Source organism: Vigna unguiculata, chromosome 1 (genome assembly GCF_037176805.1).
Source record: "Vigna unguiculata cultivar grain cowpea cultivar isolate G323 ecotype 2 chromosome 1, ASM3717680v1, whole genome shotgun sequence".
Taxonomy (NCBI): Eukaryota; Viridiplantae; Streptophyta; class Magnoliopsida; order Fabales; family Fabaceae; genus Vigna; species Vigna unguiculata.
This window is the reverse complement of record NC_140792.1, coordinates 28899336-28971424: the sequence shown is the minus strand read 5'-3', so window position 1 is coordinate 28971424 and position 72089 is coordinate 28899336. Positions and strand designations below refer to the sequence as shown.

At 30.3% G+C, this 72089-nt stretch overlaps 2 protein-coding genes and 1 long non-coding RNA gene across 5 annotated transcripts; 2 read left to right on the top strand and 1 right to left on the bottom strand.

The window, feature by feature from the left end:
* Nucleotides 1-12653: 12653 nt before the first annotated feature.
* LOC114184478 (glutamate dehydrogenase 1) lies at nucleotides 12654-19072 on the top strand. Of its 2 annotated transcripts, none has more exons than XM_028071789.2 (10): nucleotides 12654-12944; nucleotides 15949-16068; nucleotides 16189-16302; nucleotides 16608-16829; nucleotides 16987-17061; nucleotides 17164-17280; nucleotides 17654-17904; nucleotides 18171-18246; nucleotides 18345-18431; nucleotides 18619-19072. In XM_028071789.2, the coding sequence occupies exons 2-10, from the start codon at nucleotides 15961-15963 to the stop codon at nucleotides 18802-18804; spliced, it is 1236 nt and encodes a 411-aa protein (XP_027927590.1). In that variant the 5' UTR covers nucleotides 12654-12944; nucleotides 15949-15960; the 3' UTR covers nucleotides 18805-19072. The 2 variants fall into 2 exon arrangements, with proteins under 2 accessions (XP_027927590.1, XP_027927600.1); XM_028071799.2 differs by lacking the exon at nucleotides 12654-12944 and adding an exon at nucleotides 15504-15527.
* A 5471-nt stretch (nucleotides 19073-24543) lies between these two features.
* LOC114163263 (uncharacterized) lies at nucleotides 24544-27331 on the top strand. 2 transcript variants are annotated; one of them, XR_003599392.2, is made up of 6 exons: nucleotides 24544-25146; nucleotides 25346-25409; nucleotides 25580-25897; nucleotides 26029-26124; nucleotides 26558-26644; nucleotides 27067-27331. It is a non-coding gene; the product is annotated as an uncharacterized LOC114163263 (long non-coding RNA). The 2 variants fall into 2 exon arrangements; XR_003599391.2 differs by having other exon boundaries at nucleotides 25477-25897.
* Nucleotides 27332-40215: 12884 nt separating this feature from the next.
* On the bottom strand, nucleotides 40216-42218 carry LOC114177174 (H/ACA ribonucleoprotein complex, subunit Gar1/Naf1 protein). The gene is made up of 4 exons (XM_028062434.2): nucleotides 41995-42218; nucleotides 41606-41754; nucleotides 41396-41511; nucleotides 40216-40595 (listed from the first exon to the last, which is right to left on the bottom strand). The coding sequence occupies exons 1-4, from the start codon at nucleotides 42134-42136 to the stop codon at nucleotides 40421-40423; spliced, it is 582 nt and encodes a 193-aa protein (XP_027918235.1). The 5' UTR covers nucleotides 42137-42218; the 3' UTR covers nucleotides 40216-40420.
* Between the last annotated feature and the right edge of the window lie 29871 nt (nucleotides 42219-72089).

Genomic DNA, 72089 nt, shown 5'->3' with positions numbered 1-72089 from the left:
CGAGAAATTTGATGCAAATTTAATTGGAATGCACTTACAAAAATTTTAAGAGTCATATAATTATAATATGAAATATTATAAGTTATATAATTTCAGTATAAAATATTTTCGGTTATATAATTTCAGTATAAAATATTATAAATGTTGAAAATTGTCAGAAATTATGAAAATGAGAAATGTAATATATATGATAAATATAAAAAATATGTTATATATGGAAAAAATTGTTATTATATATATATATATATATATATAATTGTAATAAAATCTAAAATATTTACACTATCTTAATCTTAATTTGCTAATACTAAAATAATAATTAATTTACAAAATTGAAGGATATTTTTTAAAACATAAACATTTTCTAAAAACTAATTTACATAAAAAGAAGAGATTAAATATTCTCAACTATCAGTCATCTAATAAAATTATAAGAGATGTAACAAAACATGAATAAGATTGTCACTGGTGGAACATTGTGGTAATAGGGGGCATGGCCCCTCCCAAAAATTTTGAATTTTTTTTTGTATTATAGGTATTTTGAATTTTTTTATATTATAAATATTAGATAATATATTACAAATTAATGATGATTAAATTAAATATTTTATTTTTTTAAATATAATAATTAATGTTAATAAATAACAAAATATAAAATCAAACATAATAAAGAATGAAAAATAAAAAGATTTATCAAGATCTTTTTTAATATTTTTTTTCTATTATGGACAAATTGTTCTCATATTTCATTCTCACCTGTTTTTTTTTTGTTTTCGAAGAGAAAAAAAATATATTATTTTGCTCTTATTTCTCCTCTGTTCTCTTCCATTCTAGATAAAGAAAAGAAAAAAGTAATTCTTTCATCTCATTTAGTAGTGAAATATTAGTTTAATAATTTATTTAATGAGCTTCTTTTATATTAATTTTTTATTTTATGTATAACCAAATTCTAATTGTGGTTCCATTATATGTCTTTAGTTTCTCAAAAATTGTTCTCATCTCCCATTCTCACCTATTTTCTTTTATTTCTGAAGAGAAAAAGATCTATTACTTTTGCTCTCATCTCTCAATTATTCTCTTCCATTCTATTCTCGAAGAATTAAAGAAGAAGGTGATTATCTTTGTTTTCACTTGATAGTGAAATATTAGTTTAATTTTATTTAATGAGTCTCTTGTATATCAATCTTTTATTTTATGAACATAAAAGAAAAAGTATTGTAATGTGTGTTTTTTATAACTGGATTTTAAGTGTGGTTTGATTTTCATCAAATTTTCTTTTGGTATTTACGTCTCTCAATTTTTTATTATATTATGATAAATTATTTTTTAGTCTTATTTTTTTAAAATAGGTATATTGATGAAGAATAAAAGAATAGATTCATTTTTTAAAAGTGATAAAAGGGAAGATACACGTGAAGATGAAAATAGGACAAATTCAACTCTTCCAGATATTTTGAAGCATGATACTAATGATCTAATTGTTCAATTAGAGGAGCCATTTTTTAAGGTTCAAAGAATTATAAGTGATGAGTTTCATATTAATTCTTCGGAACGTGATCCAAGAAAGCAATCTATGCACAAGTCCGCAAGAACCGTTTACAGCTCAAAACCTCTATTGACACAATTCGTTGGCTGACATTTCAAGCTTGTGCATTTAAAGGCCACGAGGAAACACCAGAGAAGAGAGGTAACTTTCTTGAAATGATTAAACTTCTAGCATCATATAATGATAAAGTGGCACAAGTTGTGTTAGAAAATGCTCTGTATAATGCTAAGTATACTTCTCATCATATTCAGAAAGAAATCTTGCACATTTTCTCTAGAAAAGTAAGAAGTCACATTCGAAAAGAAATTGAAGATTCTAAATTTAGCATAATTGTTGATGAAGCACATGATGAATCTAAAAAAGAGGAAATGGCTATTGTTTTGAGATTTGTAGATAAGGATGGTAATATAAAAGAACGATTTTTTGATATTGTGCATGTTAAGGATACAACAGCTGTCACTCTAAAAAAAGAATTGAGTGTTGTTCTCTCTAGGCATAATCTTAATGTTTCTACGATCAAGGGTATGATGGTGCTAGTAATATGAGGGGAGAATGGAATGGCTTGCAAGCATTATTTCTTAATGATAATCCTTATGCTTAATATGTGCATTGTTTTGCTCATAGACTACAACTTGCTTTGGTGGCTACTTCAAGAGAGGTCATTCAAGTTCATCATTTTTTTTCAAATTTGGATTTTATTGTAAATGTTGTGTGTTCCTCTAATAAACGTCATGATGAGTTACAAGCTGTTGAATTAGATGAAATAACTCAACTGTTAGAAATGGGTGAACTTGAAACTAGTAAAGGAAAAAATCAAATTGACACTTTAAAACGAGTTGGTGATACTCGTTGAAGCTCACATTTTTATTCCATTTGTAGTATGTTGAAGCTATATAATGCATCTTGTCTGGTTCTTCAAAAAATTATTGTTGATGGATCAACTTATTCTCAAAGGGGTGATGCTGATGTTGCATTTAATATGTTGTCTTCATTTGAGTTCATATTAATTTTTCACATGATGAAAGAGATTATGGGAATTACTAATTGTCTTTGCCAAGCTTTGCAGAAACAGTATCAAGATATACTGAATGTTATGCAATTGGTTTGTTCTACTAAAATTTTGATTCAAAAGTTTAGAGATGATAGTTGGCAAAATCTATTGAAAGGTGTGGTAATCTTTTGTGAACAACATGACATTGATATTCCTGATTTTAATTCTACTTATGTTGCACGTCATGGTCGTTCCTGACATCAAAAAGACCATGTCACTATGGAACATCATTTTAGGATGAATATATTTCTTGTTACAGTGGACAAGCAGTTGCAAGAATTAAATGACAAGTTTAGTGAGCAAACAATGGAACTTTTAACTCTAAGCTATGCTTTAGTTCCTAAGGATGCTTATAAAGCTTTTAACATTGACGATATATGCACTCTTGTGAACAAACATTATCCTTTAGATTTCAGTGAGCAAGAGAAGATTAGTTTAAAATTTCAACTTCAACATTTTATTATTGATGCTCCTAACCATCCAGATTTGAAGAATTTATCAATCATGCTTGAATTATGTCAATCTTTGGCAAGAATAGGAAAGTCAAGGACATTCTACTTGATTGATCGTTTAATTCGTCTTATTTTAACGCTTCCTGTCTCTACAGCTACAACAGAAAGATCATTTTCTGCAATGAAGATTATCAAAACAAGATTGCAGAATAAAATGGAAGATGAATTTCTTGCCGACAATATATGATTATTTACATTGAAAAAGAAATAGTTGAAATTTTTAGTTCTGATTCAATTATTGATGAGTTCATGGATCTAAAGGAACGAAGGGAAATCTTTTAGATATGTGTGATTTCATTTTTAGTTATCGTTATACTAAATTATGTTTTCATTTTTATTGTATTAGTGATAATAATTAAATGTATAAATTTTGGATGTATTATTTTGGCTCCCCTAACAATGTTGATCAAGATCTGCCATTGAAGATTGTCTTACAAGGCCTGCTACTAAATCTGATAGTGAATTTGAAACTGGTCTGGATGAAGTTGAAGTTGATCAATGCGATGTTATCTTCAAATCATTAGAAGGTGTTATCAACCTTGATGTCAATATGAGTGAGTTGAAAGATTTTCCTTATTTATCATCGGATGAGTTAAATCAAGCTCAATGTGCACTTTTCACCCTTTGTTACATTTTACAAAATGATCAATCAAGAGTCACACATGAATAAAAAATAGTCGTCAAATGACGTGATTTTTTCTGAAAATAAAGTCACAAAACTATTGATCCGAGAATTTTCTTTTCTAAATACAAATTTAAGTAGAATGTGAACTTAAATGAGTATAAACTTAAGCGAATGTCGTGTATATATATATATATATATATATATATATATATATATATATATATATATAATTATATAATTGGATGAATTGACATTGTGATCTTACGTCTTTTAAGATATAACGATTAAATTAACTATCCATTTAGAAAGGTTAAATTTAAAAAATAATAGTTAGGATGAGAAATATTTCTTTTTGGTTATTGGAGTTTGGACTCTTGTGTGTCTATATATAAAACCATTATGCTTTATGTATAATTATTAGTTTATGATATGCCAAATGGAGTACTTAATCATTCTTAAAAATGTATATGTAGTAAATACGCTTACAAGTGGAGTTGTGATGAATATGTTCTCTTTAAAGCGGTACATGCATGGTGAATCATCATATGCAATGTCACTACTCACTAATATTGGTCATCCAAATGCATTATTGTATAGGTCATCACATTATGATTTTATAAGATGTTTTCTTTCTTTCTTTTCAGTTATACTTTACTCAAAGTAAATTAAATCTGATGCATATACCAATAATTGTGCCTGTCGTGAAAGGATGTGAACATCATGCTCTAGTGTAGTGTTTAAATACTCCACTCATCATTGCTCACAATTATACGAAAACTTTACAAAGCCTTTTTAACTTACGTTATTTTGGTGAGTCATTATTATAAAATTTATACTACTACGAAATTTCAAAAGCACCTAATAAATTCAATCCAATCTAACACGATATAAAACTTAATTTGAAAAAAAAAAAAGTTAAAAATGGTCAACTTTTTTAATTTTTTTTTAATAAACAAATATTTGTATTAGTATTAAATTAGCATCGACTTACACAGCATTAATAGAATCAGCTTAATATTGAACATTTATAAATGGGGTTAAGTTGATTTTAATACAATGAAAAATGTTAAATTTTAAAAAGAATTTATAAAAACAGTAAAATTATTATAATTTTTTTAATATAACAAATATTTGTGTTAATATCGAATTAGTGTCCGACTGTGATAAATGTTAAAAGTAATAAGGTTAGCGTTAATTTAGTCGTCGAAACTAACTAAAATAAATATTAAAAAAGTAATATGTTAACTAAAAAAAAAAAATAAGGTTAATGCGTGCTTGACAATGAATATAAATTATATATTATTTTTAATCGGAAAACTCATATTTAAAAATGATAAATCTTCTCACTTACAACTTTGCTCTCAAACTCTTATATAAATCTCTTCAAACTTATTTTTTTCATTGGTATTCATAAATATCCTCATCCTTTTCTCTTTCATCCATCTTTCACTCATCTCATCTTTTTGATCCACACATATGTCTTCGTACACGTTTTTTTGACTTATCTCCTTTATTTGCACTTATTTCCTCATCTACTATAATGTTTTTGTTCTATTTTTTTTGTTTATATTTTATTTTTGTAAACATAGAGACATTGGAATTGCATCCTATTCTTATTCACATTTTACACTCCAAGTGATTTCGGAGTTTGAATGTTGGTATTGATTATGTTTAAGGAGATTTATGTTGGTGGTGTATGGTTACAAATTAACATGAAAATATAATTGTTGCTAAGATGAATTAAACATGCTCTAGGTGTTTATTTTAATTTGATTTTTTTAAGTGCTAGATGCTAGCAATTATGATAATCATAGTTGAAGTGGAGAAACCTTTTAAGTTAGATTGGAGAAATATTTTTGTTGCAAAAGATAATTTCAATGTTATGGATATCGAGATATCTTTAGCATTAATGGCCATAATAGTTAAAAAGGTCTCATTGTTTAGTAAAATAGGATGCACTTCCATGATTGAAAAACACAAGGTTAGAGAAATGTTTCATTGCATGGCTAGTAAGCAAATAAGGGTATTCATTAAAGCATCATTCCTAGAGAAAATATGACTTGATTGAATTTGTGTATTCAAATATTTGTGGTCCATTCAAGCTAAAAATTTTAATGTTGTACTTTACTTTTTTTTACCTTTAGCGATGGTTGTTCCAAGAAACAAAAATGTTCAACTGTTCAAATAATTTCATGCGTTGGTTTAGAGGTATATAACTAAAGTGCATTTGTGTTGACAATGGTTGAGTATGGTGGACCCTTTGCTTTTTAAAGCAAGCAACATGATATTGCATATAGAAAGACTCTCTCCTAAACTCCTCAATTAAATGACTTGGTAGAGATGATGATAATGACATTAATTGAGAAAGTGAGGTATAAGCTATTTGAAGCTAAGTCACTTAAATATTTTTTTGGGAGAGATAGTGTACAATTCCATTTATGTTTTTTTTTTATCTTAGTCTTTATGTTGCTTGGAATAGTAAGGTGCCTAACAAAATTTGGTTTAGCGAGAATGTTAAGTATGAGATCTTGATTGCAGGACATTTATGCTTGTTCAAAATTATGAGAGGTTGGATTTGTATACAAAGTCAAATAATTTATCTTCATTGGCTATATGGTAAGGATGAATATGGTTACATGTTCTATGTTTTTTTTAGAAGAATCTTGTCAGAGTTTGTGTTGTGAAATTCATAGAACACTAACCTTTCAAGGCATTAATGACATTGACATGATTATTTTTGAACCCATTCAAGAGCTTATTCAAAATCTAGATATTGGCATTTCAAATGATGAGCAACATCATTATAAATCTAGATATGAGACTTTTCAAGACATGTTATATTCATCAATCCAACATTCTTCACCTTGATTAAAATAAACACATCTTCATTACATATACCAACAATCATACTCCACACTCCACCATGAAGAGTATCACTTGAAATCATCGTCCTGAGAATTTCCACTTGGAATCAAAGCATCCCAATAATTTCCACTTGAAATCAAACTATCCCGTGAATTTTCACTCGAAATCAAACCATCCCAAAAATTTTCACTTGGAATTAAACCATCTCAAGAATTTTCATGCACTAACCAGTGTATAATCACCACACACCTTACATAAATATTAGCCAATGCCTGTGTATAAAAGCCATACACCCTACAACAAACGCCAACAAAACGCGAAGCAAGCCCAAATCCCAAAATCAGATCTACCGCTACACAGACTCATCCTTTTTCATGGCTACGCGGTTATGCTATGAGGATATTTATTGCATTTTTTTTCATAAAAAATCATCGTCTCCCATAATGAGAGAGACACTCTTATCCGATCTGAATCATTTTTCTGTGATGTATCTCCACCTCGACAATTTTTCCTCACATGCCTAGGCTTTCCACATTGCCAACATATCACATTCATTTTGTAGTTTTTGTTCCCATGTGTCTCACTTCTAACAACCATCATTGATTTTTTTTTCATGCTTTCATTACTTTTCATCCTTCTCTCTTCAAAAAGGATCTTACTAGCAATTTCATCAAAACTCAATGTTTTCTTGTCATACATCAAAACAGGCTTGATAAGCTCATAAGAGGACAGAAGATACCAAATGAGTCTTTGAGATATATCTTCTTCCTCAACCTTAACTCCAATTGTCTCTAATTCACAGACAATTTCATTAAGATTACTAAGGTGATAAGAGACTTTTGTATCATCACCCATGCTTAGGTTATGAAATTTTTCCTTCAATAACAACCAATTTGATATGCCCTTTGCTTGATATAAACCTTCGAGTCTCTCCCAAAGTTCCTTTGCCGTCGACATTTTTTGCACGTTCGCAAGAACATTTTTAGCCACACACATACATATTGTACTAACAACTTTAACATCTTACTCCTCCCATTATTTTTCCTTTATGTCAGAAGGTCTTCCTTTTAACACGTTGTGTAATCCATATTGAATCAACACATCTTTGACTTGAGTTTGTCACAAGCCAAAATTCATCCTTCCATCAAATTTCTCAGTCACATTTGATCGCACTTGCAAAAGCCATTGCAATTTGAGCAACCAAGGATGATTTTCCAACAACAAGGAATTAATCTTTTCTGATGTTGCAACCACAGAGCATACTAAGAAAAAAAATCTTTATCGAACCTGAAATTAATCTTTTCTGATGTGGAAGGTCAGACTATGTTGCAACCACAGAGCATACTAAGAAAAAAAATCTTTATCGAACCTGAAATTAATCTTTTCTGATGTGGAAGGTCAGACTATGTTGCAACCACAAAGCATACTGAGAAAAAAATCCTTACCTAACCATAACTCTTGATACCACTTGGGAAAAATCCTTGAGAATCACTTTATTAATAGAGAAATAAAATAAACACAAGGAAACATATAGACAACTCTCACATGTCCTTTGGCTTCAAGTACACCCACACTCTCCAAAACATGAATTTAACTCAAACCTCACAACGCTCTCAATACAAAAGTATAAAAAATAAGAATAAGAAGAGTCAAATACAAGTTTGAAGTGTCTTTGACTAGGACAAGGAACATCTTGAACTTAGAGCCCATTATATAGTCACTAACACTCACCCTCTAGGTTATCCAAGGTGATGCGAGACTTTTTAAGATATGTTATTTTTATCGGTCCAACAAATTCAAATTTTTGAATTACAAATGGAAAGTGATTCACTTGTTAAATTGAATTTGTTTATGGATAAAAATATCATAAGGATTAGGTCTTCGTTTTCAGTAGCTGGATTGTGATCATGATTTGTCTAATATACGATGTTATAAATGAATAATGTATTATGCAAGTGTTTCAAGGAAAAATAAAAGATGTTGGTACACCAAGAATGATAATGGATTACTTAATTTTAAATACAATAAAATGAACTATGAATATTTTTTTTAGTGTGATGAATTTAGTGCATTTTACTCTTTATTAATGGAAACAGTGGTCCACTCATGGACCACTTAACTCATACTCCATGCTAGAATCCACCAATACGTTATTAATTAATTAAGTATGAAAAACATTTATAAAATTGAAATATGGTTTTGCTGTAATTTTTGGCTCATTTTGGAAATACAATTTCTAAAAGATGTAAAATCAAACTGAATCTAATAAAAATAATAAGACTATAAATATAAATTATTATTTTATTTTTGGTTAAAATACTTTTTTGTTCCAATTTTCGTTAAGTTTTTTCAAATAAGTCTTAATTTTGGTTTTGTGTTCAAATAGGTCTCAATTTTCGTCAATTTTGTTCAATTGGGTCATTTCTTGCTAACACCGTTTAAAACATTAACGGCCATGAACAGTGACTGCCACGTGTTACTTTGTGATTTTTTTGAAACTTTTTATTTTATTTTTATCTTTTTATCTTTTTTTTATTTTTTTTAAAAACATTTTTAAACGTGTTACGTGTCACTTCGTGGTTTCTTTGAATTTTTTTTTATTTTTTTAAAAAAATCTTTTAAATATCCACGTGTCAACCTAATAACGTGTCACGTGTCAAAGTCAATGTTCTATATTCAATTTGGTCGCTATATTTTTTTTTTCAATTTAGTCTCAATTTTTGTTAACATTAACCAATTTGGTCACTCTCCAAATTAAAATCAAATTTATTTTTTATATTAAAATTCACATTTTTTATTAAATATTTTTATATAATATATTAAAATTCACATCATTATAACTTTGATATAAAAATTAAATTTGGTCACATCTTCGATAGGGACCAAATTGGTTAATGTTAAAAAAAAATTGGAACTAAATTGAACAAAAATAACAAATATAAGGACCAAATTGAATATAGAACATTGACTTTAACACGTGGCACGCTAATGGATTGACACATGAACATTTAAATAATTTTTAAAGAAAATAAAAAATAAATAAAAAAAATAAAAAAAAAAACACAAAGTGACACGTGGTACGCTACTGGATTGACACATGTACATTTAAAAGAAATTAAAAAAAATTAAAAAAATTAAAAAAAAAATTAAAAAAACCACGAAATGATACGTGACAGTCACTGTTCATGACCATTAATAATTTAATAATTTAAAAGGTGTTAATAAAAAAGACCCAATTGAACAAAATTGATGAAAATTAGGATCTATTTAGACGCAAAATCAAAATTGGGACTTATTTAAAAAATTTGACGAAAATTGAAAATAAAATATTTTAACCTTTATTTTTTTTAAAGTCGATATTATACCCTATTTATTTGAATGCAAAACCAAAATTAAAACTTATTTTAAAAAATTTGACCAAAATTGAAAAGAAAAAATATTTTAACCTTTATTTTTTTGTTTTAAAGTCGATATTATGCCGTATTGTTATCCTGTTCTTGACAACATATGAGCTGCACTGCTGATATAGGGTGAGTTGACAGCGTTGAGAAACGCTTTGAGAAACCCGAACACTGCTTTACTCAAATTTATTAAAAATTAACTAACTTTCATATGCGTGTGATATATATAATATGAATTCCTTGTATGCGCTATGATATGAATTCATTAATGTTTTTACATAATAAAGAGGAAAATCAACTAAAGAGGATTCTCATTTTTCCTTTATTTATTTTGAATGCTGGGAAGGGAAAATAATTTCAAAGGGTCGGTTATGTACCTGAAAAAGGTTGATGTTTAAAAAGAAAAAATACATAAATTCAGTGAATATCATATTTGGAAGAATAAATTAAGGTGGTCCAACTCTCGAGTATTATTAATCTTGCAATACGTGGGGGTACCCTTTTCTAGTCTAATATTATACATGATAAACGGGTTTGAAATTGACAAAAAATATTCTATTTTTGTTGAGTTTTTTAATTTAGTATTAATTTTATATTTTTGTAATCAAATTTTAATTTTTGTAAATTTTTATTGAGTTTTTTTCGCTAATATTGTTTAAACAGTTAATAGCATAATGAAAATGTGACTCATTTGACATGACATAACTCATCTTCATCATTATCGCTCCATATTTTCATCATCAATCACCATAAAAAAAAAAAAAAAAAATCCTTCATCTCTTACTCTTCTTTGATTTGCTACATGTTCTCATCGTCGTAATCATCAAACACCACATTCTTCAACTCCCATTTATCTTCACCATCATCCATATCATAACTTTATCTTTAGCCATCGAAGGATTCACTCTACAAACACTAAACATGCACAATCCAGAACACATCACAATACTCATTATCACTTTCACACTTCCCCTCCATTCTCAAGTCCTTGCAACCCAAAACCTCTAGATTTCTCATCCCACCCCCTTATTGGACAGGAGTGTTAAGAGTTACGTGTAGTTATAATTAACGAGTCATCATCATCATTCTACATATTAAACTAGAATATTCACTTAAAACTCATCCCAACCAATCTAAAAATTCCACTACAATGACTACATAGAGCAAAATCAAATCAGAAAATCGAGGGCAACGAAAGAGGAAGAGCTAGAAAATTCTAGGCATTCCCATTTTACCAAGAGAAGAAAGTGTTAGCATAATCTAAGAAAACACCGAAACAATGTGAACTTTGGGTGTGATTTAGCGTACCCAGTTGCAAAAATGAGGGAAAGAAGAAGGAAAAATCTGAGTGATTAAGAAAAAGGTGTCCCCTTCTTTGTTAGCTTGGTCAACAAGTGCAATGTCTTTGATCATGATCCTCTCCTTGTTCAGAATCTATTAATCAAGAAAAGTTTTAAATTTACCCCAATTTACTTATGCAATTAACTTCTACTTTGATTTACTTTGACCGCTAAACATTATCAATAATGGACCTTTTTCCAATCTAAATATTAATCATTCGCTTTAACTAAGTTTTTGTTTTCAAAATCATTTGGATATTTCCTTTAAGAAACATATTTCTGACAAAAAAACATTCAAAACACGAGAAAATAAGAAACTTTAAAATTACTTAGTTCCAAATTCAACATGAATAATTGAATAAATTCCTATAAAATTACAGCGAAAAACACCCTTGTAAAACACGATCGATCACACTTCCAAATAATGTACTTGAACAACCTCAGAGATATTACAAAACTTTTGCATAAACGTAGCGCACATCCTCATGAACAAATTAAAAAAGAATGAATAATATATTACCTTAAAGTGATCAATTTATATAGTATAAAACATTGATCATTCACACCTGAAGAAACCGGTTTTATTTGTGTTCTCCGTGAGTCTTTGCTACTTTTACTATCAAGCAATATTCGACTTATTAGATAGGAATATACCAATCTCTATCATATATCAGCATCTTCACCTTATCAGTTTAAAACCAGGGTTTGGATACCCTTGTGTGGAAATTGTGCCAACCTATTGAGCCAATTTGCAACAACCCGAGCTTTATAGAGCACTACACTCACAACTAGATTATCACTTAAAACATATCTCTGCTATATCGAGTAATAAATTGGACCACTTTGATCGTAACACCTAACAACTTTGAAAATAAGTATATGACATCCTCGTAAATCAAGTTTACTTGTTTTGTACTAGTGTCTGTAAAATAGTCCTAGAATTTAACAGAATACACGATTCCCTCTTTAAAGTTTCGATTATGGTCCCAAGAGACTTTTAACTAAACATTTGGCAAAGGTAACATCATCAATGGGGGTTTGAAGATTTGATTGGTTAGTATTATATGTGGGAATCGTGTTGGATTCCCGTGTGTGATGAAACCATCTATATTTATAGTCACTGGGCAATGACAGTACAACCCTGATAATAATATTATGCTTATGTTCCCTTCCTCCCAAGTGTGTTGTGTGTCAGTGAGGTGCAGTGTTGTGACTAATGGTGGAGAGTGGTTGAGATATGCTATATAGTGCCAAGTGGGATATAGGAAAGGACATCAAACACTTATCTTTCGTTCACACTCGCATCATATTCTGTCAGTGCAAAATTGTAGTTCTCAGTTCTGATCAAAGTAGATACATATGTTGATTTGAGTGTTTCTGGCATATTTGGGGTCTCTGCAAACTACACAGGGATTTTGCTTTCCAATTGAATTAGATTCCTTTTGGAATTCAATTCTGATTCTTCCTAGGGTTTAGGTTTTCTTTCTTTTTTTCCCCTCTATTTATATCTGGGTTGGTATTCTTCTAATCAAGCCTTGACTTGCTTGCTGCAACCTAGCTTCATACTGATTTCCGTCCTCCGAGTCTGATTCTCCAAGTCTTCGGTAAGTTTCTCAATTCAGTTTTCTATCTGAAATGTTAGAAATTGTGTTAAACAAATTTGGTTGCTTTAGTTCCTTTCTTTCTGTGTTCTGCAATTCAATGATATTAAGGAGTTTAATGTCTTCAATTAGAGAATGAGTTGGTCTTTGCCTTTGGTACTATGGCTTTGGTTTTTACTTCTGTAGAGTCAGGGACTCTGGATCATGATCACTTTGCTTTTGTAAAAAATATACAACACAACTGACAAAGATTTCCACTTTACCAGTTCTTAGCTAACATTATCCAACAAGCATGAGAATGATGACTTTATTTATTTGGATAAACCATGATGATCATTTTCAGTGCAAAGTGCTGACCAAAATTGAAGCAAAAGGGCTTGTTTTATTTAATATAAACAACCAAATCACCATGAATATCTCATTTGATGGCAGATTATTATAATGACTCGTGTTCCGTTTAATATCTAAGTTATCCCCTTTAGTCCGATGTGACTTGCTTCATCAAATAATAACTTGTTACTATATGAATTTAGCTGATGTATAGAATATGCCAAGATGATAAATTTGTGTACACTTTCAGAGTTATTTTAGCACAGTAAAATTGCAACCAATTGGAATTTAAGTATAGGAGAAAATTTAGTCCACATAATTTGAACTGATTCATTCATATATTGGTATGAAAATGATGTCTACTTAAACTGATTGGATATGTGCAACGATTAATTAAATTTTATAAACTTAGTAGGGAAGGAGTCAAAAAATTATAAAGCTCATCCCTCTTGCTTTGAATAACTAACTATACAGATTCTGGATATATCAGTATATCCTAACCTCAGCATTTTCTTGGAAACCACTTTCAAAAGAAAAAGGGTATGATGTTTTCCATCGCGTTGTTCAACTCATTGAATTTTTAATTAAGATAATTAGTCCTATGCTGATGTGGGGTTTAAAATTTAATACGTGTGTTTGGACAGACACATGTGCCATATGGCATTCCGAAAACTTACTTTTTGGAATGAAATCTAACTTTTTTTTTCTGTGTATGTTTACCTCATCAATGATGCAGAACTTAAACTACCCTTCTTCTGATAAACCTTTTTTTCATTTCGGTAACTTAGACCATAAATATTATTGATTTCACATAGTACCAAAAGCCAATTTCAGTGGTTGAAGCAGTGAATATGATGCTGGCTTAGCGTGTTCTCTTTCACACACCCAAGAGTAGCTCGAACAATTTAAATGTTTTTAATGTTGTTGTTATGACAAAGTCTAAAGTGTTATTAGATTGGACTGAGGACTTGTCATTCAAATATAAAAGCAGAACAAGTTGGCAAGTGGGGGAGGTCCATATATATTTAAATCATTACAACAAAAGTAGAAAAGAAAGGGCAAATAACTTCAAATTTGTTTCCTTTATTAAAAAAATATCTAAGGGCTAGAAGGTTGTGTCATCAATACCATTTAGTGGGGCATCGTGGAAGGCAAGTACTCAGAAAAATAATTTTGTGAAGTTTGGAATTGCCACATTTTGTAATTCATATATGAACTTTGGAACAAAAAAAATATAATCTATGGCACGATCCGCAACAAAAGCCGTGAAATCTGTGTTTGTCTTAAATGCATAATTTATGTTCCTTCTTACCCCTGACAGGGAAACTTATTTCTGTGAATTGTTTATCAATATTATTGTTATTATTTCCATGTCGTATATTAGATTATTTGAAATTGAAGAGATTTATGTTTATAATTACAATCTCTTATAAATCATTAACCATAGAAGAAATATGAAATATTAGAATAAGAAAGGTTATTTTTGAGTTAAAAAATCTGTTAGAAGATACTCAAATTGAAATGAAACTTAAATGATTGTTTATGCAAAGAGCATTGAAGATTGAAAACACCACACTTTTTTATCCCTAGTTACTATTCATTTTCTCTTTCTTCTAGAAATATAAAAATTAACTTATGGTAAGACTATTTTTACCCTTATAAGAGTTTTTAAATAGTGTCAAAGAACCTTTTTCCAGATTGAAAATGTGGTAGTGACAGACAAGTGTGAAAGTGTATGTGGATGCAATGAATTTAACTGTAAGCAACAAGTGCATGAACCGTATTTAGATGTTAGACTTGTTAAACAAAATTTTGCATCTTAGAGGGTAGAATTTTGTCTCTTATGTTGAGAGTATCTTACTTCCCACCTCACCTGGATAGTGCCTCTTCAGATGATTTCGTAGCCATTGAGAAACTTCTAATTCTTAAAAGTTTCTTCTGCATAGAGATTCCAAAGAAGTTGGCCCTTCTTGATGGTGTAGAAATGTGATTTTCCTGAGATTCTCTTTTTGGGTCCATTAGCAAAGGCTTTGCCCTGTAGTACCTCATAACGTGTCAATAATAAAAGGGACACTGGCTGCACAGTTCTTTCATAAGCTATTTCAGAAAAGTATAACAAAGGCTTCCTGAACAGATTGACTTTGAATTCACAGAAAATGAGAAAAATAAAACTGTATTCTCATCCCGAGGAGCATGGTAAATCTCTCTAACTAGTTTTCTTCTTGGAGATGTGAAAGAAGATAGAACACTAGACAGGTACACTCAGTAGTGAAGAAGATTATTGCTGCAAAGTTAACAATCTTTTCTGTTACCAGATATTCTTCTTGGGATAATGCTAATTTATATTTAGCCTTTCAAAGAGAGAGGGTGTGTTTTAAATTTCACATGATTAACTGCTGATATTGATCCACATGATATGGCACATTGCTGGCACTTATCCATTTTGCTTGTATTATATATGGGCCATACCAACATCTACTAGTCTATATTGTATTGTTGACATTTGACTATAGCTGGCTTTGTGTATATCTTGATATAAATATTAGCTCAAATGCATCTCTTTTCATCTTCAATACAATATTTCTAGTCCCAATTATAGTAACACTGCAGGGTCTATTTTCCACATCTCAGATATCTGTGGCTAAAAGATTGAATATTGTTTTGGTCTTTCCTGTAGTAAAGGGGAGCCATGAATGCACTAGCAGCCACCAACAGGAACTTTAAGCTGGCCTCTAGGCTTCTGGGATTGGATTCAAAGCTTGAGAAAAGTTTACTGATTCCATTCAGGGAAATCAAGGCAAGTAAAATTGCTTCTTGTGTTTTTCATATCTCCTGGAAAATTAGTTGACTTGTTTTCTCTCTGCTATCTCACGTGTTTCACCAACCCTAGTTCTAAATAATGTTTCACAAAATGCAGGTTGAATGTACCATACCTAAAGATGATGGCACATTGCAATCTTATGTTGGGTTCAGGGTTCAACATGATAATGCCAGAGGCCCCATGAAAGGAGGAATCAGATACCATCCTGAGGTTAACACTAAAAGCTTTCAATTATTCACAGTTCAAGTTTTTCTTTTTATTTATGAATTCTTTTAATTGAACATCTAGTCCAGCGCTGAATTGCTATCAGATTTTTGTCAAGGAAACTTGTTTGATTCTTAAATTTTTGTATAACTTCAAAAAACTGTAGGGATAATTCTCTGAACAGCCATTATTTAATAAAAACTATGCTTCAAATTACAATTTTTTCTTGTGTTACTGTTTATATATATGGGTATATGGTGTGTAGTTTAGGTTCTCAGTTCTGACTCAGAATCACTTAATGGAAAAAATAGGTTGACCCTGATGAAGTGAATGCTTTAGCACAACTAATGACATGGAAAACAGCTGTGGCAAATATACCATATGGTGGTGCCAAAGGAGGGATAGGGTGTAATCCAGCAGAATTAAGTATATCTGAGTTAGAAAGACTAACCAGAGTTTTTACCCAGAAAATCCACGATCTGATTGGAACTCACACAGATGTGCCAGCACCTGACATGGGAACAGGACCACAGGTCAGTACTAATCACACAGATTTAGAATTGAATCTTCTGCTGTGTGTTTAAGACCATATACATTTTTTTATTATATTACTGTTATTTTACATTTGACTTCTCATATGATTCTTTGCAATTGAATATTATCTTACCGAATGGATGCTTATCCATGCAGACTATGGCATGGATACTAGATGAGTACTCCAAATTTCATGGCTATTCTCCTGCAGTAGTGACTGGAAAACCTATAGTAAGTACTGTTTTTCGTTTCTATACTTCATTTTATTGGTCCTTGCAAGGACATGATGAAATCATGCTTGAAAACAATTGAACCTTATTTTCTTCGACGTAGGATCTTGGTGGATCTCTAGGTAGAGAAGCGGCTACAGGACGAGGTGTCCTGTTTGCAACAGAGGCTTTGCTTAATGAGCATGGAAAGAGTGTATCAGGACAACGGTTTGTCATACAGGTACTTGTTGTGTCTGGTATATTTACTTTCATTGATCTTTGTGCCAGTGAAGGGATCTTGCATTGTGCCAACTTGAAATGATGTTCAAGTTAATGATCAATGAACACATGATTGTGTTGGTGATAACAAATGAACCTCTGGGTTGTGTTGTAACAGATTCCCTCAGAACATTAGTTAGTTAGAAGTTATTCATAGTAAATAGTTAATTTAGAACAATTAGTCAGTTTTGGAGAGGTTGGACCTTTTTACTCTGTTCTAATACAGTTGAACTACTAACAAATGACGCATTGGCTAGTGTAAAAATTTTCTAAAACCACATTTAGTATTCAATGAGTTGAAGATAAACTCATGATATCATAGTTTATTTCTTCAGGGTTTTGGAAATGTAGGGTCATGGGCTGCACAATTAATAAGTGAGAAAGGTGGGAAAGTTGTTGCTGTGAGTGACATATCTGGAGCCATAAAGAACAGCAAAGGTCTTGATATCCCAAGCCTACTCGAACATTCCAAAAAACACAAGGGTGTAAAAGGATTCCATGGTGGTGATCCAATTTCCGCTGACTCAATATTGGTTGAAGATTGTGATGTTCTAGTTCCAGCAGCTCTTGGAGGTGTCATCAATAGGTGATTTTCCTAACTTAACTACAAAACTCTTTTGTTATTAACTCAGGCAAACAAGGGACACCTCAAACTATTTGATTATTTTGACAAACCACATAACACAACATCATCGTCATAGCTTACTTTGAAAGCAAACATAAAATTGAACCACCCATTTTCTTTGTTAGCTTTGTACTTCCTTCCAACAAGCAATATTCTAAAGTTGAATTATTACATAATAAGGGGAATGTATAAAGCTACTTTTCTTTTATGTTTTGGTATGGTTGAAGGGAAAACGCAAATGAGATCAAGGCCAAATTCATAGTGGAAGCAGCTAATCACCCAACTGACCCAGAGGCTGATGAGGCTAGTTTGAATTTTCTCCTCTCTTTCCTTCTTCAATCAAGAAAGAAAAAGAAGAAATGCAGTATTGCTAACTATTTCTTTGTCTAATGAACTTGCAGATTCTTAAGAAAAAAGGTGTTGTCATCCTCCCAGACATATATGCAAATTCAGGTGGTGTTACAGTTAGCTACTTTGAGTGGGTTCAGGTAATATTTATCTGTCTAATGAATTCACATAAACTAATTTGAGTGTTTAATGAAAAAAAAATATGATATTCCAACACAGTAATGTAAGTTAACAACCATAATAGCAATGATTAATGTTTTTAGAAGTATGTTTTTTCTTGTGTACTTTATGTAGTCCTCATGTTGTTGATGGATTTTTTACGTACAGAATATCCAAGGATTCATGTGGAATGAGGAAAAAGTGAACAATGAACTAGGGAACTACATGACCAAAGGTTTCAAAGACGTGAAGGAGATGTGCAAAACCCATGACTGTGATCTTCGTATGGGAGCCTTCACCCTGGCAGTTAATCGTGTGGCACGTGCCACTGTCCTTAGGGGGTGGGAAGCTTGATACCTATGGCTGCTGCATGCATGCTTTCAATAAAAGAGCTCCATTCTCAGCAACACTTCACAACATAGTTTTTGTTGGTTTCATGTGTTGGGTGAATTGTATTCTCACCCCCAATTTTTCTTTGATCCGTTTTATCTCTCATTTATCAACGACAACAATTCGTTTCCATAAGCAAGTTTAAAGCATTTTAAAATAGTTTTGGTTGTTGACAAAGAAGCATCTCTTATGAACACTCTGCCATCAATATATTGGAGCTACTTTACTTAAACATTAATATCTCCCACTAGGTAACTGAGTTACAATTGCTTCTCACATCATATCACACAACCCTTTAGTTACAATATTCAACAAAAACAAAGTCAAAGGTTTTCCTTGTCGAAACCATTTTGATAACAAAGTAGGACTTCCATTAACTAATCATATGACATAAAAAAGTCCTAATTGATTGAATTATATGTTTTATCATAGTCAACTTTAAGAATATAGGACACTCTGATTGTTTTTCTCATTGCATTGTCCACGACTTCATTTGCAACAAGTGCGTAATGAAATAAAGTTAAATCTCGTACGCTTCTCTTTCAACAAAACTTTTACAAATTTTAAGTTAAATCTATTTAAACTTGGACTCTTTTCTCCTTTGTACTCAAGCTCCATTCAATTTGGGCTTATTTACTCCTTATTTGTTGAACCTTTCTTGGAAAAAAATAATCCACTTACGGCTATTGCTTCCTACACCACATCAAATTTCTCATCCATCCCGTCAAAAAGCTTTCCAGAAAAATTCTCCGTAATAGAAGGGGAAGATTGCTTTACGGAAAAAAAAAAATAATTTCCAAAAGTGATAGGGTGCTGGAAGAGATCCGATGGGGTACAAGAAGTAATAACCTTCACTTACTCCTTTAATTTTGTGGACTCTTATACCCAGACGACAAAGTGGGTCATAATAACCCGTGGATTTAGTTGGATTTTTCAACCTATTAATCAGCTTTGGTTCATCTCCCTAACCTGTCAAACAGGCGGGTCAAAGACGGGTTAAAGAGTCGGAACAAACTAACCAATTGATCTGCATGTTTTTAATTAAAAGTTAAGATAAAAATAATTTTAAGGATTAATTTTTTTTATATTATATTACTTTAAGGATGTCAATACATTCTAATTTAAATCATAAATAATTATAAATTAAGTTTTAATTATTGTTTATAATAAAATAATTTAACATGTAAATGTAATAATTATTTTTATTTATTTGATTAAAGATATTAATTAATCAATTAAAAATTTATAAAATATTTATATAATCAAATATGTTTTATATTCAACCAACCAGCCTACTCATTTGAAGAGGGGACTTCTTCCTATACCTCAATCTTTCTCTTGTATCCCCAAGTAGGGATGGCAATATGGGCCGGTCCGGCCCGTTTAGGCCCGGCCCGCATTAAGCCCGCAAGTTGCGGGTCGGACAGACTCGCCCCGCACAAAATTTGCAGAGTGGAACACACGGCCCGCCCCGCAAATATATATATGCTCGCGGGCCTGCGGATTGGCCCGCCTACATTGGGGTAGTTTGAAATGATGCACACATAATGCAGTAATATTAATTGTGAAACTAAGGGGAACATGGAAAAGATGAAAGTGAAGAGAATATTCACCTTTAAATTCAACGAAAATCAATGTCCCCCAAAATGAACAAACGTGTAGATAAAATTCTAATATAAGTTGCAGTAATACAATTAAAATTGTCATTATAAATATCATTTGGAAAATTTTGGATAGGACGCCCATTCATACAATATAAACAAGAGAAGATGTTGCAATTCAGTTTTCACATCTAACAAGAGTTCGTATTCATTCGTCAAGTGTCACTTCCCCCAACGTTGCCAACATTAACAAATGGGTCTGTCCACTGCGAGTCTGCGACGATGGAGGCAGCAAGAGAGAAGACAAACCAATCGGTGGAGGTGGTGACGCGACCCGTGTTGCTTCGGTGCAGTGGACCAGCGGCGTGCAGTTCGATGGTGGATTAGCAATGGATCAACGACCACAAATTGAAAGATCATTGGTGGTGTTCGTGACTCGTATGGTGTGTGAAGAGAGCAGAGAAAGAGACAACAGAACTGACTTTAGGTTAGGTTAAAGTAGAGTATGTGAGCCCACGGGCCAGCCCGCGCGGGTCATGGGTCATTGCAGGCCTACGGGTTCATCATCCTGGCCCCCCTTCCCCCCCTCCCCCCGCAGTTTTTTTGCAGGCCTACGGGCTAGCCCGACGGGCCAAGTCCATATTGCCATCCCTATTCCCAAGTCCCTTCATTAATTACATTTATATCCTTACCAACCAAATTAGTTAAGGTAATTAAAAAAATTTATTGTCCATATGTTTTTTAACAAAAACTTGCATCTTTAAAGTTTTCACGTTTTGAAAACACACTCCAACCTTTGCCTTCTTTCATCTTCTAACGGTGTTTTTCTCTAAAACGTTCTATTATGCCTAAGCTTCAACATATCAAGTTGTGGTCCCTTCCTCATGTTTGAATATGTGGTCCCCTTTACACTCGTGTCTCTCTTTGTTCATCCAGGTACGAGTTTACTGTTACAAATTTTTTATTACACGTATCATTTGTAATGCATAAATATATACATGTTTTCATTGTTTGTTGATATAAGGTGTTCATTATATTGTTTATGCATTCTTCGTGCATTGCCTTCGTTATATTCTTGATGCATTGTTCGCAAAAGTGCCTGAAAAAATAAAAAAGTCAATAAATACCAGATATGGACTTACAGTTAATAAAAACTTAATAAAAAGCGTACTGGTTGTTGACATCCGATAGGTCCTGAAATCGGATGTCGAGATATGATTTATATTGGTTACAAATGTGATCATTCGTAATATAAGACTTGTTTTTTAGATGAAGTGAATACTAGTAGTCGACATCCGGTACGTCCAAAATTCGGATGTTGACATACATAACATATTTAGAAGACTACCGGCTTTGGACATCTGATATGCACATAAACTAGATGCTGACATCCGATGCGATAAGGAAATAGATGTCAGATAGGCAATACACCAGATGTTGATATCTGGTGTTAGAGAAGTCAACGAATGTCATTTTATGAACTAGATGTCGACTTTCGGTTCATATACTTACCGGTTGTTGACATCCGGTATTCATTTGATTAATTTTTTATTGTTTTTTTTAAATTACTATTGACTGTCTATGTTGTATTGAACATTTTTTGTGTATGTCCTATATGGCTTTGTTAGTTTTAGAAATATTCATTTAGTAATTTTATTCTTGATTTTTTTTAACAATTTAATAAATGTATTTGAAATAAATGATTAGAATTTTAACGGATGTCCCAAATTCGATATTCAACTTAATATTTATTTTTTGGTATATTTTTCTAAAATTTATTATTTGAATGCTGCTTTTATAATTATGGTGATTTTTAATAAATTAATTGTAGGGTATTATAGTAATGGAAGATTAGGATATGAAAGGGGTGAAAAATATAGGAAATATAAATCTGATGCGGAGCCTAGTTTATCTGACAAAAGAAAATGTGAGTGACCATTTAAATTGAGAGGCAAACCCATATCTAAAGGGGAGGGGTGGGTGTTGAAGTTAATACGTGGTTACCATAATCATGATTTGTCAGATACTCTAGTTGGTCACCCATTTGCCAGTAGGTTGAAGTCCAATGAACAGTCATTGCTTGTTGATATGACTAAAAACCAAGTGAAACCTGCAAATATAATCCTTACTCTCAAAGAAAAAGATAAGTGTAATGTGACCACTATGAAGCAAGTATATAATGTGAGATACATGTATGAACGATCTCTAAACAGCTTTAGGTACGATACATGAACGAAAGTCACACCCTTATCAACAAATATAGTGCACCCAATAAGGTGCAAAAGATACACTCACGCAACAAACTCCTACAGTTGGTTTTCGCAACAACCGTAATATAGGTCTCTCAACCAACTCAATCTAACTTGGGAACCACGACACTGCTTCAGGTCATTTGTAACCATAGGTCAGTCCACACCCAAAAGTGTCATCAAAGTCTTTATTTCATCTTCATAATCAAGTGGTTCATTTGGGCAAAATTCTCCCATGATAGGAAGATGTATAGCAATCACACATCATCTAAAGAGATGGTCAGCTCATCAATAAGTAGATGAAAATTTTTTGTCTCAGAGTGTCATCTCTCAACAAAACCCAATATCAACTCAATATCGGGTAATCATATAAAATATCGCAAAAGGAAATAAACCAGAATTCAACACAAAAAGGCTGAACAAATACGTGAGTCTTCAAATCTTTTAACATTTTCAGCATGGGAGACCAATTTCATAACTCGATCCTAAAAAGAATAAATTACTTAGCAATTCCTAACAACATATCAACCATAAAAAAAAATTTATAAAAACCTTTGACCAACCTGGCCCTCTCATATCACACATGTTACATGATAAGCATAATTAGTGAACAAGGAAGTATCAAATGGACCTCCAGGAAATCTTGCTCCATCATTCTCATCCTCCTGCTCTTGCTCTTGAGCTACATTGGCCTCACTGTGCTCAATAGCATACTATTCCTAATGAGCTGACAATGGACTTTGCTCAAGTAAAGCAGGTACAACATGCTGACCCTTTCTACGAATTGAAGTTGTTGGTCTCTTCTACGTAGCCACCTTGTGTAGAACTCTCAAGTACATCCTGTGCAGAAGAACCACTGCATCTTGTCGAGCCACCTCGTGTCCTAGGAATATTTATAAAATTATAAACACATAACTAAAATTATAAATAAAATTTAAATAACAACGATGTCAACAATAATAATAAACTAGACATGCACAATAGCAAAAAAATGACAATAGCAACATAACGAAAGTCCACAACCATAGGTAAAGCACCCAAAACAGTTATCGGATGTCCACATCCGCAACATAAACAAATTCACCAGATGTCGACATCCGCAACAAATAAAAAAAATGGTTATAGGTTGTCGATTTCCGCAATTCAAACCAATAATCTAGTTGTCGATAGTTGAAACACATTTGAATCCAAAAATAATATTCACCGAATGTCCACATCCGCAACAGACACCCTCATATCGGATGTGGACATCCGTAACACAAAAAAATTAAAAAAAAAAAAAAAGCTTACGGGTGTCGACATTCGCAACACTTAACTCTATATCGGATTGTTGCATTAAATAAAAGAGAGAAAATTTACTTTTTAAGTTTTACTACGCGGGGCAAACTTGGAATTAAATTATGTTTTGGGGATACAAGAGAAAGCATTGGGAGTGCAGGAAGAAGCCATCTTGGCAGGGTCAACATTTTCAACCTATCTAGATACGATCGACTAACCCAACCCACCTCATTTTTGGTTGGTAAATGGCGAGTCGAGCCGAATGAGTCAAAATGAATCAAAAAGACACACTTTATCATTACGACTTATACCCACTCTCCCTCCAACCTTATCCCTTTAAAGTATTTTTCTTTCTTCACTAATTCATATGATAATGAAATATTTTTCAGTTTTTACCACCTTCCATAACCCACCCCACTCATAATTTTTTTCTAATAGAAGACTCTTAGGTTTCAATTCTTCTTGAAGTTCAAATTTTCTCTTCCTATCTTTATCCTATAGTTCCCCATCATCTTCTTCTATTTTTCTAAATCATTTAATTTTTTTTCCTACCAAAGACATATCTCTTCTTTCACCTAGCACTTCACTTCTACCCTCTCTTTTCATATGATCTTCTCACACTATTAAAATTACCAATCTTACAAAGCCTCAATAGAGATATTGGTCGTTCTTTCTTTTAACTCACGCCATAATCTTATTTTTCACACAATCCACACGGAGCATATAGAATTATAAGAACTACTTCATTGTCGCCTTCCTTCCAATTTCCAACTACACTCAAGAATTGGCTTCCTTCAACATTCAAATCTAATCTAATATACAATTGAGAACCTAACAATTGGAAACTTTCTAATATAATATTATATCCTACATAAAATCATTCAAATTTTTTATACCACAAAAGGAATAACACTACGTGGCATCTACTGAGGAGTTGGACTTTGAAAAGTTCATCTCATTCAAAACAAAACACCTTTCTCCTAAACCTACATCTCATTTTTCTCATACCTCTCACCTCTTTCTCTTCCTCTCCGCCTCCTCTCATATCATTTTATTCTTCTTCTCAAGCTCTACCCTTCTCTCTTCCTCCATCACTCTCCGTCCACATAAACCCACAATTTCTTCTTCTAGTCGATCTTTTCTTGAGATTCATCAACACTGTGAAGAATACAAAAAAGGTAACAACTTTCCTTCTTATGGTCGATCTTTTCTTCTTCTACCATATGTAACTACTTTTCTTTGTAGTATTTCTCTATTGGATCAAGGTTTTTCCATGAGATTCATCAACATTGTGAAGAACATAAAAAAGATAACAACTTTTCTTATTGTGGTCGATCTTTTCTTCTTCTACCATATATAACTGCTTTTTTTTTGTAGTATTTCTCTGTTGGATCAAGGTTTTTTTGTGAGATTCATCAAAATTGTGAAGAATACCAAAAAGGTAACAACTTTTCTTCTTCTCTCAGATCTTTTCTTCTTCTACCATATGTAACAACTTTTCTTTGTAGTATTTCTCTTCTGGATGAAGGTTTTACTGTGAGATTCATGAACACGGTCAAGAAAACCAAAAAGGTATAAGCTTTTCTTCTTCTCTCTGATCTTTTCTTTTAGATGAATGAAATGTTGGAGAAGATTGGCCAAAATCAAGACTCTCAAGCACAAAACTTTGAACAAGATTTCGTCTTTTTCGATCCAGAATTAAAATGGTATGTAAAGTTTCAATTTTTACTCAACTTTTGGTTGTTTTCCTCTTTCTCAGTGAACAAATTCATCTTATTTTATTTTTGCTTTTATCGGAATAAAGTTTGCTTTGATCTTAACTTTTTTTTTGTTGAGATGAATGAAATGTTAGAGAAGATCGACCAGAGGCAAGGCTCTCAAGTACAAAACTTTGAACAAGATTTCGTCTTTTTTTACAAAATTAAAATGGTGTGTAAAGTATCAATTTTTACTCAACTTTTGGTTGTTTTCCTCTTTCTCAATGAACAAATTCATCTTATTTTTATTTTTTCTTTTATCGGACTAAAGTTTGCTTTGATCTTAACTTTGTTTTTGTTGAGATGAATGAAATGTTGAAGAAGATCGGCCAGAGGCAAGGCTCTCAAGCACAAAACTTTGAACAAGATTTCGTCTCTTTTGGTCCAGAATGAACAATGGTAGGTAAAGTTTCGATTTTTACCCAACTTTTGGTTGTTTTCTTATTTCTTGAGGAACAAAATCATCTTCTTCTTATTTTTAAAATCATCTAACTAAAGTTTACTTTAACTTAATTTTGTTTTTATTGGGATGAATGAAATGTGAGAGAAGATCAGTCAAAGGTAAGGCTTTAAAGCATAGAAATTAGTACAATATTTCGTCTTTTTTTGTCAAGAATGACAATGGTATGTAAAGTTTTGATTTTTACTCAACTTTCGATTGTTTTTCCGTTCTTAATTAACATATCCATCTTCTTCTAATTTTTACTTTTATCGGACAAAAGTTTGCTTTCATCTTCATCTTCATCTTATTATTTTTTTTCTTTCTCTTACGTAATTTTTTTAGGTTTTCATTCTTCTTTTGATACTTTTGTTTAACTTTTTTTCTTGCCAGGTTTGATTTTTTATTCACAAGACTGAAGGTATTTTGTGAGCACTTTTCTACACATTACTCTGTCTTTTTGGTTCTAGAATGACAATTGTAAGTTTTAATATTTTCTCTCATCTTCTTATTCTTATTTTTACTTTTATCTATTTGTAATTCATCTTCTTCTTCTTTTTTCTTTCTCTTCTGTAATTTAATTATTTTTACTTTTTTCTGTTTTCGTTCTTCTTTTTTTATCTTTTTACTTAATTATTCTTTTTGTCCAAGCTTAACACTTCTATCATCACAAATTTACATAGGTTGAAAATGTGAGATTTGTTATTTTTCCTATAATTGCGGAAAGTTAGTTTTTTCTCAAACCATATTTTAATATTCAATACTCAATCTCAATGTTTTTTTTTTGTTTGTATTTATGGTTTTCGATAATGTTATTTTTTTCATTTTCATAATTATTGTTTTTAGTGATTGAATGAGTTTTTCACTCAAAATTTGGTAATGTTTCTATTTTTTTATTAAAGTTTGAGCATGAGGACGAAACAGGTCTAGAAGTTATTGGAAGATAGAGAATGAGAAAAAGACACTTGAAGATAGAGAATGAGAGAAGGAGACGAGAAGACAAAGAATGAGAAAAGGAAACGAAGATGTAGTCAACAACAAAAAATCAATAATTTTTGTACCATGAAAATGTTGGTAGCTTTAGATTCAAAAGTTGAAGTGTGAATCTTCATATCTTCTCTCTATAAGGACGACGACAACACCTAAATTTGATTAAGGTTATCACCACACATGTACTCTCCTCTCTTTCTCTCATCTTTCTCTTCTCTTACGCCCTCTTTTGTCATTTGGATAGTTGTTTTTTCTTTGTCCTCTTTTTTTTCTTCTAATATTTCAAAAATTTTCTTAACACCTTGCTTTGAAGGAGTTTGGCTAACAATTTTTCCTTGAGGATTCATTGAGAAACACAAATTGCTGGGAGAGGAACAATATAAAGATTTTTTATCAATTTTAAAAGGAAAAATAACTATGTAATTATTGTTGTTATTTTTTCTAACTGATCTTTGAAAATGGTAATTGAAAAGTTGAAAAGTTATATCTTTTGAGGTTTCTTTCGATATTGTTGATATTAATGTTGATTTTTTTTTAAAAATAATGAAAATCATTCCACTGTACTTGATAATTCTAATTGATTATGTTGTTATTAATCTAGTTGATCTTTAAAAATGGTAATTGAAAATTTATATCGTTTTAGGTTTCTTTCGATATTGTTAATATTAATGTTGGTTTGGTAAAAAAAATATTAATGCAAACTATTCCATTGTCCTTGATAATTCTAATTGATTCGCAAATAATTTTTTTTTTATTAAATCATAGTTCATTACTAATTGATTTGCCAATAAAAATTATAGATGGAATTGCTAATAAATATTTTATTAAATTATAATTGATTTGTCTCTTTCATTTTCATCATTAATTATGCAACATTAATTATGAATAAACTAATAATTTTTTGTGTGTCTCAATGTAATGTGAAATATGCACAAAACCTCTCATGATATTTTGAAGATAATAACTCAATGTATCATAATTAATTTATTGCATTAAAGAAGAAAGAATAAAGACTCAGATAACAAAATAAATAATTAATAGAAATAAAGTTTTGTAAGAACAATATTTATAACAAAAAAAATACTTAACAAAAATAAAGATTGGAGGAACGTTTATTATAATAGATTTATATTTGTCAATAATCTGTATTAGTTAATAATATTTACAAAATTTGAACTTAAGGAGTTAGAATCACTAATTTTCTAGAGTGATGGATACAAAATCAACAAGGATATCATAGTTATTTATCCAATTTGATTAATTATTTCCTATTTCATTTCTTCTTCATTGTAAGTTTTTTATTTTATTTAAAAGGCCTTTTATGTTTGCAATGTTTCATGTTTTCTATTTTATATTTTAAAACAATATTGTTGAGTTATAAGTTTAACCATTATTGAACATAAAGATTACAAATAAATAGTGAATAATAGACAACAATTAACTTATAACAAAGAATAAGGATAAAAAGTGAAATAATAAATAATAGATAACAAAATATATATATATATATATATATATATATATATATATTACATATAATATATAATAAATACATATAGTTTAAACTTTTTGAATTTATCAATAAACAAATAATAAAAGTAAAGAACTTGATTGCACACCTTTATCAATAAATTTATTTTGCATTAAATGAGTGCACATTTTTCACGGATTGATTCTAACACAAACACTAAATGAATGTTGTCTTCCAATACACGCCTTCTCCAACACGCATTCTCCAACCTCTGCTAACCATAAATGTTTTGTATGAACAGTAAGGCTGTGTTCTTTTGCAAGAAAGGATTAGAAGGAGAGGAAGATATCAGAAGGATTAGAGGGTGAAGTTGATTTTTTTAAGGGATTAGGAGATGATTTTAGAGTGGATTAGAGAGTGAAGTTGATGAAACTTTGTGATTGAGTACACATCTTTTCAACCTTTAATTTCTAACAATTGTTAATTCATACAAAATTATTTTTTTCTTTATTTTCAACATAGCTTCTTAAATAAGTTTTAAAAAATCAAGAATTATGTTTTCCAATATAAATGTCAACAATATAGAGAACAAATGAAAACATGTTGGTCACACTACCAATGAAAAATTTCTCATATTCCTTTTGTCTTCCAACATTTTTTTGTCAAATATCAACAACTTTTCGTCTTCCAAGAATTTTGTATCATTGGACTTCAAAGAGAATTAATTATGAACAAAAGCAATTCAATATTTTTTTATTTCAATGCATTGCCAACATACAACAAGGTAGATTCACGTAAATGAAGAAAATTTGTCTCTTCCAACATGTATTCATTTTTAATTATAACTCTATTTATTATGAACAACACCAATTATAATTTGTGGGACTCAATGCACTGCTGAACATCAAAGTTGTGAGAATATTTGTACTTTTATTTTGATACAATAGTTACAACCTTTTTCTTTTGTAAAAGAGAAGTGACTTTTCTACGCAAGTGACAACTGTTTCCAATACATGTTAATATTTGTACAAACCTCATTAATGAGCTTTTGTTGACTATTTCTTCTGAATAAATAAACAAAAATGAGCTGCCATGCTAACATTATGTCATGCCTGCAATTTGTCAATTTCCTACACATATTTGAAGTCTAACTTTTGGTATGAATTATAGCTTAAACAATATACATAGTATGGAAGCAAAACATGGTGATATATTGAAGTGCTTTGTCAGAATTATTTATACCATAAAAAGTGTTATAATTATGTTTGCCAATTTGATTTTAAGTGTTCTTATTATTCATTGATGATTTTTTGAAAATAATTTTTAGTACATGTTGTAACATATATATATATATATATATATATATATATATATATATATATATATATGTATGGGTTATTTAACTATCAATAAACTATTAACCATTAACAATTAACTATTGAAAACATTTTAACTTTTTTATGATGATTATTATTATTATTAAAAACATTTGAATTTGGATTCAAATTTAAAAACTTTAAAATTTAAAATTTCTAATAGATAAAGAAACAATTAATGGCATTAACTAAATAGATTTATAATTGTAAATAAAGGAATTAAATAAATAAAATTTACTCTAATGTGGTTGGTTTCCAAAATATGGTCGATCAACGGGCTATTAAAAATTATTGGACAAACCTTTCGGTTGTGATGAATTTATTTTAATTACTTTGAAGAAGTAGTTATTTTAAATAACTAAATATATCAATAAATAAAATAGAAAATATAACAACAAAAATTAGTACTTTAATTTTTAAAAAGTTATTGTTGAGATTCTAATAATATTTATAACAACAACGATCATTATAATGAGTAAATAATCCAAAATCGAATAAACACATTAATATTCATTAATATAATTAATATTAACATAATAATAATAGTAATAATTATTATTATTAAAAATATTCAAATTTGGATTCAAATTTTAAAAGTGTGAAATTTGAAATAAATAAAAATGTAATTGAAACATTAAATAAGTAGATTTTTTGTTGTAAATAAGTGAATAATTAAAGAAATTAAATAAAAAAATTACTCTTTTATTTGATTGAAAATAAGAGTGACCTTATTATTATTACAAATAGTTGAATTTAGATTCAAGTTTCAAAAATTTTAAATAAACAAAAAAGTAATTATAGACATTAAATAAATAAATTTTCTATTGTAAATAAGGAAACAATGAAAGAAATTAAATAAAAAATTTATTCTTTTAGTCTTCCATCTTTCGGTTTTCAATAAATTTATTTTAACTATTTTGAGGAAGTAATTATTTTCAATGAGTAAATAAACAAATAACTAAAATAAAAAATATAATAATAGTAATTAGTACTTTACTTAACAAATAAACAATGAAATATTGGTATTGATTAATATAATGTTAACCAAATATTTGAATTTGTATTTGTATTTAAAACATTTGAATTGAAAAAATTAAAGAATAATTAAAGTTATTAAGTAAATAAAGGCTTAACTAAATTGACAAAATAGTTTATAGTATTCCGATTTAAATAATAACTAACATATAGTATGTATAGTTTTACAATATCTAAATAATCTTTACTTTAAATTTTATTTTTTTAGATTAATCAAATTTTAAAAGACAAATAATGTGCATTACATTAATTCAGTAATAGCTTATTAAATATTTTTCATTCTATCACTAAAAAATCTTACAATATTTCATTTCGAGATTCAAGGTTTCTAAAATAGTGTTATAATACATCGTAAAGTGTTGTCCTATTTAAAAAAAAGAAAAATTTATATAATATTTGGTATGTTTGACTCTGGTAGTTACAACAAAAGACAAAATTTAGACTATAATGAAAAAATTTGATAAGATTTGAATTTAATATACAATACATTTCAATTTTTAATTTTTTTTTTTCATTTATCGTTTTAAATTTTACATTTTATTATTTTTATATGATATTTATGAATATTAATGAAACCAAAATAATAATTTGGGAATATTGCATTTAAATATCAAAGAAGATCTAATTTATTATTTTCTTATATATCCTTATATTATTTAGATTAATATATAATCTATTTTTATATTTATATTTATATTAAATTATATTAATTTATATTAATCAATTTATATATATATATATATATATATTTTTTTTTCAACATCAAATTACATTATTTCTTAATATTATTCTCTTATTAGATGATGCATAACTTATTTACATAACAGAAGTATTTTTAAAAACTAAAGTAACATATAATAACGGTTTAAGGCATTTCAAAAAGTGTAGTTTATCAATTTTAACCATATATAAAATATTCAAATTTTATATTATGATGTTGTATTTTAGAAATATTATATGTTGTTTATTTATCATTAATCATTAGGTTAAAATACATTTTTTTTTCTATTTTTATCAAGTTTTGTCAAATAAATCCTAATTTTTGTTGTGTTAAAATAGGTCTCAATTTTCGTTAATTATGTTCAATTGAGTCCTTTTTTTATTAACACCAATTAAATCATTAACGGTTATGAACAGTGACTACCACGTGTCACTTCGTGATTTTTTTAAATTTTTTATTAACTTTTCTCACAAATTTTAATAATAATATTAATATTAAAATATTATTATTATAAATTCATTTTTAAATAAATATTAAAAAATTTATTAATAATATATGGTTCAATGTTCACGTATGAAACAAAGTTCCATAAATATCACGTAAAAAATATTATTATACGATAAGTAGTTTTAAACTTCAATATGGGATGGAGTTTTTTAGTATCCTTTATATTTGTCTAGACTAGGCCTCAACATCAGTATTGTAATGTTTGGTTAAAAACTTTTATAAATTATGTTTGGGAGATGTGTTTTATAAATTATAAATTTTATATTTTCATACTAAAGTCATTTTTTTATATAAGCTTAAACCTTGGGTGATGTATTTTATAAATTATATATTTCATACTAAAGTTATTTTTTTATAAGCTTAAATGCGGATAGAGTGAAAAAGAAAAAAAAAATGAAGGAGTATAGTAAATTAAAGGCTAAATATGTTTTTTGTCCTTTAAGTTTCAGTGAAATTTGGAATTAGTCTCTCTTCAAAACTTTTACCAATTTAGTCTTTTATCTTTAGCAATGTGTGAATTTAGTCCTTTTAATCAAATTTTATTCAGTTTATTTGACATTTCAAACGCGTTTTATGATAATATTTGAGTTAACATCGAAGAGAAAATGTGTCAAACGGTATAAATAATTCAAATACTGTTATTTCAAAATTTCAAATGTCATTATTTTGGATTTAGGGTGTAACGTCCCATTTAATTAATAATCCTAATTAAAGGAAGCGTCACCCAGAATAACATGGTAAGCATAGTCCTGGAGTATAAACGTTACTCATTACAGTTGTCCAAAGCAACAGGAAGAAAACCCAGGCACACCATGATGTCGGTAACATAGTATCATAATGTATAGACAATATTTCAAAAGAAAACCTAAAGACAGGGAAATACATGGTTGTAGCCCTAAAAGAAAAGTCCAAGCAAAAGGAATCCAGCCTAAGCAGGCTACGCAGCGGAGTCACCATTTCCCTGTTGGCCACGAGGATGTCTCGCATCTGCTCACATCAATAAATTGATGATCATTGCAAAAAGAGAGAACCACACAAGCAAGACATACAACAAACAAAAGGGTAAGCTAGAGCAGAAAACAAATTATCATACATTCACATACAAACTTATAATTCAAGATGCATAAGCCAATCAAGCATGTTATGATTTGCAAACAATACACTAAGACTCAGACACGACTCATCCAGATACATATAATTAGTCAGATTCAGCGGATGCTTGCACTTGTGGTGGACTTCCCTGCTATACCGAGCTAAGTGTTACAATGTCTCATCCCCCACATACAAGGTTAGCCCTTAATGAGTTTCAGGTCTCCTACTACTCTCACCACTAGAGTCAGTATGCTCTATGTGAGACTAACTAACTCTTTAGAGTATCAGGATACAACCTTACCTTGAATCCTTACTAAATTATATAGATGGGGCACCACCATGAACTCCCACTAACAGAGGTCATGGAATACGTCCCGACCAACTGAGGCACCACCATGAGATTTCACCTAGAGGCCCATGGAATTACGCCCTAACCAATGAGGCACCACCACGAAACTATTGTGGAATTACGTCCTAACCAAACCAACAACATATTCCATTAATCAATACAACTTTCATGCTCATACTCAAATCATGATCACATATATAACCAACCATTCATTCATATTCCATACTAAGATCATGCCAAACTCATCATTCACCACCCATAAACCATCTTTACTCATGCATATTCACCAATCTCATGCTTGAATATAGAAATTCAATCAAACACATGCCAAACATCCAAGAACAGAGAGATATCAAAACAAGGACACACTCTCGCCCAGCTCCTCGCTCAAGCAGAAAGCTCTCGCTCAAGCAAGAGGGACCCTCGCTCAGGCGAGCTCCTTTCGCCTAGGCGAGAGCTCGACAAACAGGAACAATGGACTTCTACTCATTCTCGCTTAGGCGAGACTCCCCTCACCTGAGCGAGACATTCACTCGCTCAAAACAGGGTTGGTCGCTTGAGCGACAACTTGCGTAAAAGGGCTTGGGAGAGCCTCTGTTAATCTCGCCTAGGCGAGACACGCTCGCTTGGGCGAGAAAACCAGTGCTCACCACTATTTTCTCGTGCAACAATCACACAAACGCAATCCCAACAGCTCAAAAAGACATTTTCATCAACTCACAGTAGCATACAAACCATATATTCATACAATAACATCAAAGCAAGCAGAAGACGAACTAGACAAGTGAACCCTAACTTCCCTTACCTGGAAAGTGCTAGCCAAGAACTTCGACACCCAAACCGTGGAGCACAATAGCTCAAGGAATGGTTTCGAGAGCTGGAAAATAGTGGAACACATTCAAAATGGGTTACCAAGGTGAACCCTAGTTAGACTCACAACCACAGAGCTGTAAAGAAAGAAGGTACGAAGGGGAATCACTTACGTGAGCAGAAAATAATGGAGTTGAGCGAACTCGAAGAGGAAGGAAGTCCAAACCTTAGCAGAGCTTCTGGGGGAAACAAAGAGAGGAGTAAGGCACTGTTTTTGGCAAGTGAGAGCAGAAAGGAGGGATTAAGCTGCTTTAGGGGCCTTGGCACCCTATGGGCCAGCCTTTAGGCCCATCTACTTAGGAGGAGCCTTAAAAATTAGGACAAAAAAAATAAAGGAATAAAGTGGGCCTTACATAGGGAGTGACTATGCTATTATTTCAGAATTTCAAATGTCATTATTTTTTTTTTGTATAATTACTGATTTGGTACCCCAACTTTTTGGTTAAGTTCAATTTGGTACCCATACTTTTGGTTTGTTCAATTTAGTACCTCAATTATCTAAACAGATTCAATTTGATCATCTTCGTTAAATTGGAGTTAACACCGTGTCCGTACAGGACACGTGTCAAGCCATGAAAAAACTATTATCACCACCACGTGTCTTGATTGTAAGTTGCCATGTGGCATGATGATAAACTGACACGTGACAGTTTTAAAATTTTTTGAAAAAAAAATATTTTTTTTGAAAAAAAAATATTTTTTTTTGAAAAAAAAAATTAAAAAATATTAAAAAATTAAAAATTCAATGGCTTGACATGTGTCCTGTATGGACACGGTGTTAACTCCAACTTAACGAAGAGGACCAAATTGAATCTCTTTAAATAATTGAAGTACTAAATTGAACAAACCAAAAGTTTAGATATCAAATTGAATTTAACCAAAAAGTTAGAATATCAAATCAGTAATTATACCTTATTTTTTTATATTTATCATTCATTTATTGATTCATTCATTTATTTGTTACTTATTATTTATATTTATATTAATATTTATTTGTAATCATTGTTTCAAACATTTTAACAACTTTTTAGGTTATAAATTTTCACTTTATCATTCAATCACAGACGGAAGATTGTACCTTACAATATTTTATTTCAAGTTTTTAAAATAATGTTATAATGCATTGTAAAATGTTTTTGGAAAATAAAATTCAAGATTAGTTCATTGGGAATCGAGATGTTCTTTGTTTTCTAATTCAGAAAGTGAGAAATTTCTTTTAGTATACAAAATAATAAAGTTTGGATTTAAATTTTGAAATTGCAAAATACTGTAAACAAAATTAAATTTAACATTTAAAATATAAAACATGTATAAAAATTTAAACTCTTTAATAAATATTTTTAATGTTTCTGATAAAAAAAATATAAAAATTTAAAAGTTCAAAAGATGTGATCATTCGTAACGATATAATAATTATTATAAAATATAATAATATTTAATAACAATGTAATTATAAAATAACATAACAATATTAACATAACAATAATAATTAAAATATAATGTAAAACAAAATTGTAAATGTTTCAAAATTTTAAAGATAAGAAAATACTTACCATTTCAATTTCCATATTAAGATTCATATTGTAAAATTTGAAATTCGAAATATATATAAAAATAAAGTTTCAATTTTAAATATGAAATTTCAATAAACTATAAAAATATCTTACTTAAGTTTGAATTTGAAATTCAAAATTAAAAAAATTGTAAGAAAGTTGAGTCTTTTCAATATTTTAATGCCTCTAAACAATTCTAAGATATTTTTAATCTATGAGAAATTTAAGATATGAACAAAATCTGAAGATGAAAAACTTTTAAAAAATTAATGACAATACTTGAATAATTACAATTTAAAAATATAAAATAAAATATATGTTATAAAAAAATAAATAAATAATATAGTATTTGAGAACAAAATTTTAAAAATAAAGAATTCAAAAGCTTTGATAGTTGTTAATGATATAATAATATGTTATAATTCATAATAATACTTAATAATAAATAATAACATATTAGCACTAATAAAGTAATAATAGTAATACTAATTAAAATATGGTGTAAAACCATAAATAAATAATTGAATAATGGCATTGTTGCTAGATTAAAAATAAATATTTAATGTATTTAATGCAATTGTAATTTCAATTAAAGTCACTTATTAAGTTATTTATACAATTCAAAATTTGTTATTTCAAAGCAAAGTTTATAAATAAGAGTTTGAAATATGAATTTGTGCTCAAATATGACAACTCTACCACTAGACCGACCAATCTACTTTTTTATATGTTTTTTGCAAGGTCTATCATTTATACTTTAAAATTGTTTAATATTTACATTCATGTGTATAGTCTAACATTTGTATTTTCAGAAGAATTAATAATATTAATATTAAACTTGAATGTTGATTAACTTCTCTCACAATTTTTAATAATAATATTAATATTGAAATTTTATTATTATAAACTTATTTTTAAAATAGAAAGGAATTAATATTAAAATGTTCAAAATATTAATAATACGTGGTTAAATATTCACACCTGAAACAAGCTTCAGACATAAAATATATTAATATTAATAAATACTTTTTTAAATATTATTTGTACTTATTTATATTAATATTAATATTTAAATTGAATTAGATGGAGACCTTTATTACAAATTTGAAAAACTTCTTTACACTTAAATCCACGTCACAATTGCATTCCAATACACATTTCCTTTTTCTATGTATTAATTCAACAAACACATATTCTTTTGTTTTCCTTTCTCATTAATAAAATTATAATCTTCCTTTTTAGTCTTCGTATTCATTGCAGACCATCTTTTTAAGTAAGTTCTTTTTTACTACTTTCTTCTTAAACATTTGAAAGTTTATGCAAAGAATGTGACATGTTAAACTTTCAATTACTTTTACATAGGTGTTGATTGACTTTTGATACGTTAAACTTTATTATCAAGTGAAAATTATAAATTCTTAAAACTTTTAGCGATATAAAAATCACTAAGATTTTAATTTCAATTTTTAAAAAAAATTAAGATACATATTGTTAAATTTAAAATTCAAAATAAATGATAATAAAGTTTGAATTTGACATTCAAAATGGTAAAAAATTATAAAAATATGGTGACAAAGTTTTAGTTTCAAATTCAAAGTCAAAACAAAAATAAAATCCAAACTTTGCCAAATAAATAAAAAATATATCTAATTTAATATATAAATATGATACTTATATTTATCAAAATTTATTATCTTATTAAAATGATTTATTATGTATAAAATTATATATAAAATCAAACATGACCATAAATAAATAGTATATATATTCCGATTGATATTTGCCTATTTATTATTTTTTTTTAAATTATTATAGAATCAGTTTTAGAGAAAAAAAAATAGATAAGTTATATTTTTATAATGATTTCAAAAATTAAGTTACAATTTTAAATTTAAACTATATCAAAGAGGAGGTAATGATTTTTATAATTAACATTTATAACGTCAACAATACAGAAAATTTAAAATTCAAAACATATGGTAACAAATTTAAAATTTGAAATTTAAAATAGCAAAAAATGGATAAAAATATGATATCAAAGTTTAAATTTAAAATTCAGCATCCAAAAATATTGTAAAACATTAAATCCTTAATGAATTTTTAAATATTTTTTACATTTCACAAAAAGCTTAAACAAAAATTTAAAAAATATTTTTTATAATATAGACATCAATGTATCATTACAAAGTAAAAATAATTCTTAAAATTTTTAAAGATATAAAAATCACTAAAAATTTCAATTTCAATAATTTTTTCTAAATTAAGATACATATTACAAAATTTGAAATTCAAAATATGAATTATTAAAGTTTGAATTTGAAATTCAAAACTGTAAAAAGTTATAAAAATATAGGAACAATGTTTAAATTTAAAATTCAAAATAAAAAAAAAATATGAAAGAATGTCTCTGATAAATGAGTCTACCAAATATCTAACTTTTATATTTTCATAGAATATACTTTTTATATTTTTTCTGGTCTACATTTTGTAGTTTTTAATCGTTTATTATTTATATTTTATTTGCATAATCTATCATTTGTATTTTCAAAGAATCTACTATTTTACATTCTATCATTTATAGTTTTATATCGTCTACCCTTCTATTTTTTGTATTGTCTAATTTTTGTATTTTTATTAAGTCTACTTAACATTAACATTCCCTCAAGTAAAATTAAAAAAAAATTATAAACTTAAATTTATACTTAATGATTATGGAAAGATTAAACTTTTAAAATTTATAGAACATACCATAATTGCAAAACATTGCAAAACATTTTGTACTCTTTTTTTAACAGTTCCTCTGGAGGTATATGCACACGTTGGAATTGGCGCGTGGGGTGCTCCTCTCCTGCATCACCATTCGCTCTAATATCTACACCCTTCTGTTCTTCCCTCCAATTAGTGCTCCTTATTTCTTTCATCTTTCAATGAAAGAAAAAACGAAGAGAACCATGGTTAAAGAAGAAAATTGCATGATATGAAACGGATTTAAAATTTCTGAAACGGAATTTGTATTCCGTTTTAGAAAATATGAAACGGATTTTGGGATACGTTTCATCAAAAAAAAATGGAAACTTATGAAATGGATTTTGAAATCCGTTTATCCTAACCACCGGTAAAAAATTATTAGGGTCAATAATATCATTTTTGGAGGTACAGAAGAATCTTTGTGGGTGTAGAGAGAAGTCCCTCAAAGCAAATTAGAAAATGAAACTAAAAGCTTGAAAAGGAAATGCACCAGGGTGAATTTATTAATCTCACCATCATGCATTTTTTTTTTTCATTTATGTAATAAATCATAAAGTATTAAAATAAAAACAAAAAAAAATTGTGGAAATCTCATGCAATTTTTTTAAATTTTAGAGAATAACTGTCACACATAATTAAAATAGCAAGGACTTATTTTATAAAGTTGATAAATGATGATAATTATTTTAACATTGGATTTCATGCAAACCTTACAACTATTAGCAATTTTGTTAATATCCGTAAAGACCGTATTCTTTATCCGGTTATAGTTTACAACAAGTAATCAAAATCATTCCTCTTTTCCAAAGATTATCTTCAGTTAGAAACCCGTGAAATAAAAATATTATAAGCCTCCTTTAACGTTAAGACATCATATGCATAATTCTGCGAATTTGAATTCCCTGCTAGAAACTTTGTTATTCTTATATTATATCTTCAAAATACAAAACGCAGTACACATATACTGATTTTAATGTTGTAAAACATATTAAAATCTTCTTTAATATGTCAAAATTAGTAAACTAATTTCCTCTAAGATAAGCTAATCACCTTCAACAATGAACTCATCCATCACAGATTTCAATTTAACATGAATAGGAGCAGGAATTTGCAATCAATCCATAACAAAAACCTTTAACTGTTTATCAAGCAAAAATTTAATTTGCTCGCCCATTAACTACCTATCATACGGAATTATCAAAAATCATTCCAATTTTATATTTGATTCTGCACCACAATCAAGACTGAACACAGTGCCCACATTGGTCTTTCTCACACTCCAAAAAGTTACTGTCTGGAACGCAGATAGAGTACTTTAAAACTGGACTGACCAAGAATATGCATGATGTCACTGATCCAGTTTTAATTGACTATATAGTCTTGGAATCTCAATTCACCTTGGCACAATGATAATAAAATTATCAAACAAAATGCAATGCAGCAGAACCACTCAATCCATAAGAAATAACAAGTTAAATGAACATCTATGTTATCTCCAAAACAAAACTGCAGCAATATAAAAAACATTACGTAAGAGTCCCCCTCTATGATCTTCCCCTTCCCCTGAAACCCCCACCCCGAGGAGGACCTCTCCCACCCCTTGGGCCACCTCTTCCGCGAAAACCGCCACCTCCACGAAAACCTCCACCACCTCCACGGCCACCTCTGCCTCCACCACGACCTCTTCCTCCTCCACCTCTTCCACCTTGTGCTTGTCCCCTGCACCAAAAACAGGTCATTCATGTTAAGTAAAATGACTCCCTCCCAACCATTTTAAATACAGTGCCAGCAGAATATATAAAAAAATATTTCAGATTGATCAATTATAAGTGAATTGTTGTCTTCATTCAATATTTTAGGATATAAGGAAGCACTAACTAAAAACCATACCTAAAAGAAGCAACATTTTGTTCAATGATTGTCACAAAAATTAACTATACAATAATTCACAAATAAATCACTTTGACAGAGAAAAAGTTCAGAATCCTATCTTTTTCAGGACTGCAAACACAGTACTAATAATCCTTTAAACCATATATAATCTCAAGAGGCTACACTGACTTCCATATTCACTTTCAACTTGTGGCTGCACAAGAATCTGTTGTTCTGTGTATAATATAAGCATCACATGCTTACAACAAAAATAAAACAACGTTGGCAAATTCAATAAATCATAAAAAACATTGTTTTAAGGCAAGAACAGCACAGCATAAAAAGCCTGTGAAACAATTCGAACTTCAAAATTCAGTTAAAACATGATGTGGTATGGGTGGTAAAAAACCACGGTAAAACATGATGTAAAAGAATGAAGCCAAAAACAAACAAAAAAATATTCAACACAAAGATGAACAAAAAAATAAAATAAAATTCAAGGACAATCAGAACATACATAAGTAAGAAAATTAATTGGACAATGATTAACTCATATTCATCTCCATATAGTACATATCAATGAGAAAACAAATTGCATGATACTTGGAAAAGTTAACTTTTGGCAAAGAGATGCAAAGAGGCCATACTTGGGTTGTGGAAGAAATCTTGCAAGAGGCAACAGTTTACTTGGGTCAATGTAAAACTTATCCCCAGCTGAATAAGAGGTAGCAACAATCCCTTCCATCATTTTAATCGAGAAGTACTGCATGTTCACAAGGAAAACACCATAACATCACTACTCCGTTGCAAAGCAAAAGAATCCAACATGTTAAAACACAAAAAAGAAAGAAACTCACAGCTTCGTTGATGGGGCCAAATATTTCGTCAACTTTCCCGATCTGAGTCATGTTTTTCAGATATATAGGAGCATTGAAATAGGGAACTTTCTCATTCGTAAGCTTAGTCACTGCATCTCCCTCACATGCATGCATAAACGTAGCAACCTCTGCATACAAGCCCCATTAAAAGATTAAACGCCAACATAAAAATAAATAAACTATTTTTTATAACCTTGTCTAGATAAAGTTATATTCTTTCACAGAAAATTGTAGACGAAATCGTGCCAGCAACAAAAACAACAACAAAGCAGGACATTTTTCAGCTTCAGACACTGTTCGTTAAATATCCAACAGAGAACAAAGAAATAGAAACGTTTCTTAAGTTCCGGAATGGAAGAAAAAACAACCTACGACTTCGGAGGGTGGCCCTTCGTCGCGAAAACCGCCGCGTCCTCCACCACCACGACCAAATCCACCTCTACCGCGACCGCCACCGTCGCGGCCACCCCTGAAACCGCCACCGCGCCCACCGCCTCTGGGGGGTCTCATTGTTTAGTTATCAGAGAATGCACCCACAGGCTTGCCAAGACAACGTTTGGGGGGTTTAGGGTTTTGGAGCGACGGTAGTGGAAAATAGGGTTTTGAAGAGAGAGGAATACTTCAATGTTTGGGCCGCCAATGAGCAATCTTGGGTCTAAATATTATTGCCATCTTTTTTCTCCACACACACCCATAAATGTTTTACTCCTCCCTCCCACCCCACTAAACTTCCATTTAATTTTTAGGTTTATTTTGTTTTCTTTTTATGTTTTGATAAAAAAAATATTAAGATGATCCTTTAGTTTCTTTTAATTTCAATTTAATCTAAGTTTAGGAAAAATTGATGCATTTGATTCTTTATGTTACAAATGTATAAAAGTTATTAAAGATAGTGTCACAGGTTAATTTGTAATTTTTTTTTATTTTTTTAGTTATTTTTTTCAAAACAAAAAAATTCAACATGTCAAATAAAAAATTGTGTCATGTGATATTGTCAGTATAACTAGGGGTGAGCAAAATGTGAGAGACTGACCGAAATCGAAAAACTCGAAAAATAAAATTGAGACGGGTCGAATTTTAATGGATACGGATTAAAATGGATAAAAAAAATGGGTTCAACAGGTATATATGGTCAGGTTCGTGTATAGATTTATTTTTTAGAAGATACCCGACCGACCGTTAAATATGTTATACTCTTATGTTAAAAGTAAAAAGCCCAATCCAATTCTACTACTAACTCATTTATTGTCACTATGCCTCACATTACCACATAACATCCCTCACGTTACTGCACATCATTGGTGCACCTTTACTGAACCTTCACGTTACCACATACCACAGCCCCTCCCCCTTCTTCACCCATGGTTCCCATTTCACGTTCAAAAATAGTAACTTTTTTATTCCCTATTTCACATAGTGAAGAAAGAACCTATGTTTGTTTGCTTGGTTTGGTGGGATTTTTGCTTTTGGCTTGCGCTACAAAATTGCAACATCTGAAAAAGCTTAGGGTTTCAGGTTAGTAAATTATACATTTCTTTCATTCATTTCCTCACTTTCATATGTTGTAATTCTATAATATTGTTAGTATGCACTCTACAGTTCCTCAATTGTGTTTATCATTTCAGCTTTTTCATGGTATCAATCTCATCCTTTTCTTCAACTATATTATTACTTTATTCTTAAAATTCTATTTTAAACAATTATATTATTACTTTAATCCTAAAATTCTACTTTAAAGCTAAAATCTTTTGTAGAATTTTAAAAAATTATAGTTATCACTGTAAATAGTTTATGGTTTTAAAAAAGTTTAGATCATATTTAATAAATTATAGCTTGAATGATAATATAATGTTAAGAATTATTTATTTAAGAAAGTTTAAATCTCTATTTAATAAATTATAGCTTGCATGATAATATCATTGTGAAAAGTATACAGTTTTAAAAGAAAGTTTAGATATATTTAATAATAATATTTTTAGGAATTAATGTGATGTTATTATGTATTTTAAGAAGTTTTAATGTTATGTGTTACTGTTTTTAAATGGTTTTTACGTTTCCTTTATAATGTCAAATATTTTTTTTATTATCTTTCTTATGATTGGTTGAATATAAATTTTTTTTTCTGAATAAAAAGAGCATGTTAATTTTGTGGTGTTTTCTGTTTTGCTAATTGATATGTGTCCCTTAAAATAAATTACACATATATGCTTGGTAGTTATTGATTATGATTTTTTCTTTGTAGTTGTAATGGAGAGACATAGCCAAGAATTGCCTCCAATTTCATAACAATCTGAACCGTCAAACCCTACAACTGAACCTATATGAGCTGTAGGAGGGGAACATGATGTTCCTCATTCCCAAAATACAAAAAGAGAAAACCAAATGCTAGTGGTAAGAAAACAACCTCTGTTGTTTGGGACCACTTCACAGGATCTCTTGAATCCACATATTCAATTGCAACATCTAATCATTGTGGTAAGCGATTTAGATGTGATCCAAAGATACATGGAACATCTAACCTTCTTAATCACCTTAAAAGGTTGTGTCTTAAATATCCATTTGCTGCCATTAATGACCCCAACCAAACAACTCTTACCTTTAAAAGTGGTGACAATAACAGTCTCCTTACAACACCCCAAAAGTATAATGTTGAAGCTTGTCGAAAGGCAATTGCTATGTTTGTTATTATGGATGAACAACCATTCAAGGTGGTGGAGGGTGATGGTTTTAAGATCTTATGCAGACAATTACAACCTTTGTTTGTTGTCCCATCAAGATTCACCATAGCTAGATATTGTTTTCAGTTGTATATGGATGAAAAAGTTAGGTTAAAGGAGTTCTTTAAGTCAAATTGTGTTAGAGTAACACTCACTACCGATTGTTGGACATCAATTCAGAAATTAGGCTACCTAACACTCATTGCACATTTCATAGACAATGATTGGAGGTATCAAAAAAGGATATCAGTTTTTCAGTCATACCTAATCATAAAGGGGAAACCATTGGAAGGAAAGTTGAAGAAATTTTAAGGCAATGAGGAATTAGGAATGTGTTAACACTCACTATTGATAATGCATCATCTAATGATGTGGCTGTTACATATTTAAAAAAAAGGATGAAGAATATGGGTGGATTAGTAATGGATGGAAAAATTTTCCATATGAGATGTTGTGCTCATATACTAAACTTAGTTGTGAGTGATGGCTTAAAAGAGTTGCACAATTCAATCATAAGTATTAGGAATGCTATAAGATTTGCAAGGTCTTCACCACAAAGATTGGCTAAGTTTAGAGAGTGCATAGAGTTTTCAAAAATTGAATGCAAAAAATTGTTGTATCTTGATGTTCCCATAAGGTGGAATTCCACATATATGATGTTAGATGCAGCAATCAAATTTCAAGTTGCGTTTGAAAAGCTTGACAATGAAGACTCTAGCTATATGGATTTTTTTGGTGATGAAGGTCCACCATCTCCTAATGATTGGAAACATGCCCAAGATTTTGTGAAGTTTCTAAAAATTTTCTATAAAGCCACTAAATCTTTCTCAACATCATTGCATGTGAGTATACACATTGTGTTTCACCAAATGGCTACTATTCATTTTGCACTTGACAAGACAACCATGAATATGAATAGTATATTAGAACCTACTAGTTGTGACATGAGGTTGAAGTATCACAAGAATTGGGGTAATGTTGACAACATCAATCACTTGTTATATTTTGGTCTCATTTTTTATCCTCGATACAAGTTTGAGTATGTCATTTGGAATTTTCAAGAAATGGACAAACATGATTCAAACAAAGTTGTTGAATTAACTAACTGTGTAAAAGACAGTTTGAAGAAAATGTATGATTGGTACAAATCACTTCATTATGAAATGCATAGACCTGAGCAACCACTTGAACATCAATTTGATGCATCAACCATTTTTGAAATTCTTGTATATATGGCAAGGGCTTATGCTTTTAAGAAGCATTTGAGAGAAAATGACACCATAGATAGAAAAAATGAGTTAGAGAGGTATTTAAATGAATCTGTTGTTGATGGTGATGACTAACTTGATATTTTGGTTTGGTGGAAAATAAACTCTTCACGGTTTCCCATTCTATCAAGAATGGTTTAAGATGTGTTGGCCACCCCTATTTCTACAGTCGCCTCTGAGAGTGCATTTAGTACTGGAGGTAGGGTTTTGGATACATTTTGAAGCTTTTTAAATCCACCAATGGTTGAAGCACTTATCTGTGCTCAAAATTGGTTGGGGACCACTATAACTCAATTTGATGGTATCAATGTCAATGAAGAGTTTGAGCTTTCTGAGTAGGTTTTCATAGGTATAATCATTTATTTGTTCTCTAAACTTCCTTTGTAATTATGTTGTTGTGTATATTAATAATATTTTATTTCAATTAATTTCAGAATTGAACGGTAACACAGTGGGAGGAAACAAATTCGGTTCATCATCTCATAACAACCAATGTTGTGACTCTTAATTGCTCTAAGAAATAACATTGTCAGTGAAGAAAACTCTAAAGGTGAGATATTATATATAAAAGAGAAAGATTTAGTATGGTGACATGTTCTGATCATCTTCCTCTGCCTGTAGGAGCTATATTTTGTGGCTTGAAGAAGTTACTTTTTTTGGATTAAAATAGCATTAACATTGAAGAAAACTCTAAAGGTGAGATATTATATACAAAAGATAAAGATTTAGTTTGGTGACATGTTTTGATCATCTTTCTCTGTCTAGGACCTCGAGCTACATCTTGTTTTGGCTTGAAGAAGTTACTTTTTTTTTTGGATTAAAGACAGATTGCAAGGAAACCATACTCAAGAAATATGATAATTAGATGTTTTTTAGGTTTTGGAATTGGAATTGACAGCAAAACTCTAAATACTGATGAAGTGTGAGGCTGGAATGTGAAATATCTGGAGCGCTCGTCATAATTACAATCACCAAGGTATCATATTCTATCTTATAATTAATAGTATAGTTATGGGTTTTGTAATTTTAAGGCTGGAATGATTGTTTGATTTCTATTTGTAATTAATAGTAGTTATGGGGTTTTTAATTTTCTCATACATTTTGTAGTAATAATGACCTCTTCATACAATTTGATTATTTAATTTTTGGAGAGGACCACAACTAACAACTAACGTGTCTATCTTTAATTGACTGATTTATTATTCATATTTTTTTATGTTAACATTAGTCTTAGAAAAATTGAAACGATGTAGATGTTGAAGGTCCATTGGCCTTCTATAGAACAAGTCACAAAATATATTTCAATGTTATCAATTGTATTTGAATGTTTCTCTGTTACAATGTACCAAGTGAAAACCTATTTGTTTGGTCTATTCATGGAAAGTTTGAGATAAGTTGATTTAAAAGTGAACTATGTTAATATTGGATCAACAAGTGCATTCAACAAGTAATCATCCTTGTGATTTATTTGTTCACCACTTATGTTCTAGGAAGAAATTGCATTAAATTAAGCTATTAAGAATAGGTATTTAAGTTTGATATTTGTAGAGTATTAGTAAGTATATCACACATCTGAAGTGCATGTCATAATTATAATCACTAAGGTAGTATGTTTTATCTTCTCTTATTGACTATGCATGTGATAATTTCTTATCATTTATGTTTTCCAAATTGGGAGGCACTATTTGTGGTTGCAAATATCATAAGAGGAATCACAAATGAGCTTTGTAGTTTCCATCTCAATTAATAGGCAAGGGTATATATGTGCCACAACCAAGCGAGGAGGTGTAGGGTTGGATCCAAGCATGTATGTTCTTTCTTTTGTAACTGCAGATTCATTATTCCATCAATGGTTGATATACTTACAAAAACTATTAAATTTTATAAATTCAGTCAATATATTTATTTAAATTCAATAATTTTTTTATTATTTATTCAAATTAAAATTAAATTCGAACAACCCGATCGTATTTAACCGTAACCGATATTATCCATATCCAAATAACTCGACAACTAAAATGGTCGGATTGGATTTTAAAATATTAAATTTGGGTTATGCTGGATTGCGCATATTAAACCCGAACCTGATCCAACCCGACCGCCGCTCACCCCTAAGTATAACGTGACAGTAGCAATGTGATGTGACAATGTCATGTGATAAAGTCTCAAATTAGTCCTTATTTATTTTTTATTCAATTTAGTCTCACATTATTAAAATTGAACAATGTTGTCTCTCTTCAAATAGGGACAAAATTTATTTGTTGTATACATCATTTACTAGTATTTTTGCTAAAATTTATATTTTTATTAAATATTTATGGAATTATATTTAAACCAAATTTAATATTTTTATAAATGTTTTCATCAATTAAACTAAATTTGTATATATCTAAACTTGTTTAATTAATAATTATATATGTAAATATTTATTTTTCTACATATTTTATCTATAGTTTTTATATACTTAAACTATTTTTGGACGAAACGAATAATTTAACCTTAATAAATATTTGTTTAAATGTAATTTATTTGAATGAAATTAAAGTTAGTTTAAAAATATTTTGAAAAATATTTAATACAAATAGCAACATAAGATTTATATAACAAATGAATTTCGTCACAAATTGTAAAGGGACAACATTATTTCATTTTAACAAAAATTGATACCAGATTGAATAAAAAAAGCAAGCATAGGGACTAGATTCAGACTTTGCCACATGGCATTGTCATGTCACACGACATAACCATGTGACACAACTTTGATTTGTCATGTGGAATTTAAAAAAAAAACAAAAAAAAAACTACAAATTGTCATGTGACACTACTTTTATCATCATTGGACAATATTAATGGAAATGACTTAGTTGCATCAATTTTTCACAAATCAGGATCAAACGAGGACTAAAAAAACTAGAGGATAATTTGACATTTTTGGACCAAAGTAGAGACTAAATGATTAATTAAACCTATTTTCCAACTCTTATCTTCTTTCACCCATTGTGTCCTATTTGTTTTTTCCTTCTCATCAAATAAACGACAAAATTGTCTACGTTATGTTAAGTTTTCCGAGCATTATTCTCAATTATACACAAGTTTTCAATGTGCATAACAATAAAAAAATTGTTGGGAATTATTTTTTGGATTTTGAAAAAATATGAAAGATATGTTGTATGGAGAAACTAGTTAGTTTATTTTATTCATCTATTTTATACATAGAGAAAAATGTAATAAATATCAAATATTTACAATATCTCAAATTGGTTTTCTAAATTTAAATAATAATTAATTTCTAAAACCGAAAGATATTTCAAAACTGAAATATTTCATAAAAATTAATTTAAAAAAAATATTAAGTCAATATTCTCAACATTCTTCCTTGAGTAATATATATTTATTTAAATTCAAATCTTTAAATTTGATTTTTCTTCTTTTGGTGATCGATTAACTCCTTTTTTGCTTGTAATTTTTGCTTTTCTCTTTTTTCCATAGTATCTCATCTTCATTCAATTTGACATTCTGCATTGTATTTCTTCTTCTATCAACATCATTTTCTTTGTCAATTATGGATTTTATGGTAGTGACATTCGACTTTTGATGAATGTTAGAATAAGGGCCTTCATCTATTTTCTCCACTTCGACATCAAACTTCTTCAAAGATACTCATCTTCTTTCGATTTTGATCATTCTTTCACATTTTCTTCATTTGTAATCAATTACTAGAGATGACAAATAAACCTGTCTCCGTGGGTATTGTCCGAACCCGTCCCCGTTTTGACGGGGAATCCCCGCATTGACTGGGTATGGGTATGGGTATGGGGAATCCCCAATTTTTTCAATTGGGTATGGGGATGGGGATGAATATATCCCCGCCATAATACTCGTCCCCGCCATATCTTCATCCTCATTTAAATTATTAAAATATTCACAATTAATTAAGTAACCCTATATATTTATATATATATATATATATATATATATATATATATATATATTCTTTCTTATTTTTATTTTTTCTAAATATTTTGTTTGTCATGAAACTCATTCGCATTTCCAATATATTTTTTTATCTTATCATAACCTTTATGTAATTATGTTAAAATGATGTATGTCAATTAAAAAAAATTTATGTCTAACATTTGAATATTTCTATTATTTTTTAATATTTTTATTTATTGTATATTTTCCTTTCACCTGAGAATGTTTAATACTCTCAATTTAAGTGTTTAGTAGCATAAACATTTCATTTACAAGGTAATATAAAAAAAAAATTACTCATTATTATTAATTTTTGTTTCATTTGAATAACTCTTTTATTTCGCTAAAAAAAATTATTATTTCTCAACCATTGAGTATATATGTTGATATTTGAAAAGTTTTCTTAGATCTCTAAGATGTTTTTCGTGTTATCATACCATTAATTATACATTTGTTTTTCTTTGTGCAATTCCTTCCAATAGTCTCCAAATTGTTTATAAGACACACATTTGTTAATTTTTGTTTATTTTTATTTTTGTTTATTTTCATCATATAGAATACTATTTCGATAAATTTTATCTAATTATTTTTTATTTTCTAACTCATTACAATCATACTTTAATATTTTCAATGTAATTGTATAAATAATTTTTATTTACTACAATATAAAAATTTAATGTAATTGCCATGAATATTTTTTTATCACCATCCAACATATATTGGAGTTTAAAAGATACAAGATCTATGATAAAATTTTATTATGTTTACTATTTGTTCTTTGCGTCATTTTTTTTATCAACCATTAAGTATATATGTTGATATTTGAAAAGTTTTTTTAGATCTCTAAGATATTTTTCATCTTATCATACTTTTAATTATATATTTAGTTTCCTTTGTGTGATTCCTTCCAATAGTCTCCAAATTGTTTTATAAGACACACATTTGTTAATTTTTTTATTTTTTATTTTTTATTTTCACAATGTAGAATACTATTTCCATAAATTTTATCTAATTATTTTTTATTTTCTAACTCATTACAATCATACTTTAATTTTTTCACTATAATTGTATAAATATTTTTTATTTACTACAATATAGAAATTTAATGTAATTGCCATGAATATTTTTTTACCACCACCCAACATATATTGTGGTTCAAAAGATACAAAATCTATATTAAAATTTTCTTATTATATTTATTATTTGTTCTTTGCGTCATTTTAATCAAGTGATGTATTATAAATTTTATTAGTGTATAAAAAATAGATTCATTATAATTTAAAAAATTGAAGTAAACAAACATTTAAAATATATTTTAATTTAAATATTTTTTTTCCTTTTATATTTTTTTAAAAATATTTTTTCCTTTTATATTTTAAAAAAAAATATTTTTAAAATTTATCAACTAGGTTTCATTAATGTTTGCGAATTTAATAAATGTTTTGGTTCTCATTAAATTTTATTTGGTATTCTAATCTAAAATGTAAACAATTATAACTTATTTTAAAGTATTTGATATCGAAGAAACAACCATACTCCTAATATTGAATATTTGATAATATTATGTTTCCTTTACCGTAATTTTTTATTATTTTATAAAAATTAATTAAAATTAATATTAAAGTAGTAAGAAAACGGGTACGAGTATGGGTACGAGATTATACCCGTTACCCGGTGGGGATGGGGATGGGATAAAAGTTTGATACCCGTTAGGTTTGGGTATGGGGATGAGGATGAATTTTTTTTACGGGAATGGGTATGGGATAGTGAAACCCGTCCCCGCCCCGCCCCGTTGTCATCCCTATCAATTACTCCATCAAATCCAACACAATTTTTTGTTTTTCATATTAGCTTTGAATACATCTAGGTTGTTGGCATCAGATCACACAACGTTTTTTTCAAAGAATACCTTATAACATTTATGTAACATTTGAGCAACACTTCACAAATTTTGATTAATTTCAAGAACATATAAGCCATCAAAAATTAATTTGATACTTGAACGAGTTTTAATTGAAATTGTTAATGTATCTTTCACACGAAGTTGTTCTCTATTACTAGTTCTTGCTTTGGAAATATTTGATTTGTTGAGCTTCTTAAAAAGTTATAGATCATGAGTCATGTGGTTTGTACAACCATTATCTATAATCCAACCTCTTACAAATTTGTTGGTTGTAACACTTGATGTTGCAAGGAGTAGTTCCTCCTCTGATTTGTGCTCTACAATCTTGACATTTTCTTGAGGATCTTGGGATTTGCATACTTTTTTCACACGTCCCAATTGACAACATTCGTAGCGTTTTACATTTGGCCTCTAGCAACACTTGTTGGGTTGATGATTATTTTTCTTACAATAAGGACAAGATGTAAAAATCTATGTGTTGTTGTATTTGCTCCTTTTGTTGTTCTTAACTATGAGAGGATTCTCTTTAGTATGAAGTAAAGAACCTTTAACCACATGATCTCATTTCTCATTAATCTTTGTTGCTCTTATGCTTGCAAGGCACATATCACTTCTGTCAAAGTAATTATAAACATATTTTTTTGTGTTTTTTAACGAAGCAATAAATGCTTCATAGACTCATTTCCCAAAAATTTTATCTTATTGCCAATACCCAACAATTTGTTTGAGTATTCCTAACTTGTCTTAGACTTTTTCATCTTTTGCATTTTGAACTCCCTTATCAAGTTTAAAACTTTCATGCATCGAATATTCTCGTTTCCTCGTATTCTCCTTTCAAATGATTTCAAATTTTATTTGGGAGACTTTAGGATTATGATTCTGGTAATGATCACATGTGAAGCATCTACAAACAAACATGATTTGGCCTTTGTCTTCTTTATCTTTCTTTTTTTATGGATTTTGATTTAAGCCATGGTGAGATTTTCAGGCAACGAATCATCATCTTCAACGGCAGATGTTTGATGGGGTGGGAGGGGCCATGGCCCCCCCATTTTTTAAAAAATTTATATATTGAATTTTTTAAAGTTTTTTAAAAATTTCAAATTATATGTGATTGAAAACTCATAAAAATTAGGTATTTTTTATTTTTCTTATGAAACATAATATTTAATGTTAATAAATAATAAAATATAAAATTAAATATAATAAAGAATAAAAATATCTATTAAGAATTTTTTTTATATTGTCTTTGGATTTTTCACATATTGTATTCGTCTCTTATCCTGTCTTATTTTTTTTTTCTTTTCATTTTTTAAGAAAAAAGAAAGTTAAACACAAACTCACTATTTTTGCTCTTATTTCTTATGTTCTCTTCCATTCTTGAAGAAAAAAAACTTTTTTTTATCTCACTTCATAGTTGAATATTAATTTAATAGTTAATATTATAAATATTGAAGAAAAAATAATGTACTATATGTTTTCATAACCAATGTTAAATTCACTAATAAAAAATCTCATATTTCCTCTCAATCTTGTTTTGCAAATGTTTTTGTAGGAAATACTTCCAAATTTTGTTATGAAAAATATTTTGTATAAAACACTTTTCACAAAAAAAAAATGTAGGAAATACTTGCAAATTTTATAATTTTGTAGGAAATAATTATCCACGAAGGAATTATCTGTCAATTAAAATTCTTAGAAAAAATGGGAAAAAAATATTTTCTTGCAATGTTTTTAACAAATTTGCAAAAAGAATCTCATGTAATATGAAATATTCTAGTAGTTATTGTGGCTTGATTATGATATAATTTTCTTTTAGTAATTATGTCTTTGAATTTTCGAATAGATTATGATAAATTATTTTTGAATTTTAAACTTGAAAAAATAGGTAGATTAATGAAGAATAAAAGAATTGATTTATTTTTTAAAAGTAAAAAAGGGAAGCTACCCGTGATGAAAACAAAATAAATTCAACTTTCTTACATAATTTGAAACATCGTACTAATAATCCAATTGTTCAATTATAGGAATCCTTTATTAAGGTTCAAATAATTACATGTGATGAGTTTGATATAAATTCTTTGGAACGTGATATAAGTGATACAAGAAAATGTCATCAAATATAAGAATATCCATTGAATAAAAAAGATAAAATTAGAAAAGTATATTTAAAAAGGTGTTCATATCAAATACAACTTTATAAATTTTGAATGTATTATTTTGGCTCCCCAAGAATTATTGGTCAAGATTTGCCACTAATCATCTTCCTCCACAACTTCCCATAAATCTAGCTTTTTTAGATAAGTTTGAATTCACGGCCCCCCCCCCCCCCGCCCCTTTTTTGATTTTCTTTAATTATGTATATATTTTTTGATTTTTTTTAATTATATATTTCTAAAATTTTGAAATTTTTTTAAATTATAAGTAATGTCTTTTAAAAATTGATAGAAATTTAAATTGTGTTTTTTTTATTTTTTTATAAAGCATAATACTTAATGTTAATAAATAATAAAATATAAAATTAAATATAATAAAGAGTAAAAGTATTTAGGCTTAATTATTTTTTATTTTTTATTTTGTAAAAAAAATGTCAAATTTTGACTAAAAAATCGAAACCAAATTAAGACTAAATCAACTTGAGAACCAACTTACATTTTTGAAAAAAAAAATCAAAATAGTAATTAAAACAAATATTTATTAAGATATTTTTTTATTTTATTTTTCATTATCTTTTTAGGTTTTCATAAACTTGTACTCATCTTTCAGCCTCATGTCTTCTTTTTGTTTTTGAAGAAAAAAAGAAGTTAGGCACAAACTCATTGCTTTTGCTCTCATTTGTCATTTGTTTTCTTCCTTCCTTGAAGAAAAAAAGGTAACTCTCTTGTCTCACTTGATAATGAACTATTAGTTTAATAGTTATTAAGATATTTTTTTATTTCATGAACCTTGTATATTCATTTTTTATGAATATAGAAGAAAAAAAATAATGTATTATGTGTTTTTTCAAACTGATTTTATGACTTGATTATAAAATAATTATGACTCTCAATTTCTCATTAGATTATGATAAATTATTTTTTAATATTAATTTTTTTAAAGTATATTGATGAGGAATAAGACCATAGATTCATTCTTTAAAAATGATAGAAGAGAAGTTGTTGGTGAAGATGAAAATAAGATAGATTTTACTTCTTTACATATTTTGAAGTATTGTACTAATGATCAAATTGTTCAATTAGATAAATTATTTTTTGAAGTATTATATTAATGATCCAATCTAATAATCAAATAATTATATTGTTTTGGTCCCTCCAACTTTTGTAGTTAAGATCCGCCACTGCTTGCATTCTTAATGCCCATAGATCATAGTTTTTATCATCAAATAGTGAAATAACAACTTCTGAGAAATTTCCTCCCATGCTACAGGTCCAATAAGAACAATGGCTCTTGATACCATTGTTGGATCTTTTATTAAGGAGACATTATATATGTGTAATGGGTAAAAAAACACAGAATAACACAACCATAACAACAATAATAACAAATTCAATGCCTCAAGGTTTTGGATAAAAATTGTATCAATACCTTATATAGGTAAAACTCATGTCAAATATATAATCTCTCCCTAATGACTTTTCCCTTAAAAGAAAAAATAAAGACCCATCAAATTTTGTTGTGTTAAATTCTCAACACCACTACTTCCAATGCTAATAAAGAAAACAATTTGTTATGCATTGAACTCAAAGTAAAGACCTTTTTGTGACAATTCAAAAGTTGTTACATGAGATTACAAGTTACAAGATAGAAACACTACAACAATTTATAGTTTAGACCACACTAAAATAGACAACAGCTAAATAAATGTAGCCTAAACATATAATAAACAACATTTTTATAAATGATGTATAAATATCATGAAAGTCCATGATTATATAATTGTTGCTTTAAACTATGTGGGCAAAACTAGTAAAAATGTGGTCTAAAAACATAGGTAAGGTATAAAATCAACATGTAAAATTGTTGTTTATTGTGAGAATTTTAAGCAACGGTTTTAAAAATATTGTCATACTAAAAACCGTTGTCTATTACCTATAGCTACACTCACCTATACCACGCTTAAAAAATTGTAGTCTAATCTTTAGACCATGGTTTTTATAATTTATATCATAATTTTATGTTGTTGTCTAAAGTGATTTTTGTTGTAGTGAAATACTCATTTTCGATTAAAGTAAAACTCTTAGAGTAACATAATTATGAAAATAAGTATAATTCTTACAACTTAGTATATCATTATAGTATAACAAATAAATAAGAAACATCATGGATATTGTGTAAACCATGAGAGTAAAGGAGTAAAAGGGTACAACAAACCAATGGTTCTTTTTTGTTATTAAATTTTGTTCTTACTTAAGTTGGTTCCCACTCAAACAACAATAAAAGAAAATAGTTAAGAACCAAATCACAGTTTATACTCATCAATAAAGTATTTATCAACAAAATACAACATGTGAAATAGAGTATATATTATAAAGGATTATGAATAATGTGTTATTAAAATTATGAAACTTTCAAATTGATCACTAAAAAAAAATTGCACTTACCTACGCCAAAAATTCGTGGGTAATGGAAAAAATCCGTGAATTTTTGGTCCGTGAGAAATGTCAATATGTGGGTAATACATACGGATAACCATCCGTGGGTAATTTTCTACCACTCAAATTTCATGGGTAGTACAAATGGACCACCATCTGTGGATAAGTTCCTTCAACTCTACCTTTTGTGGGTAATATTGATGGACCATTATCCGTGGATAATTTTCCACCATTTGATCTATGGGTAAAATTGAGTGTTGGGCATACTTCAAGAACCCTATTTACATCATATTCATAGATTTTATGTCACCTTATGAAAAATACAAGACAAAGGATTATGCCTCATAATTGTACGTTGAGTCATTGAATTAATTCACCCAGTGTTAACTTTCACAACTAACTTTCCATTCCTACTACCAAACTTTATCAACAAAACTTTCATTTTATAGCTACTAAATACCTCACATATTTACAAAAAATTGTTTCACCTAACCTTTAGTTGTTTACAAGTTGCCTCATCACACCAATCAATCTTAACATTTAGTTGTTTACCAGTAGCCCCCACAAGATGCCCTCAAAATGCAATAGTAAAAGAAGCTTTATTACTTTAGCATTGAATCAGTCATATAGTCTTTAATAAGGTTCTTGTTTATTTGCTAATTTGTTGTCCTGTTGTGTACCTTAACTCCTCTGTGTTCCTTCTTAAACATGTTGAACTTTTTCTTTTCTATGGTAATAGTTTTCAAAGACTTGCTTAGAGACTAGACCTGAACAAAACTAAAAAGAATATGCATATTAGGAATATGTACTAGAGCCAAGAAAGTGTTATATTGAAAGAAATTGTTGTGAAAAAGATTATAAGCAAACACAACAACAAGTTATATATATATATATATATATATATATATATATATATATATATATATATATATATATATATATATATATATATATATAACACCCCTTCACTTAACAAAATATAAGTAACACAATATTAAGTATATTCCAATTACTTATAGCCCAATACTCAGTGGCAAACTTGGACAAAAAAATTAGGGGGTGCCAAATTAGATTTTTTATATATAATTTTTTTTTAGTTAAAAGAAACTCTTCATTTTCTCTACTTAAAACAAGCACACATAATAGTAGAATCCAAAACAAATGACTATCATTCACTATTATATCATGATACCAAACCATAAATACCATTTTAGATAAGTCATTCGTACCTCATTAATTTTATTTGGTGGGTTTGTTGTCAAATTTGAGGATGCTTTTCCCGGATCACATTGTAATGAATTTTGAAATTTATTATATGCAACTCTAGAAACTTTATATATTTGTTTTTCATTGTCTTGAATTCATGATTCTCATGTGAAATTTCCTAAGTTTAGTTAGCGTAGATGCATCTTTTTTCATCTTTATCACAAACTTCCTCTTTAAAAAAAAAATCATTTTTTTGCTCTTTATCATAATCTTTCTAATATAAATTTATCACCTCTCACCTATCTAGAAAAAGATAAAGTTTATCTTTATAAATCACAATTATCACATTGCAAAACATAACAAAACTCATACCACTTTAATTAAATAAGCAACAATATATAAATTCAAAACTTTTAAAAATTTATACGCAGCGGAAAACATAAAATCCCTAAATTTCATAATTGATTATATTAATTTGGGAAAAATTATAATTAGGTTCATACCAATTTCATAAAGGAATACCTAAAATCATAATTAGGGTTTATACTAATTTGGGAGAAACATCCTAAGAAGAATCATAAATCTAACGTACATAAATTATAATGATACTAACCTTGATATGTGAGAGATCATGCGAGAATGTATACTTCAATTTCAACCTATGTGTTCCCCAATCTCTATTTTTCAATCTATCTCTTTGTATTTCTTTATCCTCATACACTTTCATGATAACTTACATGGTGAAAAATTTAATAGCTAAAAATACCATAATCTCTTTTATAAACCAATGTCTCCTTTAAATTTTTTATTTTATCATTATTTTATTTTTATTATAATTTTCCATAATATAAACTTAATATAAACTTAATATAAATAATATAATAATATAATTTTAAAAAATATACAATACATATAAAAAATAAATTCCAAAAGTTTCGGGAGTCACATGCTACAACAATACCTAAGAGAATAACCAAATTTACCATAGTATTTATTTGTTAAAGACCATAAGTACCCTCCACAAAGGATATTTTAGATAAGACTATAAACTATGAAGTTTTCCTTACAATTTATTCAAACAAAGCTTTTATATGATTACGAGTTAATCATGCACCGAAATCTAAAATTTCAAAGTCTGGACAAATATGCGGCATTAATAAAGAAGTTGCAAAATTAAAAGTTGAAAAAAAATATTGATTCATGCTTTCCAAAAGAACATCGTTCATTAAAAAGTAAAATAAAAAATTATATTTTTTAAGATACTACAAAAAGCTAATTAATATTTAGACAATAGTTTTACCTTAATCAGAGGCTACAATGAGTCTATCATCATAATAAGTCTTTCACCAGTGTATGAAAGCTGAAAGATAAATAAAAAATTGTTTATGAACACATAAATACATCAGTAAAGAAAAAACATAATAATGATACTGGATCACCTTCACTTGCTTAACATGTGGTATTTGCACAATAAATTTCCCAATGTCTGTCACCAATTGATTTAGATAGGCACAATCCATCAGGCCAACAGAAAGCACAAAGGTAATGGCATCATACCTCATTGCCCCTGTATGCATTGTACGAGGCTTTAAATAATTAAATAAATTATTATTTAATAAATACGGATAGAGAGAACCTTTATGACATTTAATACTAGGATTTGTGATGTGGAATAGTATTAGCTCAAATGGTTGAGAGTATTTAGTTATTATGAAAAGACTTGGGTTTAAGTCTTATATATATCATTTGTGTGTTATTTTAAATGGTTTATTTTTTTAATAATATGTTTGATCATGATGAGTGATAATATAATCCTAGATGTATAAGAATTATCATGAAACATGAATTGGTTAATTGGTTGTGAATTGGTTGGTATTGGTGTGGTTGTGTATTTGAACCTTGACTTATGCAAATTAAGTTCTTTTTTTTTTCAAATTTCTTTTTGGCAAGAATGAAAAGGGATAAGAAAACCCTACCCTTCTAAAAGAACATTTAGAAGAGCTGGAAAATACCATAAAACAAAAATTGAATGATCATTAAGCTCTTTTTAATGAAAATTTCGTTTTACTCATTAAGGTCATTAAAATTAGGGTTGTTAGGTGAGAATAATAGTGAGTTAAAGGGGGAGGTAGAGTCCTTTTTTATATCCTTAATCAATCTACACCGAAAAAGAGAGCTAAGAGGGATTTTGGAAGTCTAATGACGTGGGAAAAATGGAAGGAGTCAAGAAGTGGGACTTTCGCTACCATCAAGGATTATAAGTCTTGCAATTGGAAGCAAGGAATCCAGGTTAGGGGAGTTGAACCCGTACGTTTGATGTTAATTTATTGTACATAATTGATTGTTGGACTGTGATATATTGCTTGCCTGTTTTCTATTTGATTTCTGGAATTTTTTCCAAAAACCGCCAAGCGACATTGAACACCCACCAAGTGACACATGTGTTTATGCCTATTTTCTGGGTTTCTATTAGAAACCGTTTGGCGGCATGAACAGCCCGCCAGGCGACACAGCCTGTTCAACCCAAATTTATGGATTTAGGAATGAACTGTCTGGTGACAATAAACGCCCGCCAAGCGATGTGAGCAAGTTTGGCTCGTTATTGGTATGTTTGGGGTTCTAGGTTATTTTGATCAGAGAAAATGGATCCTTATATGATAATGGGAGGTCGGATATTGATAATTGTCGTAATGGGATGTAAATTGAGGTGATTGAGTGAAATTGACATGAATGTATTTTATGGTTTGGAAAATTGGGGATTTGGATTTAGGAATGATTAATGTCAAATTACATTGAGAATCTTAGCGTTGCATTTGATTTGATATTAATTATTGTTGGTGGTATGATTGCTTGTTGAGTAGTGGAACTGATCGGAGTACTGTGCTTTGGATTTTGGAGCTTCGCGAATGCAGAAAAATTCTAGGTTTTACCCAGAATTATATGCACCGCCTGGTGGCACATACATTACCACCAGGCGCCAACACAATGAAATTGGCACTGCACGACTGAGAGATACATTTGTGGGTGCGGGATCCTATTGGGTCAATTTATCTATGGAGGAGGTTGAGAGAATTAGTAGATAAAAAGCTGGTGTGGTCGTATATGCATGAATTAAGGGTAGGAAATAATTCTAGCGTGGTTTGGTAATTGGAAGAATTATATATGAGAAATAGTGTGGAATAAATGAGCTATGACATAACTATGAATAAGATTAATTGTAGAATAGAATTTAGAATTTGGAGATCCTTTGTAAATTGCTCAAGTGGACTTAGGGTGCAATTATCTCACTAAGGGTTGGTAGTTGACGTTGGTATTGTAGGAGAGTTGGTTGGAAGTATGGATTCTAGTTAATTAGTATTTAAGAGTTGAATCTAGAATGAGATATGATATTAATGGTTGCTAGAATTGGAGTCCTTGTGCTAGGCTTAACTTGGGATTAGGGTTGAAGGTGGATATGATTCCAAATGGGAATGATAAGAGTCTATTGTTACTATGTAGGCATGGGATCAAGTGGACCAGGATAAATTGCAGAAGTTCATAATTTGGTGAATCCAGGGGAGCCTGCTGGAAATTTCGAGAGGGACACTTGGTTTTGCATATTGTAATAATAGTAAACTCGATGTACTGGTGTAGCGCTTGGCGATGAAGTTTGATTCACCAAGTAAGAGTTATTAAATTAGAGGGGATCCTAGAGTGTGAGCGCTTGACGATGAGGACGATCCCACCAGGTGACAACTGTGTGGACATTGACACTGTGACGAGTAGCGTATATATATATATATATATATATATATATATATATATATATATATATATATATATATATATATATATATATATATATATATATATATATATATGTGTGTGTGTGTGTGTGTGTGTGTGTGTGTGTGTGTGTGTGTATATATATATATATTATGTTATCTCACTCTATTTGTTTGTGATTGGTGATGATTGTGTAAATCCTTTACACATTAGTAGATGATGTTGTAGGTGGCGCTGATGAGGTATAGAGCCGGAGAGGGGATAGCTTGAGGATGTTTTTCTAGAGTTTTATTATTAATGTGTTTTATGGATTTTGATGATTTTGTAAACATTTATTTTACCAGACTATGAGACTGTAATCGTCATTTACAATTTGTGGATTTTGAGTTATGGTGATGTAATAAATTATTTAAATTTTCCTACGTTTTGGGAAAGACATCATATTAAATGCAATTTTTTTTTTGCTATATTATTTATATTATTTAAAATTAGTAATATCCGATTGGGATGTTACACATTGTGTCTTCCTACTTCACCATCATTAGCAGTCACATCACACACTCCTTTCCTCCATATTTTCTTCACTTGAATAAATGAATGAAGTAAAACATTGTATACTTCACACATGTTACAACTTTACTACTGTATTTGTAGACTACAAAGAGTAGAATACAGAAGGTCAATGGACATACTTAAACCCTAATCATAAAGTTAGGTTTCCATACATTACATTTCAACACTCCCCCTCAAACTAGAGCATATAGATCATATGCACCAAGCTTGGAACATATAAATTGAATTGTAGCCCCCCTTAGAGATTTAGTAAACATGTTTGCAAGTTGTTCATTAGAGCTGACAAACTCAGTAATAAGATCCTTAGACAAAATTTTCTCTCTAACAAAATGACAATCAATTTGTATATGCTTTGTTCTCTCATGAAACACTAGATTGGAGGCAATATGAAAAGTTGCATGGTTGTCACAATACAACTTCATCTGCTCATTTTCACAAAATTTCAACTCTTGAAGGAGTTGTTTAATCCTCACAATTTCAGATGTAGCAAGAGCCATAGATCTATATTCAACTTCTGCATTAGATCGAGCAACAACACTTTGTTTCTTATTTTTTCAAGATATAAGGTTCCCTCCAAGGAATACACAGTACATGTCGTAGATCTTTTGTCAATTGGAGAACCAACCCAATATGCATCACAATACCCTTCGATTTGAGTACTTCCCTTGTTCTCATACAACAATCCTTGTCTCAGGTTCCCTTTTACATATATGAGAATGTGAATCACTGCATTCCAATTATCAATGTGGGGATTTTGCATAAATTGACTCACAACTCCCATTGGATAAGAAAGATCAGATCTTGTTATAGTAAGATAGATGAATTTTCCAACCAACCTTCTATATCTCTTTAGGTCTGGAAAATGATCACCTTGATCTTTCATTAACTTTTGATTTGAGTCCATAGGACTATCAATGGGCTTGCAATTTTTCAGTCCTATTTCCTCCAAAATATCAAGAGCATATTTTCTTTGTGAAATGGTGACACCTTCTTTTGATTGTGTCACTTCAATCAATATAAAGAAAATATTTTAGACGACCTAGATCTTTGGTTTGAAAGTGGCTGAACAAATGATTCTTTAATTGAGTAATTCTAGTGACATTGTTTCCTGTAATGACAATATCATCAACATAAATCATAAGATAAACACATTTGTCAAACGAAGTATGACCATAAAACACTGAATGATCCACCTCACATCATTTCAATCCAAAATTTTACATAACACGACTAAATTTACCAAACCAATGTCGAGGTGATTGCTTCAAGCCATAAAGTGAACGATGTAGTTTACAAACTAACTCAAACTCCCCCTGAGAAAAAAACCCAAGAGATTGCTCCATGTACATCTCCTCTTCCAAATCGCCATGAAGAAAGAAATTTTTAATGTCCAACTGGTAAAGAGCCCATTGGCGAATGGCAAAAAGACAAGGAAAACACGAACAATATTGGTTTTAGCCACAAGAGAAAAAGTATCACAATAGTCAAGGCCATAAACCTGAGTATATCCTTTAGCTACTAGATGAGCTTTGAGATGATCCACTTCACGAGTAGGACCAACCTTTGTTAGCACAAATGGTCTTGATAATTTGGTGCTTGAAAATTTGATGAAGATGTATGAAACCATTGCATTAGAACATGTTGGAGCCATGATTAACTTGATGAAGATGTCAAGATTCAATGTTTCACGTGTTGATCAAGCCTCATATGTGTGCTCTATATCTGGATTACTCATGAAGAAAACAAGTTTGAAGATTGGAGTTCATTGTGTAGACCATTTAGCATTGCATATAAGTATAAGGTCTTATTTGTGTCTTTTAATCTGTTAAAGTATTTTTCAACAGGTTAAATAGTTTCTTTTAATTTGTTCAATTGCTTTTTAACAAGTTGAATGGTTTGTTGCAATAGTTTTAATTCACTACAACAAAAATCACTTTAGACAACAACATAAAATTATGATATAAATTATAAAAACCGTGGTCTAAAGATTAGACTACAATTTTTTAAGCGTGGTATAGGTGAGTGTAGCTATAGGTAATAGACAACGGTTTTTAGTATGACAATATTTTTAAAACCGTTGCTTAAAATTCTCACAATAAACAACAATTTTACATGTTGATTTTATACCTTACCTATGTTTTTAGACCACATTTTTACTAGTTTTGCCCACATAGTTTAAAGCAACAATTATATAATCATGGACTTTCATGATATTTATACATCATTTATAAAAATGTTGTTTATTATATGTTTAGGCTACATTTATTTAGCTGTTGTCTATTTTAGTGTGGTCTAAACTATAAATTGTTGTAGTGATTGTTACATATTCAATCAATTGATTTATTTTTTAATCGATTGATTTAACTTAAGTTAAGTGAAATCAATCGATTGATTGGAATATCAACCTGTTGAATTTCTTAACAATTTGACTATAAGTTCTATTTTTCTCGAGAGAAGGGTAGACTTACCATTTTGAGCGCGAAATCATTGGATATTCTGTGGAAAACTCCCCCTTTCTCTCTCTACTCTCTTGATCATACAAAAGTGCAGCCATTGGAGATTGCTCTTGGATCTTTCTTGGAGCAATTTTTGCTTAGTTTTGAAACTTGGAGGAAGAGGTTTGGTAGGCTAGGGAGAACCTTCATTCAAGTTTGATCTTTCTCAAGTTTATGGGTGGTTCCTAATGGTTTTCCAGGTCTATAAAGGTGGTATTGTTATGCTTGTATTGATTCTTGTATGATTCAAGGGTCTTAGAATTCATTCATTAAATCATTCCACTAAATCAAAATAACTTTTTAGAATCCATTCATTAAATCATTCCACTTAAATATTCAAATTATTATTTTTTACATTTTTAATTTTAATTAAAAAATTCATATTTTAAAACTTATAAATTTTTTTAAATGAAAATGTAAATGTAAAGTAACACTTATAATTTTTAAATTTTTATACTTGTCACATTAAATTTATAAAGTTAACAAAGATGTAAAGCATATTAAGTTAAAAGATGCAAGTTTATTTGTCACATTAAATTTATAAATAAGTTAACAAAATACATTTTTTTTAAATTATTTCTATAACATCCCATTTAGTAGTATAAAACTATTAAGATAAGACATTTCATATTATAATATAAATTAGAGCACGCGACTGATGTATATGAGAATCAACCTTCTACAGTTATCCAAAATATACGAAAGCAGTGGTACCATAGGCACAAAACAATGCTACAAGCAGAACTTAAACATTAAATAATTGTCCAAAAGGATTGCTCACAGAGCAAGAAATTACAAAATTAAAGTTCTAAAAGGGGCTCTAAAGAAAGTTAACAAACATGCCTACACTAAACACCATCGTCTTTGCCATCCGCACGATCACTAGAAGTTTCCACATCTGCTCACACCAAGATTGGTGATCATTGCAAAAAGAAAAACCAAACAAGAAGCAAACACAAAGAGAAAGGGTAAGCTAGTTGCAAAAAGAAAAAGAAATACACACACACACAAACACACATACACACACACACACACACATATATATATATATATATAACACTCAAAAGAATTGCAGAACAATGCACCAATTACACCAAGCAAAGCAATATCAACTAACTCATCACACAAGATAACACTCTAAACTCAATTATCTGGATCTAGACATTGATGTATGATTCTTGGTGGTTTTTGCACTTGTGGTGGCCTCTACTACCTGCAAAGTCATTGTCAATGAGTTTCAGCCTACCACACAAGGTTAGTCCCTTTAACCGTCATAAGAACCTTGTGGTTGTTCTTAAAGATAGGACATCATGCCCCTCTCACCACATGACTCATTCCACTCTATATGAGTCTTGAATGAACATTAGAGTATCAGGATAAACCTTCAATACTAACTCTTTACATCAATGATCACACTACTAATTAAATCAAATGGGATTTTCCCCATAGAATCTCCTATATTCTTAGACAAGCATTTGAAAACACATAGTAAAAATCATACAACATATGTCTCTCTTGGAAAATAACTAATTCTTATAACTTTTATCCAATGCAACTTAACAACACATTAGGCAAACGATTTGGGATTTTAGAAATAAAACTACAGCTTGTGTAAAACTCCAAAAAAAATTTATTTATATTCAAATTAAATATTATTGAATCAAGAACCAAATGCAATAAGAACCAACTTAATTGAATAACTATAGAGAAAGTTATGCACCAAACAAGCAACAAAGGTCAATGTTGTCAACAACCAAACTACAGGGACCTTGTGATAAATATTGTTCTCATTATAGAGCTTCGATTCAAGATCCAATCGGTCAAAGTCAAGAACCATGTGTTACGGATCAACTGTTAAAATTTAAGCTCGATCCAACGGTTAAAAAAGTAGGAACCTTCATTTTACAAAAAGTGTATAGTGTAGAAAAATGAGTAGCGCCACACCATATGCTTCTTGGTTGTGAGATTTTGACATGTTACACTACACAATTTGGTATCTAGCAATTTTATCTTCTCAAACTTATTTCAAAGTGGTTTATAGATGATACCAAACTGAACAATTGCAACAATCAATATCTCTCATTCCAATTGTATTCTAAACTGCCTAAAATTCTCTAACCCATAGATACCCAAACATGAAATTCATCCCCATTCAATACAATCTTCAATCAAACATACTCAGCACATTCCATAACGAATATAAGTACACTGTATTTCAAAGAAAAAGGAGTTCTAGCTTCTCTTACCTTAACAAGTGTTAACCCACGAACAAGCCCCAAAAGAATAGCACTATGACACGATTACAGCTTACGAAGCTGGAAAACAGAACTAAAGGAGGTGAAAACTAAGACCCTAGCAGAGGTTAAAGTGGAATTGAAGCTCAAGGGAGACCCTAGCAGAGCATGATTTTAGAGTTTTACTTATGCGGAGGATAACGTTCAATAAGCTCAAAGGAGGATATTGTTGTGCCCTAGCAAAGCTTCTGTTTCAAACAAGGGAGAAAAGGGGTGGACTGTTTTTTTGTAAAGGAGATAGAATTGAGAGTTAGTGGTTGGAAAGGGGGTTCTGGAGGTCCCTAGTGGGCTGACCCTGGGCCCTCTAGTAAGGCCAGACCCAAAGCCTTTTTAAATCATAAAAAGAGGGTCTTACAACCTCCTCAACAACAAAATTTTCGATCCCGAAAATTCACTCATTAGGTAGAAAGAAAACTATGCTCTCTATTACTTCTTGTAGGCTTTTTACCAAAATCTGAAGATAGCATCGGGTCTCAATCTAAAACATGTTTGTTATCACTTGACATCACCTAATCCCTTCCTTGAAGTACTGTCCACCTAACTTGATCACACACGACTCCATGACATACCCACAAGAAGTAAGCATTCTTGACCACCCTATCCACCACTGTCTTAGCAACATCATGCTTCTTTTGTTGACTTTGACCAGTGAGTAACAAATTCCATAACAATGTTACCTCACTTCCAGACCGGGTTTTTCAACTATTACAACGACAATACCAAATTTTGACACTTCCTCTACATCTATAAAACTACTACCCTGTAAATATTTCTCCACTATCTCTTTAGAATCACATATTTTCTCAACTTGAAATCTCTAGTATGGTCTGTACCTAGTAACTCTATGTTGCATCTCAAACTAGGATTGTCCAATTTGCCTTTTCCCAACCATTTTGAGAAACTCACTCGTTCTAGTCAAGTGACTTACACTAATGAAACCTCTTCACCACTCTACTTCCCAACTCAGATTCTTATACTTCACAAATTCTTACTCATACCTCAACAAACCAAGGTCTTGAACCCCTTTTTTGGTTAAGCATCTATTCTCACTTCCTCACTTCAAGGTCGGTACCTCTTCTTAAAACCATAGTTTTTTTCATCTCGTACTTCTTGTGTCGAAATTCCCTTGTGCAACTTCATGTTTCCTGCTCTAGATGATCACTGAACCACATTAACTAATCATCATACAAACGACACCTTTGTTGTGTTTATAGAACTCGCTACTGCATTAACCATCAGGTCATGAGTAAGATAGTCCATCTCATGCATCTCTTACCCTTGATAAGCATTATCTACCATCTTTGTGTTGCACTACTCTGATCCATACACAACTTACTTCTTCGTTTACTTAAAAAGGATAATCCTTTCGTGTCTACTATGACAAGGAAACACTCACCTTTGAGAAACTTCTATAAAACCTACAAAACTCGTGAAACTCTCCTTTTTATTGATAGCCTTAACATTCCTTTTTCTCAAAATTGCACTCACTCTTTAGAACCAAATTTTCTAATAGCAATTTCTCTCTCTGCCAAGACTTACACTTGAATGATTTGACATACCAGAACTTCTCCTCCAAGATTCACCAAACTTATAGTCATTCTTGTGATTATACTTAGTATAAGCCACTACTTCTCCAACACCTCCTCCACTTCCTTATTTACTTCAAACTCTCAGTAGGAACCATCCAATTAGGAACTATTGGCACAAGTTCTTCTTCAAACACCAATGCAAAACTGAACTCCACCACTCCAAGGTTAAAATTCTAGTACTTGCTTCAGAACACGTCTATAAACTCTTCTACCACTGAGATCCTTTGCTTCATTGTTCACTTTCCTTTGTCAGTAGACTTTGATTCATGTGAAACTATGCCCCCACCATTTAGCTTGATCCATACTTCATATGCAACCACTGACTTATCTCTTTTAATCAAAGAACACTACCTCATTAGTTGTCCCAGCTCATCAAAATGAGATTGAGAAAACAATCAATTCACCATTGAGATTATGTCCTAACCTTGCAAAGGAAACAATTCAAATTGGGTTTGAATTTAAATACTTTTATCACCACGAAAGCACGAACACACTTGAGCGAATCTTCACTTGGCCGCAATTGTAGCAAAAACCACCATCTCAACCTCAGCTCCTTTTTGCAGACAACCATGACTCCTTTACCATACTGGCGACATAAAGGCGTATACAACCCTAAGCAAAACCAAAAATCATAATCTAATCACCACCTTTGTAACATGTATCTTTTGAATTAGATCATCTATGCTAACCACTTTAGTACCAATCATCGCAAACACTCTCTTAGCTACTCAAAACTTTTGTTTCCTTTCCTCTTTCCATGTGATGTGACATTACTAACTATCCTTCCCCCACAAGAATAAACTTAACTATGTGCTTCTTCTTCTGATACTTGAAACCGTCCATATCATATCCAAGGTCAAACCTTTCTCTTTTGTGAGCCACCTTACCTAGAACATTCATTCTACTCTTGACTTGGATAACTACTATTGCTGAGAAGATCCAACTACTTCTTACTGATATTGATCTGGTATATAACCCCTAATATACTTCCTCCTCATATAACATCATCATACTTGACTGATCTTCAAAGCTCTGCCTTATATAAGCCTCCAACTACATATTTGCTTTTCCTATACTTCATGGTCTCTACCCTTAACCTCAAACCTTCCACAATGTTCCACTTCAAACCTCAGACATTGTCAAGATGTAAAACCAAGTTGATTTCTCAAACCTTACTACACGAGCACGCACCGATATCTCCTCTTATACTAATATTTGAACTCAACTCTTCTTGTAAAACTTGTGGTATATGATCTTAGAACCTGATCTTGCAGCTCCCTCAGCCCAAAGCGTTGCTTCTTAACTTTCAACATCATTTCTCAGCCCTCTAAACCAATACTCAGCTTTCATCATCTACCGATATACAACCCTCTACATCTTCACATCTTTGAGACAAAAGATTGTCTCATAGGCCCTACCAATCCTTGTAAGGGTAAGTAGGTCAAGTTGAGCCTGAATCTGCATTCCTCTACCATTATAGACACTAAACACAAACCACAGAGGTGCAAACATGACAAGCATAGGCATACAAAGAAAACTCGAACAACTAATGACTGTAGAACCTTTTTTTTCACTCTTCTTTCCCCAAACCATTAGAATTAAGAAAGAAAAAACTATCTCTGATCTAGTCATGAGTGTGCACTCTCGTTACTTTATCAAGACGTTTTCTATTCTCAAAACTTTTGGTTTTACCAATAAACTCGACTAAACTTGAATACTCAAGCCCATGGGACATGACCAACCCATAACCCTCAGGTCATCCTAAGGACGAACTGCTCAAATACCATAAATGTAACGTCCCAATTTAATAGATAAATCTATTCAAAGAAAACATCGTACATATTATAATATCCAAGGACACGAGACTTAAAGTATAAGGATTTCATAGTCATTCAAGTATTCAATGAAGGAAACCAAGGCACCCCAATGTACCCTTAACCCAAAACAGAAAGATTCGACAGATGACCAAAAGCTTGCTCATAAGCAAGATATTACAATATAATAATGGCTCTTCAACGTGGGCTCAGCAGCGGCCCAAAATTAAACCATGTCCAACTAAGATGCAGCATCCCCGTCGCCACTACGATCACCAGGAGTTCCCACATCTGCTCATATCAATAAATTGATGATCATCTAAAAGGAGAAAACCACACACGAGACACACAAGCAAACAAAAAGGGTAAGCTAGAGTGGAAAAAGGTTTATCATACAATTGAGCATGCAACTTAAAAGTCAAAGATACATAAATCAACCAAGCATGTGATGACCAACAAACAAGACACTAAGACTCAATTATCCGGATACATATAATCAGTCGGATTCACTGGATGGTTGCAGTTGTGGTAGCCTCTATTACTCTGCAGAGCCAATTGCCAATGAGTTTCACCCTACCACGCATAAGGTTAGCCTTCAAACATCTAAAGTCATTATCCTGCCAAAGATTATGGCCTCTTGTTACTCTCACCACTTGAGTCAGTACGCTCTACATGAGACTAACTAACTCCTTAGAGTTTCAGAATGTAATCTTTACTTGAATCCTTAGTAAATTATATAATGAGGCACCACCACTAAACCTTCGTGGAATTACGTCCTAACCATGAGGCACCACCATGAGCTCCCACTAACAAGGGTCATGCAATTACGTCCTGACCATGAGACACCACCACGAAACCATCGTGGAATTATGTTCTGACCATGAGGCACCACTATGAGATCTCACCAAAAGATTCATGGAATTACGTGCTGACCATGAAGCACCACCATGAAACCTTCGTGGAATTACATCCTAAACCATACCAAAATCATGCATCATCAACCCAACATAGAATTATCATGCATACCAATCTCATGCCAATGTACAACCAACCATCCAATCATGTTTCATACACATATCATGCTAAGCTCATCAATTCCAGATCCCAATATATCATATAGAACATACAAGGCATCATACTTGAACTGTTTAAAGCAATAAATCATTTGATCATGTGAAACATACATGTATCCAACAAACTCTGTCAATCTCGCTCAGGCTAAAGAGCTTTCGCTTGGGCGAGACTGCATACAGAGGACACGTCGAGGTCTCGCTCAAGCTAGCCCATCTCGCTCAGGCGAGACTACTCTCGCTCTTCGCTTAGGCGAGCTCTCGAACCAGAGAGAAAAGTGGGTTGCAGTTGTTCTCGCTTAAGCGATAGCTCCTCGCTTAAGCGAGAGCTTTTCATTTTGAGCGACCAACAGCTCGCCTGGACGAGATCAGCAGAACCTTCCCTGCTCTCAAGTGTACCAAGCCAGATTCAATCACATTAATAGCACAAGCAATGTATTTTCATACGACAGACAACATGAATCAAGCACCCATAATGTAAAACAGGCCAAGCATGCGAAAATGACTTAAAATAGCGGAACCCTAGCTTCCCTCGCCTGAAAAATGCTAGCCAAAGACACTGACACCTAAGCCAACGAGCACAACAGCTCCAGGAGCATATTCGAGAGTTGGGAACAGTGGTACAGATTAAAAACGAGGTTATCAACGTGCACCTCTGTTGGAAATCACGAAATAGAGCTTAGAAAAGAGAAGGTACGGGTTGAGAAGCAACTTACGTGGAATAAAATGGGGTTCTTCTAGCTCAATGAAGAGTGGGAGCAAAACCCTAGCAAAGCTCACGTAGCAGCAAGGGGAGAAGGGATGAGAAACTATTTTTTTTGAAAAGTGCAGAATAAGGGGGGTTAGGGCTGGTTTTGGGGTTTTGGGCACCCTATGACCTTAGACCCAACTAATTAGGGCAAACCCCTTAAATATAAGGAGTAGAAAAAGTGGGTCTTACAATTTCAAATATTAAAATTTAAAAAATCAGAAGTGTCATTTTACATTTACATTTTTAATATTTTAAAAAATTTATAAGCTTAAAGTAGATATTTTGTTTAAGATTTAAATTGATAATAAGTGAAGTGATTTTATGTATAAATTTAAAAAATATGTATATATAAATTGTAATTAGGCTTAACTATTAATTTAGTCTCATTTTGGAAAGAGTTCATTATAAAATAATTGAGACTCAATTGATTCAAAATTTTAAATATAAAGAC

What these genes read in the sequence shown, in the direction of transcription:
- LOC114184478 (XM_028071789.2), top strand. Translation starts at nt 15,961, where the DNA reads ATGAATGCACTAGCAGCCACCAACAGGAACTTTAAGCTGGCCTCTAGG. An exon ending in GACAACGGTTTGTCATACAG is followed by an intron (nt 17,281 to 17,653) that starts GTACTTGTTGTG and finishes TTATTTCTTCAG; the next exon opens with GGTTTTGGAAATGTAGGGTC. An exon ending in GCTACTTTGAGTGGGTTCAG is followed by an intron (nt 18,432 to 18,618) that starts GTAATATTTATC and finishes TTTTACGTACAG; the next exon opens with AATATCCAAGGATTCATGTG.
- LOC114177174 (XM_028062434.2), bottom strand. Translation starts at nt 42,136, where the DNA reads ATGAGACCCCCCAGAGGCGGTGGGCGCGGTGGCGGTTTCAGGGGTGGC. An exon ending in GCCACCCTCCGAAGTCGTAG is followed by an intron (nt 41,755 to 41,994) that starts GTTGTTTTTTCT and finishes GCTTGTATGCAG; the next exon opens with AGGTTGCTACGTTTATGCAT. An exon ending in AGATTTCTTCCACAACCCAA is followed by an intron (nt 40,596 to 41,395) that starts GTATGGCCTCTT and finishes TTTTTGGTGCAG; the next exon opens with GGGACAAGCACAAGGTGGAA.